This window comes from Callorhinus ursinus, unplaced genomic scaffold (assembly GCF_003265705.2).
Source record: "Callorhinus ursinus isolate GAN/ISIS: 27379988/994484 unplaced genomic scaffold, GSC_fseal_2.0 scaffold17, whole genome shotgun sequence".
NCBI lineage: Eukaryota > Metazoa > Chordata > Mammalia > Carnivora > Otariidae > Callorhinus > Callorhinus ursinus.
The window spans coordinates 10205918-10278006 of NW_027397079.1; the positions used below are offsets into that span (position 1 = coordinate 10205918).

General features: G+C 35.2%; 2 pseudogenes; both read right to left on the bottom strand.

The window, feature by feature from the left end:
• Positions 1–21979: 21979 nt before the first annotated feature.
• On the bottom strand, positions 21980–27722 carry LOC141374340 (large ribosomal subunit protein eL32-like; annotated as a pseudogene).
• Positions 27723–37144: 9422 nt separating this feature from the next.
• On the bottom strand, positions 37145–37617 carry LOC112834830 (large ribosomal subunit protein eL32-like; annotated as a pseudogene).
• Between the last annotated feature and the right edge of the window lie 34472 nt (positions 37618–72089).

Consider the following 72089-nt stretch of genomic DNA (forward strand, 5'->3'; position numbering starts at 1 on the left):
CTAAAGCTCTTTGATAATAAAATGTAATCGATATAACTTTTACATATCTTCATACATATCTTACTGTCATGAATTCCAGTAGAGATCTGTGAAGAACAGCTTGAGAGTGGGTATAAACTCCACTGTCTGGCTGCCAAGGATTCTGAACTGCCCTCCAGTCCACATTCAGCTTTTGGCAATATGTAAAAAGATTCAGTCAATTCTTTTTAGCAACTGATATTTTCGACATATTCTCAGCATCCCTTGTCTATGTTCCCCCAACCACCCACAACAGGTATGCCAATGCTCTCATCCCATCATTTATTTTTTGTAGTATATAAGAAGCCTTTTTAAAATTATTTTTATACATTTTTTAATTTAAAGCCTCTTGTGTCTTCATGTGAAATTCATTTTTAAAAAGTATAAGGTCCACATGATTTTAATACAAACATTTCTGTCGACTATAGACAAGTGCATAAATCAAACTAGATTATTTCCCTTGATATTTCATCACTTTGCAAAAATTCATACATTTAGTGATGCATTGATTAAAAATTGCTACAGCAGGGCACCTAGGTGGCTCAATTGGTTAAGTGTCTGCCTTTGGCTCAGGTCATGATCCCAGGGTCCTGGGATTGAGTTCCACATTGGGCTCCCTGCTCAGTAGGGAGTCTGCTTCTCCCTCTGCCCCTCCCATTACTCATGCTCTCTCTCTCTCTCTCACAAAAATAAATAAATAAAATCTTTAAAAAAATTGCTACAGTAAAAGCTATAGCTAAACCAAACTTGTTAATATATTTTATATTTTTTGTTTTTGATTTTTTTAAATTTAAATTCAATTAATTAACATATAGTGTATTATTAGTTTCAGAGGTAGAATTCAGTGATTCATCAGTCTTATATAATACCCAGTGTCCATTACATCATGTGCCCTCATTAATGTCCATTACCCAGTTATCCCATCCCTCCACCATACTCGACTTGCCCTATCTACTTTATGCTATTTGGTTGTCCTGTAACTTCAACTTTCTGATGGATTTTTTTTAAGTTGTTTTTGTTTTATTTTGTTTTGTTTCCCCAGCTTTTTCTTATTCTTAGGTTGGAGTGGTTTTCTCTACGGTTTCTACATCTTGGGTATGAACAGAACATGCAACACTCTTAAGCTGGCCTTTTTGCTAGTCAACTTTGTATATAATCACTTGAGATTTAATTTAAGATGGGGTTATGACTAAACTAGAGGAGAAACCAACATCTTCCAGGGAAGGAGAGAATGACTATTGGCCATCAAATATTTCCTTTTGAGAAGGAGTGAAATTTTGTTGTTAAGGTGAATTTTTCATTAATTTGTTATAGCATGTTACTTTTGCCTTTTCTTAGTAGAAGGATGTCTTTAGATACTGAGTAACCAAAGGGTGGTGTGTGTTATCTGTGGTGAGATGGCATTCAGTCTTTATTTTCACTTGATTTGGTACCCATTTGTGAATGGTGGTGGTGGAAATATAGAAACGAAAATTTCAAGAGTCTATTATAGCTAAGATTCTGTGAGTGAATCATTTCAATTGGAAATATTTAATAACACTTAAAATATTTAATAACACAATTGGAAGTACAAGAGAGTGGAAATACTTTCCTAATTTTGAAGGCAGGGGAGACAATACTTGCCCAGTTTCTGTATTGCATGGCTGAGTTACCTGCTTTTTAAATTTATAGAAGCAGTTGTAGTGATAGTGAAGGTGGAAAATATTTGTTATCTCTGCTGCAAAGATGTCTTTTAGATCTCAAAAACTGAACTGTGGGCACCTGACTCCAGATCATTCAGAAAGGTGATTAAAAAAATCCAATAATTTGTAATCACTTATTTCCTGGATTAAATTCTCTTCTGCTGGAATATGCAGAATGAGTTCTGACTTTTTTATAGCATACTAACTGACAAAGGCTCAGCATATTTTATGGAAAAGAATATAATAAAACAGTACATTGTAGGAATAAAAACATCATTTTAAAAACATATTTGAGTGTTGTCAGCAAAATGGCAGAAAAGGAAGCTCTGGGCCCTCATTCCTCCATGGAAACATCAATTTAACAACAATATACAGACAACATTGCCTTTGTGAGAATTCCTGAAACCAGTTAAGATTATCAAGAGATTTCTCAGTAGAAATCTTGTAGGCCAGAGGGAGTGAGATAATATATTCAAAGTACCAAACCGAAAACAGCCAACCAATAATACTATATCTGGCAAAACAATCTCTCAAAATTGAAGGAAAAATTAAGACTTTCCCAGAAAATGAAAGCTGAGGTAGTTTATAACAAAACCTGCCCTACAACAAATGCTAAAGGGATTCCTTCATCTGAAATGAAAGGATGGTAGACAATAACAGGAAACCAAATGAAAATATAAAACTCTCTGGCATAGGTAAATATATAGACAAACATAGAATTTTGTGGTATTGTAATGTTACACTTCTATAATTATAATAATAAAGAAAACACTATTAATTCTGGTATAGACTTAAAAGGAAAAAGCATAAAAATAACTATAAATGTATGTTAATGGAATACAGGGTAAAAAGATGTAATATATGACATCAATAACATAAAGTTGGGGAGTAGAGATATAAAACGGTACTTTTTGTATGAAATTTAAGTTAAATAATTTTCAATTTGCAATTGTTATAGCTTCATATAATCCCTATGGCAAGCACAAAGAAAATACCTGTTGAAAATATACAAAAGGAAATAAGAAATCAAAGCAAGTCAATACACACACACACACACACACACACACACACACACACACATAAGGAAGGTTGTAAAAGAGGAAAAGATCAAATATCTACAATATATGCAGAAAAGAATCAACAAAAATGGCAATACGGTAAGTCTTTCCTACCACTACTTTATTTTTTTAAAGATTTTATTTATTTGAGAGGGACAGAGTGCATGAGCAGGAAGGAGGGATGGAGGGTGAGGGACAAGCAGACTCCCCACTGAGCAGGGAGCCCAACAAGGTGCTCACAAGACCTGGAGATCATGACATGAGCCAAAGTCAGATGCTTAACTAACTGAACCACCCAGGTGGCCCCTACCACAACTTTGAATGTAAATGGAATAACTACCCCAATTTAAAGTCAAATATTGACTGAATGGTTAAAAAGGAAAAAAGACCCAACTATATGTGCAACAGGAAACTCATTTTCAATGTAAGAACATGTATGGGTTGAAAGCAAAAGGATGGAGGCAGGAATTACATGCAAATAATAACCAAAAGAGAACAGAGGTAGCCATGCTTGGATTAAATAGACTTTAAGTCAAAAACTGTCATATGAGGCAATGAAAGACATGCACGATAAAAGGGTCTGTTTGCCAAGGATATGTAACAACTGTAAATATAAATCCACCTGACATCGGAGCTCCCAAATATATGAAGCAAAGGTTGACAGGGCTGAAGATAGTAGTAGTAATAGACAGCAACACAATAATAGTACAAAATTTCAATACCACAATTTCAATAATGGTAAAACAACAAGAGAGAAGAGGAATAGGAAACTGAAGACTTGAACAACACTGTAGACCAGTTGGCCTAATAGACATACACAGAATACTCCACCCAAAAACAATGGAATGCACGGTTTTCTGAAGTGCAGATGGAACATTCTCCAGGATAGACCATGTGATAGTCTGTAAAAATATTCTTAACAAATCTGAGAAGACTGAAATCTTACAGAATACCTTTTTCAGCCCCAATGAAAGAAACTAGCAATGTATAGCAGAATTAAAAACTGGAAAATCCACAAATATGTTGAAATGAAACACCATATGCTTAAACAACCCATGGTCAAAGAAGAAATTACAAGATTAGAAAACATATGAAAATGAATAAAAATGAAGACATAATACCAAACTCAGGAGATTCAGCCAAGGAAGTACTAAGATGGAAGTGTATAGCAGTAAACACAATAAAAAAGTAGAAAGATCTCAAATAAATAACCTAACTTTGCACCTTAAGAAATTATAGAAAGAACAAGTTAAACCCAAAATAAACAACAAGAAGGAGATAATAAAAACTGGAGAAGAGATAAACAAAATAGAGAATAGAAAAACAATAAAAGCAATGAAACTAGGAATTATTTTTTGAATGGATCAAGAAAATTGACAAACCCTTACATAAACTATGAGAAAAAGAGAGAAAACTCAAATAACTAAAATCAGAAATGAAAGATAGGATATTTCTACTGACGCCACAGAGATAAAAAGGATTATAAGAGAATACTATACATTTTTATATACAAAAAAATAGACAAGCTAGAAGAAATGGATAAATTTTGAAAACCACATAACTTACCAAGGCTAAATTATGAAGAAAAAAAAAAAAAAACCTGAACAGACCTGTAACTAGGATGGAGATTAAACCTGTAATTGATCTCCCAATAAAGAAAATCCTAGGACCAGATGATTTCACTGAAGAATTCTACCAAAAATTTAAAGAAGAATTAACACCAATCCTCTTCAAATTTCCAAAAATATTGAAGTGGAGGAAGTAAATCCAAATGTATTCTATGAACCCAACATCACCCTGATAGCAAAGACAGAAAAAGATCCTACAAGAAAACTACAAACAAATATCCCTGATGAATATTGGTGAAAAAAATCCTCAGCAAAATATTAACAAACCATATTCAACAGTGTATTAAAAAGATTATACACCATGACTATGTAGGATTTATTCCTTTAATACAAGTGTGTTTCAACACACAAAAATCAATCAACATAATATGCCACATTAACAGCGTGAAGAACCTAACCACATGATCACCCCAATTGATGTAAAAGCATTTAACAACTCCAATACCCTTTTATGATTAAAAAAAGAAAACCTCAACAAACTAGAAATAGAAGGAAACTACCTCCACATAATAAAAATCATATATGAAAAAACCTACAGCAAACATCACACTTAACTGTGAAAATTTGAAATCTTTTCTTCTGAAATCAAGAGCATGATAAGGATGTCTACTTTCACCATTTCTATTCAGCATAGTACTAGAACTCCTAGCCAGAGCAATTAAGCCTGGGAAAGAAATACAAGGTAACCAAATTGGAAAGGAAGAGGTAAACTCAGCTCTGCATATGGTATAACCTTATATGTAAAAAACAATAAGGATCACACACACACACACACAAAAAAAAAAAAACCCTTATTAGAACTAATAAACAAATTAAGCAAACTTACAAAATCAACACTCAAAAATCAGTTGTCTTAATCACTAACAACGAACAATCCAAACATGAGATTAATAAAACAATACCACTTGCAATACCATCAAAAAGAATACAATACTCTATAATAAACATAATCAAGAAGGTAAAAGACTTGTACATTGAAAACTATAAAACACTCCTGGGAGAAATTAAAGACACAAATAAGCGGAAAAACATTCCATGTTAATGGATTGAAAGACTTAGCACTCTTAAAACGTCCATTCTACCTGAAGCAATCTACAGATTCAGTGCAATCCTATTAAAAGCTTGGGGGCATTTTTTACAGAAATAGGAAAAAAAAATCCTAAAATTTTTATAGAATCTCAAAGGACCCTGAATACCCAAAATAATCTTTAAAGGGAAGAACAAAGTTGAAGATTTCACACTTCTGGATTTCAATACAAACCTATAGTAATTAAAACAGTGTGATAGTGGCATAAAGACAGACACATAGAACAGTGGAAAATAACAGATAATTCAGGAATAAACCCTCACAGACTTGGTCAAGTGATCTTTTATATGGGTGTCAAAACCATACAATGGGAAAAAGGACATTCTCTTTAATAAGTGATGTTAGAAAAACTATGTATCCACATTGAAAAGAACAAGTTGGATCCTTACCTTACAACATATAAAAAATTAACTCAAATGAATTAAAGACCTAAACGTTAAGACCTAAATCTATAAAACTCCTAGAAAAAAAAGCATAGGGATAAATCTTCATGACATTCAAGTTGATAATTATTTCTTAGATCTGATACCAAAAGCTCAGGCAATAAAAGCAAAAATATACAAATAGGACTACAAATAAAACATCAAAAACTTTTGTGTATCAAAAGAAACAATCAACAGAATGTAAAGGTATTCTACGTAATGGGAGAAGACATTTGTAAATCATATATTTGATAGGGAATTAATATCAAAAATATACAAGGTACTCATACAATTCAACAAGAAAATAAATAACCAAATTAAAAATGGGCAAAGAACTCAAATAAACATTTCCCCCAAAAGATATACAAATGGTTTACAAGCATTTTAAATGAAACTCAGCATCACTAATCATTAGAAAAAATACAAATCAAAACACAAATATTACCTCATACTCATTAGAATGATCACTATTAAAAACCAAAACAAAATAAAACAAAAAGAAAATCACAAGTGTTGGCAAAGCTGTAGAGAAATTGGAACCCTTGTACACTGTTGGTCAAAATGTCAAATGGTGCAGCTGCTGTGGGAAAAGAGTATGGTGGCTCCCCCCAAAATTAAAAATAGAATTATTCTATTTTTACCTCATTTTTGGATCTCTATCCAAAAGGATTTAAAGCAGGATCTTGAAGAGATACTGTAAACTCATGTTCGTTGAAGCATTATTCACAATAGCCAGGAGGAATACAAATGTCTATAGACAGATGAGTGGATACAAGAAAATGTGGTACATATGTACAATGAAAATTTGTTCAGCTTTAGAAAAGATGGAAATCCTGTCATTTGCTACATCATGGATGAACCTTATGGACATTACGTTAAATGAAATATGCTAGTCACAAGACATCAATATATATGAATGACTCATTCAAGATACCTAAAACTCAGAGAAATTGAATGCAGAATTGTGGTTGCCAGGAGCTGGGGGAAGAGGGAAATAGGAAGTTGTTGTTTAATGGATATCGTTTCAATTCTGCAAGAAAAAAAAGGTTTCAGAGATCTCTTGTGCAACAATGCAAATATATGTAACACTACTAAACTGTACAACTAGAAATGGTTAAGATGGTAAATTTTATATTTTTTACTACAATTAAATAGCAATACACTTGCATGGAGGGATTGTATTTGTATGAATTTATATTTAATGCATTCGATATCACACTTACAGGGAGTAGAAACCAGATGTAAGAAAAGCTGATTTATCAGTGAAAAGTTTCAGGTAAGAATAGGACAGTACTTGCATGTGAAACCTGAACGGCAGAGTAAGACTCTAAGATGTCATCTGATTGGCATAGACGTCTTAGTGTCTGAAGGGAGTATACTGGGTAAAAATCTGCAGAAAGAGCAATACTTTTGTGAATGTTGCTTTATTATGGAGGATAGAATTGGTGCTCTTTGTAGTAAGAACTGGAGGAATCTTTTTACTACACCTACTAATTTTCAGTTGTGTCTTCATCACTGCTATAAATTTTATTTCAAGTCTTTAACCAATGCCTTGTCTCATCCCTAAAGAGTATGCTTTTACTTTTAGGTGTTATGCTTCAGATGGCTTATAATTTTTTTAATTTCATTTCATAGCGAGTAAACAATTGATATTTTTAAGCCTGATGGAAGAAAAGATAAACCAACATATATCTCTGTTTTTAAAATAAATGGATAATGGTAGGAATCTATACTCAAGATTAAATGCCTTGCTTATAGTCTCTTAACTAGTAAGCCACAGGGCTGCGATTTATATGCCATTACTGCCCATGGTTTTCCCATTTATATGCCCAAGACAACCACCTTAGCTGTTAAGAAGCAAAGCCGAATTATCCTGGAACTAAACACATTTTGATTGTGTTGTCACTATTTCTTTTTCTAAATAAAAGACAATTAAATATTGTTTTCATTGCCATACATTCTGGCCTTCACTTACTGATTTCTTTCTCTATATTCTTTCTTTCTTTAAATAGACTGTCCAAACACTATGACCAGTAGTTATTCCAAGGCTAGTCTTGTGGAAGATAAACAATCTGCATTCTAGCTGGAATGTAAGCTGCAGAAACAGAATGTAACAGTAATTTAGGGTAATAATAAGTCACCTGGGGAAAATTAGGGGTTTCAGTAATAGAATATTGCAACTGTGATCATTACCAGCAGGTCTGTCTCTGTAGTTAAAAAGGAGGGGAAAAAAAAAAAAAAAAAAAAAAAAAGCTGGACTTGTCCATATCCCCGGAAACTCCCAACTGACATATCTATATGTCTCATTACCCTTTGAATCCTTCTATGATAATCACTGAGTGCTAGATTTTGCCTAATTTAAGAATTAGGAGTTCACAAAACCATTCAAGCCACAATGATAACAATAAAAATAAATCATGCTTTATTTTATTTAATTTGTACTCCTAGCAGATGAATATATATTTTGCCATGTCATGTATAATTACCAGCTTCAAGGAGTTATAATTGACAAAAAATACACTACACATATTTAAACGTACAATTTGGTAAGTTTTGTCATACATATAGACAAATAGTCATGACCACAGTCAAGACAGTGATCATATTCATTGCTCTCAAAGTCTCCTTGTATTCCTTTTATAATTCTATCCCCAGGGGCGCCTGGGTGGCTCAGTTGGTTAAGCGACTGCCTTCGGCTCAGGTCATGATCCTGGAGTCCCAGGATCGAGTCCCACATCGGGTTCCCTGCTCAGCAGGGAGTCTGCTTCTCCCTCTGACCCTCTTCCCTCTCGTGCTGTCTATCTCTCATTCTCTCTCTCACAAATAAATAAATAAATAAAATCTTAAAAAAAAAAATAATAATTCTATCCCCAGGCCAACACTCACCCAATTCCCATCACTATAGGCAAGCTGTACTATTCTAGAGTTATATATATGGAGTTGTATAGCATATATATGGAGTTACATAGCATATATTATTTTTTGTTTGACTTTTCTCAATGAGCATAATTTTTTGATAGATGTCACCAAAGTGCAATCCATCGAAGAACAAGTTGATAAATTGGATTTCATCAGAGTTAAAAATTTCTGCTCTCCAAAAGACATCATTAAGATAAAGAAAAGACAAGTCACAGGCTGGCAGAAAGCATTGATAAATCATATGCCTTATGCAAAAACTTGGATCCAGAATATAAAAAGGACTCCCCAGATTCAATAGTAACAATTAACCCAATTTAAAAATGGGCAAAATGTTTAAACAGAAACTTCAAAAAGAAAAATAACATAGCAGCAAAGGGACGGACGTTCAACATCATGAATCACTAGGGGAACACAAATTAACAGCCCAACCATAGATCATTGCACATTTATTAGACTGGCTAAGATTCAAAATGCTGAATATACCACATGTTGGCAAAGATGTGGAAAAGCTAAAACTATATTCTCCTAATGAGAGTACAAAATGGTATCACCATTTTGAAAAATAATTTTGCAGTTTATTTTAAAAAGCTAAACATATATCTTCCATAGAATCTGGCTATTTCACTCCATTGGCATTTACTCAGGAGAAAAGAGAGCATGTATGCACACAAAAACTTATATGAAATTGTATATATAAGTTTAATTTATAGCAGTTGAAAACTGGAAATAACTCAAAGTTCCCTCAACAGGTGAATGGGTAAACAAAACAACAACAACAACAAAACAATTGTTCATTTCATTATTCTCCAGTAGGAGATGTAGTGGGTAGGCAGTGTCATTTAGGTCATTTTTTGAAATTTCCAAAAATATCCATTTAAAAATCTCCACTTCATACTGAAGACAGCACATCAAAAAGCACATAAGCAATTAGGGTCATTTAAACCTAATAGGCGATGAAATTACATAAATTTATAGTGATATTTGGGCATGTGAATTTTTTTCTTTCTCATTTTTATTTTTTTAATTTATTTTATTTTATTTTATTATAATGTTCAGTTAGCCAACATATAGTACATCATTAGTTTTTTTTTAAGATTTTATTTATTTATTCATGAAAGACAGAGAGAGAGAGAGAGAGAGAGAGAGGCAGAGGGAGAAGCAGGCTCCCAAGGAGCAGGGAGCCTGATGCGGGACTCGATCCCAGGGCCCTGGGATCATGACCTGAGCCGAAGGCAGACGCATAACCATCTGAGCCACCCAGGCACCCATTTCATTAGTTTTTGATGTAGAGTTCAACAATTCATTAGTTGTGTATAACACCCAGTGCTCTTCATAACACGTGCCCTCCTTAATACCCATGTGAACTGTATTGATATTTAGTTGCTGATGGTAAAGATGGTGTCAAGTGAACATTCAACTCAGCTGACTTAAATGGAAAAGAGAATATATCAGAATACATAATAGAAACCCGTATGTAGAGCTGACTTAAGACATGACCAGATTCAAGTGTTGAAGAAATAACTCTCTTTTATGCTTTCTCTCTATTTCAGACTTTCCACAGTCAATGGCAAAGAGGATTGCCAGCAACTCTATTAACTTTACAAGCATAATGGGGAAAGAAAATTCTTTGCCAGTAGAGCCAAGAGATGTATATTGGCTCTGATTGGCCTGACTTGAGCCCCACCCCTTAATTAATCATCTTGGTCAGAATGACGTAGTATATCATCAAACCGATCTCTTCAAAAGACATCATCTAAACGGTCATCTTTCAGATTAGCCATACTTTAAATTTGTAATTATATGTCTTCCTAATTCCAGAAGATTTAAATGATTGTTCTCTCAAGTTTAGAATTTTTTTAAGATTTTATTTATTTGTTTGTTTGTTTATTTATTAGAGAGATAGAGAGACAGAGAGAAAGCATGGGGAGGGGCAGAGGGAGAGGAGAGAGAATCTCAAGCAGACTCCACGCTGAGCACAGAGCCCAATGTGGGCTTAGACCTTGACCTGAGCAGAAATCAAGAGTCAGACACTCAACTGACAGCCACCCAGGTGCCCCTGTCTTTTTATAAAGTTACCCATTTTCTAGTTGTTCAGTTTCATGAAACTCTTGTAGCAGAGCAATAGTAACAACATAGGTAGAAGCATGAGGCTCTTGCCAAGGAATATGTGCAAATTACTCAGCTACAATGACTACCTTCATCAGGGCTTGGGAAGAGAAGCAGAGACCAAAAAGATGGGCTTTGTACTCTGGAAAAATTTCCTTTGTGAATACTATATCACTCACAATCATGCTTGCCGCAATGTCAATTCTTTCTAATGTAGATCTGCACATAGCAAGACTGTGGGTCAGTTATTTCTTTTTTGTAAACATTGAGTTTCCTGAATGAGTTGTATTCATTCACTTAATTATTCTCAACATGGTAGTGACTATTTTCGTATAGTTTCCTGTAAGAGAGGTATTTTTAAGTTAAAAAAGTACATACACACAAACAGATTTCAAACCAAATTAAAATACACTAAAAAAGAGAAGCATACATACATGCTTTTAACTATTTCAATAACATAAATATAGGTATTTCATTTGAAGGCAAACATTAAAGTGCAGATTGGCAAATGGGTTATTACCATATTTTCACTAAAGCCTAAGAATGTGTCACATAAGAAATTGACATAGTTGCTTAAAATTATTCTAAACAGCCCATATCAAATATTTTAGACATTACTGAAAACTAGTTGTCACTGGAAATACAAGAGCCCTGTTCATAGATTCTTTGTTGCCTTACTGTCTGAATATGTGACTCTCCACATTGACACCAAATTGCTGTCCTGTCAACATGTAAAAGGATGGATCATTTTATCTCCTGAGTGATGAAGTTTCAAATCCACAAAAGCACAGGCCCTCAGTCCTTTGAGGTGATTATGATGCCTCAAACCTGACAGCTTGCCCTGACAGCTTTCACTTATTCCTGGAATCAAATTGTTCCCGCGTCTATCAGAGGAAGGCAGGTGTGGAACAACTAGAGGAAGAAGAAGGTAAATAGAAAAGAGATGATCTTCAGGTTCCCAGTAATTATGAAAAGTTGTTTCCAAGGAGAAGTGTAGATCCTGATTTTGCCTCTCCTCGTGATGTACGCAGATGAGACACAAAGAAGCCATATGGGTCCAAGTTTTGCCAGGAAAAAGAGTATCAGGATAAACAGATGGCCGCACCATTGCCATATGGCTACTGAGGAATGGGCCCATGCGGTGGCCCTTTGCCATAAGATAAAGCTGGAAATATTTTCATGCTATTTTAAACAGCACAAAGAACGAATACATGGTTTGTTGACGGGAAAAATCATTAGAAAAACATGACAGGAATATTCTTTTATATGCATTAGTTCTTTCACTAATAAAACAAATTAAAAAAGGATCCAATTTATGAGATTTCCTGTGTTTGAGATGCAAAATTATATGGATATTACTCCAGATTTTTTTAAGCTTCAAACCAAAAATCTCATCCGTTGAGGTTAGTCAGAATATTTTCAGAGGCTTACAACTGTGGCTTAGATATAGTATTGCCATTGTTTTTAAATAATAAATAATAAGTCAAAAACCGCTGTGGACATTACCAATTCTCATGTTACTCTGAGGTAAAATAACAATTATTTTTTTTAATTTTAAACATTTTTCCAGTTTTATTGAGATATGATTGACATAAATATTGTATTAGTTTCAGGTGCACGACTATTTGATATGCATATATTTTATGAAATGATCACCACAATAATTTTAGTTAACACAGATCACCTCACATAATAAATTTTTTTCTTGTAAAAAATGACTTTTTAAAGTAAAGAGATTAAACAGAATGGTAAGCCACATACAGGCCATGACAACTTCCAGAAGTCAGCTAATCCCTTCAAGTTTCAGTTTCCTTCCCTGGAAAACGTTTATATGTGATGTTTTGAGAAAAAGCATGCAAAGCAGAATAGAGGGTAATTTGGAGGTTATACAGAACTCTATTCAAATTCACCTCCCCCCATGACTAGCTTTGCTATTTTTTCTTGAAAAAATAAAGCAGCCAAAGCTTGAAACTCAGTTCTGCTATCTGGAAAAAGAGGCTACCACTCTTTTTCCCCATGAACCATGGGGCTGTGGTACCAAGTAAATGAGAATTCCAGATGGCTACGGAAACGGGCGAGGGGTCTGCAGACAGCCGTTTCCTCTCAGACCCATGGATTAGGAATTACTGCAGAGAAGGGAGTAGGCCAACTACCCAAAGCTGAAGACACTTATTCTGTCCCAAGATATTTTGCCAGATTCTGGGGAGAGAGTCCTTCTCAATGACTTCCCCTGGCATAGAGATGTATCCCCAGCGACACGGTTTCTCTGGAACCACTTATTTCGGGTGGGCTGAAAGCTTACCAGTTCTGGCTTCCCTGGAGAATTCTGTGTAGCCCAACTTCTGTGAGAGCCTCACGAGTCCTGACATCCATTTTAAAATAAGCAGCTCATATCCCATTTGCCCCAGAGTGTGAGGCATGACCAAATATAACACAAGCATTCATGGCACCGGGTTGTTCTCATACAGCCTTGGGTGGGCTTGAGCAGAGGATTCGCCTACTAACCGGCTCTGGTCCCAGGTGATTTCTCTAATCTAATCTAATTATGATACTGTTATTTTTTATTCTTCTCTCTTTTCCCTTTTAATGATTCTGAAACTTAACTAAACACTTTTCTTTGTGTATCTGATACTATTCAACAATTGGATTACTGTAGTCTTCATAATATATTCTGTCCCCATGTGTTTCTCATTTACTCCTTCAATCAGCCCTTTGAGGGTGGCGGTGTTATCCCCTCTCCCACTAAACACATAAACCCAGACCTGTGATATACAGACAAAACATGTTTAAGTATTTATAAGATATGATCAACGGCAAATAATCAGCAAGGAAGGAGACCAGAAGAAATAACAAGCCACTAACGAGAATGTGCATGTCTTTTCCAAATACTGCTAAAGGCCAATGCTAGCTTGCCTACCTTTATAGATACTGCATGAAGTCAGCAGGTAAAGGAATATTTTCCACATTTTTCTTCCCAGTTTTCTTCAAAGGTTACAGGTACACAGTTACACAAACCGCATTGAGGTGCAACTCCTTCCCTAATACTGTTTCCTTGTACCTGGAATACAGACAGGAAATTTCATCTAGTAAGCACTGCGTGTGGACATAAACAAACTCCCAAGACAGGAGATAGCGAAGAATGCCTGGGAAGGTGAGAAGTTACTCCTCTCAGAAAAAATGAACAAACAAATGAATAACTGACATGAAGCTTGGAAACAATTATCCAATCAACTTTTTTTTTTTTTTTAAACTGGTACCTATAATGTTTAAGAAACTAAGATACTGAAGAGTACGCGGAGTATATTATGCTCTCTCAGATCTCAAGAATAAAGTTTTTTGGTTGTTTTGTTTTGTTACAGGAATAAAGTTTTAAAAAGGAAGCAGTAGTGATCTGTTGTCCTAGGTTAAAAACCAATAGCGCTTTGCTGAGTTTGAAAGCCCCCCAAGTGGGAATCCAAAGACAGACCTGGTCAGTCACACCCCAGCTAGATGATCTGCAAGCCAACTCTCAGGCTTTTACTTGTTAGTAAAAATAGGACAAATAGCCATGTCTTTCCTGTGACACAGATTTTTTTAGGTGCATATCAAAATATATACATATCTTATAAGAAAACATTTTGAAAATGTTAATGTATTTTATTTAGATGTATAGAGTGTGTTTAGCCACCTCCTTGGTGGATTCCTAGGCAATGTGAGAAACTGAGAGCGGTTAATCAGGGTTATCATTATCAAAGCAGGAAAAACAGAAAGTCTTCTTTTGGATCTAAAAAGCAGTTATAGAAAAGTTGCCCTCGGATAATACATTGATGTAAGCAGCTTGGAGGAGAGGTTAGCCTAAGTAAGACCCCCAGGTCAGACTGGCAGGAAAGACGGTGATATTTTGTACTTTGAGAAATGTATATGCATTTTAAAAGTATAGAGAGGGCTGAAATACATGAAGTGAAATATTTGGAAGGCTATTAAATGATATTTGGGAGAGTATATATATATTTATTGAGTTGTTCTATCAAACCTATACATGAAATTTGGGTTTTAATTGAAGTTTACTCTGCTAGTTAAAATAAAATGTCAGTTGCTGTAATAGATAAATGCCCAAATCTCAGGGAATTAACATAATACAATACAAATCTCCTTCTTGCTCAAAGTCTAATCTAGTGTGTGTTGGAGAGGCTGTTGGGAGACGCGCAGGAGGCAATTTCTTTTCCCACGCCCTGTCAGAAACCAAACTGACAGGCAGCAGCTTTTGTCACACAGCTTCCCAGGTGACTGGGTGTTAAGCCAGTCACCTGACCAGCAATAAATGGATAGATGACGGCATGACAATTTTATATTATTTTATTTTATTCTGTTTTATTTTATTATTTCATTTCATGTCTTTTTTTGTGTACGTGTGGGAGAAGGCGTTTTAACGAAGAGTGGAATATAGCATCTACTCATATCCATTGGCCAGAATGTCGTCATAAGGAGCTATGGAAAAGACAATAAAAAATAAGATGTGATGGTGTGTCCAAAACGTAAGGACATGTACACATCCAGCCATTCTCTGTCACAGCCCGCCCTTCTGTTCACCAAGCAGCGGTTTACCTGTTTAGCCCCGACACAGGTGGCCTCGCCGGCTCTCCAAGGGATATAGCCCCAAATCTCATTCTGCCACCATAGGCTCAAATCTACATGTTGTTTTTGGAGCTATGGGAGACCTCTAAATTAAAAAGACGATTTATCTGAAACCTTCCCTGAGAAACAAATATATAATGGAAAATATACAACAACAAAAATGCAAGCTCTAATTCACACAAGAGACAGATGGGAGAAACACGACCATCAGTGCAGATAGGAAATTTTGGGGAGCAGGAGCAGGTCAAGTGATAGGCAGCTCTCAAACCCCCACTCGGGGTAGAGACGGTGCCTTGACTAGACCTCAAAGCTGCTATCTGGGAGGAGCTCCTTTGAACATAGATCCCCCTGTTGTGGCTCTGAAAGCTGGAAGGATTTTATTTATGCATCAGTAGAAAGGTGAGTGTTGAGGAGGATGCTTTCCTAGGAGGCTATGACTTTTACAGCCAACCTCCTATTGGTAAAATTTTAAGACCAGATTAGTATGATTGTCAAAGATTCTCTTTTTTAGTTTGGAATTGCAGTTTCTTTGACAATAAAATTCCCTTAAAAGTGAAATATTCTTTTAATATATTTGTATTCAGTCAGTTCCAGATGCCTTCTATAGTTTTCAACTTTTCACACTTCTTCCTCGTCTCCATGGTATTCTTGCTCAGTTTAATAGAGGTGACCTTGAAGTTGATGACCTTAGTCTTATCTTATTTTCAAAACTAAGTCAAAAGGGTTTTGATGTTCAAAATATTTTAAAAATTTATTCTTATCGTTTGGGGTCTAGAAGCTAATCTGCTGTGGCCTCAAATATCTGCACTTTCTCCATTTCCTCTCATTTCTACTTGCAAATAAGGCAATTATAATTTGAGGCCATTTTATTCTTCTAATGCCTTGCTAAATGCAGCTAATAGCCACCAGCATGCATTACTAACGTCGGTTTTCCAATCTCTCCTGCTAGAGCTAGAGGTTCAGGAGACAGATAGTCTGCCTTATGACTTATCATAGGTGACATTTTGGACATTTGTTTCTTCACTGCATTATAGAGATATCCCTCTTTCCAATTTCTTTTGTCAATATCCTTGTAGCTCATTGCCTGACCAACAATGAGACATATTTGAGGAAGTTCAATTCAGGATCCCACTTCTGATAATGACTCTTGTATTAATTAAATTAACACTAGCTGCTGTAACAAGAAAACGTTATCTCTCGACCAGGTAAAATTTGATGGGAGTGGAAAGGGAACCAGCTCCACACATTCTAGAAGAGGCTGTTATATTTAAAAGATTGTACAAAATTAAAGTTACTTGGGGATTTGTGATTCAGTTAACAGATGAATAAAGAGAAAGAGACGAGAGGACCACATAGGAAATACTTAGTTGATCATGACTAGAGGTATTATACATGACTCATATAACTCAGATTAAAATAAATCACATGGACTCACTTAGCAATTTTAGCCAGGCTATATAGTCTAGGATTATGTTCAGCAGAAAGGAAATAAAAAGGATTTTCTGAATGACTATCCAGTCTATGTCAGTAACTGAGGTATTACTTTATTAACAAATTCTATTAACTTTAGTATACACCCATTTGATCATTTAACAATGGTTAAATGTTAACTTGGGCAATGATTTCTATGCAATTTGACTATTTGAATTTGCAAACTGAAGAATATCTGTTATAAGATAAAATTATAAAAATACTATTTGATATTACGAATCAGGGAAACTTTTTATTTGTTGATAGGATGGTGGGGATAGAAGGTATAGAGTATATTTAGGCTGAATCTTGAATGAGACTTGAAAGGAACTGAGTGACATAAAGAAAATTGTTTCAGGCAAAGGGAATATAATATGCAAGTATATACATATTTATTTATATACGAACACCCACATAATGTAAATAAGTATATATCTTTATACGTACAAATGTAAATGTATTTATGTGACTGCTTTATTTATTTATTTACTTACTTACTCTCTTACTTACTTACTTACTTATTCTGTCTCTACCGAGATGCCCCACTCAGGAAAAGTGGTCTGGGGTAAAATTTGTGTTATGCCATAAAACAAGGACCTACCAGGCTTATAAAATCCTAGGGTGTACATGAGGGATATATATTGGCCTCTGAAGGTCCTCAATTCTGTAGAAGATTCTGTGAAGTTTCAAGACTGCTCCAGAGACTTATGTTCTTCCTGTCATTTATAAGTAAATTCTCTCTACATAGAATAATTAGGCAATTTCTGTTGACTTAAGTTTCTTCTATTACTACTAATAACAAGTATTCCATAATTTTCAACAAATGCAAATTTTAGGTGACAGAGAAAGAATAAGTTTGAAAAATATTTACCCACAATTTAAAAGAACCTTTGTTCAGCGATCTTATGATGTACTCCTTAAACTATTCATGCGCTTTGCCATGTAGCTCATCATTTTGTGAAAGCATCAAGTAGAATGTGAAACTTAGAAATTTTGGTGACAGAGATATTGCTTAGAACTTCAAATATATACTCTAATGTCTGCTATCAAAATGAAATCAAAACACAAACATCACTTATTTATTTCATAGCAAATATAGTAAAGTTAGTGGATTGTTATCTTTCTAAATAAACCTGTTTTAATAGGAAGACTAGAAAGTCATATAACACTAAAGATAATGTGAGGTGTCAATGCTTTCTTTTGTCTACAGAATCTTTACCTTAACAAATCTTGCTTCTTTTATTATTTTTTCTTTCAGTATCAAAGATATTTGATGTGATACAAAGATGTGATATTTAGCCCTTAACTGATTTTAAGAAATGAGATTACACCATTTTCTGTTTTTGATTCCAGAAACAAAATTAGAACAGCACTAGAAGGTGACATACTGAAACATTTATATGGGCTTCTGTTCCACCCTTTCATGCAGAAATCATCTCTCCCTTCCCATCCTGTCTGTTATAATCCCTCCAAACAGTTTCATTTGTGGTTTGAGTTCTTGTTCATTATTTGGGGGATTTTACTTACTCCCAGCTCTAGCTCTTAAACTCATATACAGAACCCTATGTATATGAGGAAAAAACACAGGAACCTCTGGTTAAGAAAAAGCCTTAGTGATGAAAAAGTAGCCATTTACAATACAAAAAATATTCATCTGTCACATATGCACTAAAATAATTGGTCATAGGAAAGTTGAAAATGTACATTGTAAAGAATCTCCATAGCCTCTTTTCTATTGGTTTAACTTCAGGTAAATCTCCCTTACAATGTAAAGTACGTTCAAATTATGTTTTAGCAATTTTACATATTCTGGATCAAATGAATTTCCTTAGATTTCCCCAAGCTAGAAACCACTTGTCTCTAAAAATTGACTCCCCCGCCCCCGCCCCCGGAAAGGCAGGAAAGATAAAGAGACATTCTAATCTCAACCCATATATCTGGACATGAATTTAAAGAATATCAGTAACAGCCTATCTCAAAACACTGAGTATTTCCATTTTTATTAGATGTTAAAATAACATTATAGCTGTGTTAAAAATATTATAGCTATGTTAAAAATAAAATCCTATTAGTGATAGATCCTGAAATATTTAGTGATTAATATGATGCACGGGATTAGCTTCAAAATAATCACTGAGGTGTGAGAAATTGAATGGGGACATGGATGAGACAGGGTTGGACATTTCTTTTTTTTTTTTTTTAAGACTTATTTATTTATTTTAGAGAGAGAGAGTGAGTGAGAGAGAGAGAGAGCACATGAGTCAGGGGAGGGGCAGAGGGAGAGAATTTTCAAGCAGACTCCCCGCCTAGTGTGGAGCCCAACTTGGGGCTTTATCCCACTATGAGATAATGACCTGAGCCGAAGCTAAGAGTCAGATGCTTAACTCACTGTTGGGTTGGCCATTTCTTATTCATTGTTAAAGTTTGTTGATGTGGCTCATAAGAGCATGGGAGTTCATTATGCTATTCTTTCAATTTTGGCATATTAGTTTTAATATGTATAAAATAAAAAAATAAAGGAAGATTCACTCAGAGTCCAGATGTAGAATTATCTAAACATTCTAAAAATGATATTTTCTCCTACTCTCCTGGATGCCACCATATGACAGATGAAGTAGCAGTCAGTTCATCAAGCCATCTATGTCACTGTCATGGCAAACTGGGTGTTTCCTTGATGGTTAATCATAGTAACAAGAGTACCAATGAAAGTTGAATCAAGAAACAATGTGGTCTTACTTCTGATTAAACAACTTGAGTCTTCAGGAATATCAAAGCCTAAAACAACCTTACTTACACTATTCACTTACATTTTATTGATACCTGACCACAATGCCAACTGAGTGGAGTCAGAAAGCATTCCCACACAGCAGAACCCAATAACCCATCACTTCTTCGTTTGTCTTACTTGTGTCACTCATGGCCCAAAGCCCTTATTCCATATAGCTGTTCTCAAATTGTGGACTGGCAGCAGTAGTAACATCTGCAAATTTGTTAGAAGTACAAATTCTCAGGCCCTACCTCAGACCAGCTGAATGACAAACTTTTGGGGGTAAGGCCCAGTATATTCAATTTCTCTTGCTGTGTAACAAATAACCAACAACGGGGGCTACTGGCTGGCTCAGTCGATTAAGCGGCTGCCTTTGGCTCAGGTCATGATTGTGGGGTCGTGGGATCGAGTCCTGCAATGGGCTCCCTGCTCAGCGGGTAGCCTGCTTCTCCCTTTCCCTCTGCTACTCCCCCCTGATTTTGTGCATGCTCTCTCTCTCTCTCTCTCTGCCAAATGTCAAATGAATAAATAAAATATAAAAACCAAAAACAAACAAAAACTCACTAAAAATGTAGCAATTTAGAACAATACCATTTATTCACTCACAGATCAGCAGGTCACAATTCATCAGGCTGGCTTTTCTGCCCATGATATCAAAGCTGAAATCAAGGTGTTGGCTGAGCAGAGTTTTTGTCTAGAAGTTCTAGCAAAGAATCGACTTCCAAGCTCATTCTGGTTTTTGGATGAATTTAGTTCCTTGTAGATATAGGAATGCAGTCCCATGTCATTTCAGGTTGTCAGCCAAGGCCTGCTCTCAGCTCCAACATAATGCCCTGTCTGTGGTCCTTTTCACCTTTAAGCCTGAGTGGTACACCATAACCTTATAGTGCTTCTGATTTCTCACTTGCTATGTCTCTGACCTCTAGATCCAGATTTAACATTAGGTCAAGCACACATAGATGATCACTCTCTCATAAGGTCAACTGACTTGGGACCTCATTTTCCTCTGCAATAATCCCTTCACAGCACCAACTAAATTAGCGCTTGAGTTGAATAAGTTCAAAAATGCATATATGGACCTGGAACCGGGAATCTTGGGAACTATCTTAGAATTCTGTCTTCTACACCCACCAATCTGTGTTTTAACAAGCTCTCTTGATTCTGAAGCATGTTAAATGTTGAGAACCAAAGCTCTAGCTCTTAGTTTTCTCTCTGTCTCTCTTCCCTCTCTCTCACTCTTTATTTATATTAGTCTTTTTTTTTCTTACACAATGGTGAAGGACTTAATCTCTGTGGCTCACAGGTGTATCCACATGTACTCTCTATCCTGGAGATATTTCATCTAGTTGGCCATGGAATGCTCTTAAGTTAGCAGCTCATGCAGATAATATGAGATAGGGCTAACTACTAAAGCTAGTATTACTCTTGAAAAGCAAATTTCATTTCTAAACCTCTTAATTTTAGAAACTTACACAAAATGTAACTAATATTGTTTCTAAAATAAATGAATAAGTTAACAAATGAAGCATGCATATAACCATAATGCTCAATTGCTAAAAAAAAAATTGCAATCCATTAACCCTCAATTATAGTTCCTTTGTCTGAGACTCAAACTGATAAAAGTTGTACTATCTGGAACTTTAGGTGAAAGGGAAATTTGTTATATGAAATATCAGTAATTAAATGATTTTACTTAGACATGACCACATCAATTTTGCTTACTTTTCATTGACCAAAGAAAGTTTCATAGCCATACCTAATTTCAAATGGCAAGGAAGATGTCTTCCATGTGTCCAGAAGGTTCACTGCGGTAGTATGTGTGTGTGTGTGTGTGTATGTATAGGGGAGATAGAAGTGAGTGTATGTATGTCTATGAGAAAATAAATATCTTTTAATTATGTCAGAAAACCTAAATTTCTCTTGACACTCCCATTATATTCTAGAATGTCAGGACAAAAATAAGGGAAAGAAAGTTTGTGATTCTAGAAAGTAAGAGGGGAATAGATTTCAACTTCCCCATGACACATAATCAGTCCTAAACTCTGAAGTTTGGACAGTTCGGGTATGGCTAAAAAATACTGTAGGAACAAACCTAGAAAATGTTATTTCATATTTGTTAAATATTACCTAATTATAGCTACTCTTAAAATTAGTATATGTCCATTAGTTATTTTTTGTCATTTTTTTTTAGTTTTATGGTTTTATTAACACAAATATGACATGCACAACAAGTTGTCTATTCATTTTCTTCACTGCACAGCCTGGTCTTGGCATTGGTGACTCTGATTGCCAGGTGGGCTGCTCTTTCCACAACAGCTTTGCGGTTCTTGGAAGAGACATTGTGAGCAATCTCTGTACAGTAAGATTTGTTGCACATCAGCAGCACGTCAAGCTCCTTGACATTGTGCACTAGGAACTTCTGACAGCCACTGGGCAACATGTGCTTTGTTTTCTTGTTGCTCTTGTAACCAATGTTAGGCATCAAGATCTGGCCCTTGAATCTTCTGCGTGCCCTATTGTCAATACCTCTGGGTTTCTGCCAGTTGTGCTTAATTTTGACATATTTGACTGGTGCTGGATGAATTTCTTGGTCCTCTTTTTAATGATCTTGGGCTTCACCAGATGTGAGTGCAGCCATGATGCCCACTAACAGAGGGCTGCCACCTCCACAGGCAGCGCCAAGGAAGAGAGCCATTAGTTATTTTTTAATCAAAACACATACATTTTTTGATGTAGATGAGATGTGGAAGTCTGTTTATGTTTACTACTTGGACAAATTAATGTACACATATAGAATCTGTTAAAAGTATTCTCCCTTCCTTGAACCAAGGCATGATTACAATGGTTGAGGCATCAAAAACTGATTCTCAGATGGTTTTGTCAAAACAGCTTAAGCAATTTTTCATTTTTCTCAACTCTAGTTCACAGTCTATTACAAGACTGAAAATGGAGACACTAAAAGAAGAATAGGAGTTCAAGATCAACAGCAATGCCAGGGTATATGGGAGCTGCCATAATTCTATAATCTTTTCATTAACGAAACTGAGAATCTTGCTTGGAGCCTACTGAAAGTAAAGATTTTAGTGGTAAAAGTGAGAGATGGAGTCTGGATACTTCTACTGAATAGGCATGAAGCCTGGAAAATCAGTTCAATTTGACTGCAAATATAGAAGTGGTATTTGGTTTGATTTAGAAAAGAGCTTAATGCCCAAGTCATCATTTAGTGAGAAAAAAAATTCTCCATCTCTATTGAATTCCAGGAAGTTCTTGGAGTTTCTCACTGTTATATTGATATTTATACTCCCAGTAGATATTACACCATGTTATTTCTTTCATTTTTTTAATTTAAACTCAATTAATTAACATATAATATATTATTGGTTTCTGAGGTAAAGAGTGATTCATGAGTCTTGTTTAATGCCCAGTGCTCATTATGTCACGTACCTTCCTTAATGTCTATCACCTAGTTACTCCAACCCCCCACTTCCCTCCCTTCCAGCAACACTCAGTTGGTTTCCTATGATTAATAGTTTCTTATGGTTTGTCTGCCTCTCTGATTTCATCTTATTTTATTTTTTCCTTTCTTTCCCTATGATCCTCTGTTTTGTTTCTTAAATTCCACATATAAGTGAGATCATATAATAATGGTCTTTCTTTGATTGACTTATTTCACTTAGCATAAAACCCTCTAGTGCCATCCACATCATAGCAAATGGCAAGCTTTCCTTTTTGATGGCTGTGTGTGTGTGTGTGTGTGTGTGTGTGTGTGTGTGTGTGTACCACATCTTCTTTATCCATTCATCTGTTGATGGACATCTTGGTTCTTTTCATAGTTTGGCTATTGTGGACATTGCTGCTATAGAGATTGCACGTGCCCATTCAGAACACTACATTTGTATCTTTGGGGTAAATACCCATTACTGCAATTGCTGGGTCATAAGGTAGCTCTATTTTCAACTTTTGGAGGAACCTCCATACTGTTTTCCAGAGTATCTTCACCAGCTTGCATTCCCACCAACAGTGTAAGAGAGTTCCCCTTTCTCCACATCCTTGCCAACATCTGTCATTTCTTGTCTTGTTAATTTTAGCCATTCTGACCAGTTTGAGGTGATAGCTCATTGTGTTTTTGATCGTATTTCCCTAATGCCGAGTGATGTTGAGCATTTTTTCATGTGTCTGTGTGCCATTTGGATGTCTTCATTGCAGAAATGTCTGTTCATGTCTTCTGCCCATTTCTCGATTGGATTATTCATTTTTGGGGTGCTGAGTTTGATAAGTTCTTTATAGATTTTGGATACTAGCCCTTTATCTGATATGTCATTTGCAAATATCTTCTCCCATTCTGTCGGTTGTCTTTTGGTTTGGTTGACTCTTTCCTTTGCTGTGCAAAAGCTTTTTATCTTGATGAAGTCCCAATAGTTCACTTTTGCCTTTGTTTCCCTTGCCTTTGGAAATGTGTCTAGCAAGAAATTGCTGCAGCCGAAATCCCAGAGGTTGCTTCCTATATTCTCCCCTAGGATTTCAACGGATTCCTGTCTCACATTTAGGTCTTTCACCCATTTTGAGTCTATTTTTGTGAATGGTGTAAAAATCTGGTCCAGCTTCATTCTTCTACATGTGGCTGTCCAATTTTCCCAACACCATTTGTTGAAGAGACAGTCTTTTTTCCATTGGATATTCTTCCCTGCTTTGTTGAAGATTATTGACCATGTTATTTTTAATATGGCCATGGAAGCTGAAGCACTATGTAGAATGGCAAATACATTGACCTTGCTATCATTATAGATGATGGTGATTTTCTTCATAATATTGACTCTAAAACTGATATGGAAAGAAAAAATGAATCACTAAGTTTCTTATATTGTGTGGGGGAGCATTTGACATCATAAACAGGGTTAGGAAAGCGTTTATATGCATACATTTTTGTATCTTCATCTTGATCTATCTATCTATCTATCTATCTATCTATCTATCTATGCAAATTTCCCCTAGTGTCCTGTTGTTGTTGTTGTTCTTTGGTTGTTAATGCATTGGTTGGTTTCCTCAGGGGCAAGTCTTGGGCTGACGTGCATTTCAAAATTTTTGGTGTGTTGACTGAACTGCACATTTAACCCTAAGCTTACAAGAAAACTTGGACTATTTCTTGTCTGCTAGATAAATGTCACAAAGGATCATATGAATTCTAGTTCACCTTTGGGAAAAAAAAAAGCATAGTTAATTTGGGGATTATGAACATTATGGCATCAAGAGAGATCTCGCTAATTCTGAGCCAGCTTCCACAATGTGGAACTATTGTTGGGACTCACTACTCTTTGATAGGATTTATGGAACAAAAAGAGGGGAAGTTCAAAACGACCTAGCTGGAAGAAGAAAGGAGTTTGAAAAAAATTTCTGTGAAGGAAGTAAAGACAATAAATTACACCTTTCCAAGAACAGCCTCTACAGAGAGAGGATATACGTAAATGGCTGCCAGCAGCCTTCCCCAGGGCCTCTGGGGAATATACCAAGTGCAAAATAAAAAACAAAAAACAAAACAGAGAAGGAAATTGGAAATAAGTTTAGCATATTATCCACTCCTTATTCCAAAGTAAATAAAAGGGAGGCCAGGTCAGATGTGGAATTCATGCAGGATTTTAAAGATTTGAAAACTGTAAGTGGACTGGGATTTATTAAAGCCACTTTACCTTGACCAGATTTAGGATTTTGTCTGAAGTTTTCAGGCTGCAACATTTTCTTTCCCAATCTGTAATAATAGAAGAATTATATCAGCCCTGGGTGACTCATTAAAAGGAATTTAATGTGAGTGATAAAAAGGTTCAGGCTATTTTATTCCTGAAGTCATTAAGTTTCTTTTCTCTGCCCCTACAAAAAAACAACAGAAATTCACCACTGGTTCAAAATTGCTGGAATTAGGTTCTACATACTAAAACATTCCCAAAATTTTCTCAGTAGGTTTCCGAGCTTTCATAATTCTTTTAAAAGGAATGAATGGATCTCCAAAATAATGACCAATCTTGTTTCATGTTCTTAGGGAGTTATCTCTTAAAACATGATTTTCAAATGTTTTAAAGGTGACCATGTATGGTTTATTAAACCGTGTCTCTCTGCCTACAAACTCTCTTGACTATATTTAATTAACGTTATGGTAAATTTAATTCTTCTGGTTATTAACAAAGCATTTTTAACCAGAAGATGCTGAGGGTAAAGTTTCTTTAAAATTAGAGTATTCTATAAATTAATATTTAAAAATACCATATTTTATCATATTATTAGAATATTAATATAACACATTTGTATTATTTTGTGCTTCAAATGGCTTTTTCCTCATCACCCTTTGACAGAGGATGTCTTCCTCCTCTATTGGATAGATCTGTAGCATTTTAGAGATATAACTTATTTAACCTTGAATGTGAAAATATACTTGTGAGAAGGACTAATAATCACACCAATAAATTATTGGTTTTCCATTTTAGGTTACCTTGTTTTAATGTTGATGTTTCTTTTAGCTGAGGTGCATCAAATTTCTTTAATGTTTTTGATACGGGTAATATATAAATCACATACCTTTAATGAGATGAATTATAGATATAAAGTATCTTATGATCCTTTGAATCTATTATCGTCCTTAAGCTACATAATCACCAACAACCAGTCAGAGGAAAGAATACAAAGGCACAAAACAAACATCTTATATTTCATCCATTTCCCCTTCCTAACAGATGAAAATTACTTGCTTTGAACTATTGACCTTAAGTTTCCTCTAATAATCTTGGAACACAGGATGTCTGTAGAAGGTGGGGAGGTGAACAGTGAGGTGGAGAGAAAAATAACATGACATGCTCAGGCAATTTATTTGCTCAGAATAGGGGCAGAAAACCAAGTAAGATGATTATGTATTGCTTTGATTTATTTCACTAAATGGCTATCACTAGCCACTGCGGTCATGGCATGATTATTATTGAAATCTATGAAAACAGAAGTTCTAAGGATAATGGAAATGCCTGTTCACATTTTATTCTAATAAGGATTATCTCAATATAAATGGCAACAGCTGGTGTGTCTAGTTTCTTCTCATTATCCTTACTCTTTCTTTTATTTTCAGCATTTTTTGTTGTTGTTGTTGTTGTTGTTAAAAAAATACTCCCCTCCTTTAGTTATTACCACAGATAGGATGGTTAATCATTGGGGTTGTTTATATACACACCTCTAAAAAATCAGAACTTATGTACTGTTTTGTTGCAATTCTATACTCTTGTATACAGCTCAGTATTGGTTCCATGATACCTCTTATTTATATTTTCAATTACTTAGCCAATGCTTAATGGTTTTCTGACATTTTCTCTAGAAATAAGTTCAGGAAATACAAGAAGAATAGAAGAACAAGTTCTTTGGAGACAAAGACTCTATTCTGATACTGTAAGTGTAAGTAATAAAATATTATGAAATGAAATCCCTGAATTTTAGGGATTATCTAAGACAAAAGAATTTTGAATGAGGAACTACATCAGAAAACGTCCATTTCACTTTCTGGTGAGAATGACCAAGTAGGTTATGGTGCAGCTAGATATGAGAGGTGGCCCCTGATAATCTCTTTCCTTATGATTCCTATGAGAATATTCTTGAGTGCCTGAAAAAGAAGTGTAACGTTTAACTGTTGAATTTAGAAGCTAGTAATAATTGAAATCTGTTTCATCATCCCATGATTCAAGGAGTTCCACATCAGAGAAATATATCATGATGTTATGTACCTCAGAGTACATAAAATATGTAGCCAAATACACCAGAGAAATCAGAGTTTGCTCCCAGCAAATTAGGATGAATCATAGGTATGACCACTATGAGACATCTTCTTTCCAAAGTGATGAGAAAATCAGGGGCTGATTCCAGCCCAGAACCATCTTATTCAGAAATATGATGGATCTCTGGTCTATCTAATGCTTACTACTGGCATATTTCGAATTCTATAAGTCGATTCTTATGGAGGCTACCTTGGTAGGTCCATGATTCTCTCCAGGATGATGAGAATAGCTGAGAATACCTAAAATGAAGCTTCTGAACTAGACTATAATTAAATTATATATCTTTTTTTTCTTTTTCTTTTGTTTAAAGTAATCTCTATGCCCAATGTGGGGCTTGAACTCCAACCCCGAGATCAAGAGTCTCATGCTCCACCAACAGCCAGCTAGGTCCCCCAATTTATGTATCTTAAGAGGACTATTCAATTGACAGCCCCTACATGTCTAGATTAAATTCTGTGCAATGAGGCAGGTTCAAAGTAAAAATCAAAGTCAGTTTTAGAAATACAGTTTTAAGATTACATATCTGAATTTGGGTGACTTAAGAAAATTTGGAATATTATAGCCATAACACCACAAATAATATCCCAGTCAAGTTGATTTAATGGAGTACATTTTTATTGTTTGCTTTTGTTTGGCAAGAAAGAAATTAGCAGATGCCACATCATTTGGGAACAGGAAATTAAGTACAGACATATCACATTGGGACTTACTCCTGAAAGGTAAGAACCAAGTCTGTGTTATCTCCATCAGAGCTATAGAGATTCTCATGACAGCAACTGCTTAAGTGTTTGATTCATGCTTAAGTGTTTGATTCATTTCCTCTCTTAACAGATTAGTGCTATCTGATCTCAGCTCCAGTTAGTCATGGGTCATTATGGCTTCTCCAAAAGGCACCCTTACTTCTGGCCTTAAAAAAAAAAAAAAAAAAAGAACAATCACATATACTATTTGGCTTCTCATATGTAACTGACCACATAATACTATTTGGCTTCTCATACGTAACTGACAAAATCTGTTAACATGCTCGTTCCAAATACCTTGCCCCAACTTGTGTCATTTGTCCACCATGGTCCCATCAATTGTGACCAGGTGAATTGATCTATTAGGCACTAATATGGTCCCCATGCCCATCTTTTCTGAGGAGTGGTGAATAAGTGTAGATGATCTTGGAAGACATCACAGGCCAGTGGTGAGTACTCTCTCCAGATAAAATGCTTGAAAATACTCATTTTCTTCTTCAAAAACCCATATAAACAATTTGCAATAGTTCTCAAAATCCATTCAACACCTATATTCATGATACATTGATAAATTTTTGGAATTGACTGCCTTCATGTTAAATTTGTCTTTTTTTTAAACAAACAGAAATCACCTGCTTAACTTTCATAGACAAAGCTCATGATTAATAAATGCACCAAATTAATTTTCACAAAATTTTAAATCTTAGTCATTGGTTTCCAGAGTTTAAGGATGAGTCTTTTCCCTAATTTATTAAAAATCATCCACAAATCTTTACTTCCATATATACTGGAAGGTTTTCATTCAGTAATTGTAATACCAGAATTTGGAAATTGGTATTCCTATCACTTGGGAACAGTGTTGAACCTTAAATCACATTCTTTCTTCAGGTGACATCTTATAACATTGAATGATGGCATAATTTTCCCATCAGGGTTTCTTTAGTCTTAGGGCTCTGACTTGTTCCTCTTGGTTTAAATGACACAATTATAGCAAGGACAAATTTAGTGTTTTGCTCTTTTGGTAACTTGTTTTCTAAATAAGAACATCTGTTTTACAGTCCCTTCCTGTTTATAGGGTAAGCTATTGTAGTTAAATTTCAAAATGTCAAACTCAATCAAAAATACTGATCTGTTTCAGTGTGCAAGTGAAACAGCTAATGTGTATAAGGAGTCAATATAACCTAGTGGCAAGAGTACTCTTCTGGGAATAGGAAGAACTGTTTTCTATTCCCAGCTCTCTCATGAATTATTGGTCTTGTCTATAAAAGGATAAAAAGGTATCCCAAGGACAAACAGGCTAATGCACACAGGGAAGAACCTGGTATGGGAACGGGAGAATCTGATTGCCCTGACAAAGCATTTATGTGGTGCTTGATTCAGGTCATACCTGGCTATATACCTGTGAACATGGCTAGATTTCCTACTATGTCTTTGCGTGTTCATGACACATGTGATATTAGCAAAAACATAAACAGATTCAGTAAAATAAAGCAGATTCTAAAACAACAACATACCTTTGAGGAGGCAATATTTCAGTAGATTGTCACGAGCAGGTACAGGGTCAGCTTGAGGGTGCGTGAGTCCTGATGGGCTAAGAAATGTTTAGGGGGCATACAAAATGCAAGGGCATATTGAAAAAAGACACCAAAAGTTTCCTCTGAGGTTGTAAAATGCCTCTTCAGATTTTCAACAATAAGAATTTAAAACTCTAAGAGACTATGCACTTCCCCCTTTATATTTGTTCATGATGCTCACAAAACTCCTTTAAGAGTTTTCATAGGGCAATTGAATCATCTGTTTTAGCTACTTGATAGCAGGATTCTAGATGACCGGAAGTGCGCATTGGCCCAGTCTGAGCAAATTGTACCACCAGCTGCGTAATCAGAGCCGCAATGCATGTGCAGCAAGAAGCGTGTGTGAGCCTTGTTTGACTAACAGCTGTGAACTGTCAGTGTGTATACATTTTGAGTGAAATTTGAGTTAAATGATTATTTAGAAGTATGACTAAAACCTCTTTATTTCTAAGGTTTTAAATAGGAGAGATTTTGGGTGGCAAAGTAAAACACAAACAGAAGTAAAAACAAACCAAAAACAATATGTAAACAAAACCCAGAAATGATGGAAATCTTTCCTCATGCAAATTTGGAAAATGGAAAAGGAACAAATAATATTTTCCTGTCCCTTCGTTTTAACTCATTACTAGTTGCTATTGAGTATAATCAAGAGATTCCAAGTTGGCATTAATGTTTATATACAGGACATTAAACCCAATTCCAGGAAGAATGTTTGATGGAGTCAGGAATTCTTACCTCTGGTCCAGTCTCAACTCAGTCAAAAACCTCAAACTTTGCAGTTAGGACTCATCCTTTTCCTTTGATATTCTCCTCCATTAACCTTCTTAGCAGATGGTCCCAGCTAGTTCTTCACAGAAAATGACCTTCAACTCTTTGTGATGACAGCCTCTTCCCATTTCTTCCCCCTTTATAAGGAAAGTATCTTAGATTGACTGAAGTTAGTGCTTTTTTGGTTTATTAGGTATGAGGTAAGGTTTTCCATTATTTAGTATGATGAGAAATTTCTGAGTCTTAGGTATTAAGAAAGATTGGTTTACTTTGAAGAGCAAGTATAGGATAAGGGAGGAATTGCTAGTTGAAGTAAAGACCCTTGTGCTTACAGATTATTGCAGTTAGATGCACCTAGACACAGGGATACAGAGTTAGTAATTTTTAGGGAGTTGAGGAAGGGAAATGGGAGAAGAAAAGATTTATTCAAATCCCGTTTTTCAAAATTTTAAATGGAAAAAGAAAAAAAAAGCTGTTTAATTATGACAGAAAATCTCCTGCAGTAGAGAAAGGAAACATGATTCTGGGTCTGTTATAAATCTGTGTCCTGTTGTTTGGAGAAGTGATAGTAATGAGCAAGATGAAGCGTGGCAGAGGCCAAGTCCCTGTGAGGGGGAGGAGTGCACCTCTGCCTCTTATTGCTGCATTTTGAGGTGACATTTTAGGCTCACCCTGATTGCCCGCCCTGCAACCCCATTAGAACCCCCACTCTCAGTTTCCTCCCTTCCTCCCACTGGAAACCATGATCCCCCATATACCCAAAATAAAACAGAAGAGAACTCATGCCACAGATCTCCTTCATATTCAGGAAATAATAAGCTATAATAATAGGCCAAGATGCAGAAGACACAAAACCGAGCTTCATAAAGTTTGCAAATTCTGGTGTGCAAAATGGATGGAGGTTCCCAGGCTTGCTGCTGTCACCAGGAGGCAGGTAGGGGCCTTGAGCTTCAGTATTCAAGGTGGAGCAGTGCTTCTCAAATATTAATGAGCATACAGACTCCCTGGAGTTCTTGATAAAATGTAGATTAGGACTCAGTAAATCTGGGTGGAGCCTGATATTCTTGCATTTCTACAAACCCAGGTAATGCTGCTACTACTGAAGAGGCTAGGAGAAAATATTTCCATATTAATTCGTGGGGAATTTGGAGGGGTACCCTGGTTATACACAATAAAATTACTCTTCATTATATGATTTTAAAACCACAGTGATAGGTTTCTTGTACTGTAAATCCAAATCTTTAAAGAGTTAAGAAGATCTTACACAGTAAAGCAGAACCACAACAAACCCTCTGCATGAGAGGGTCTACTGATTTCAGCCCTGTGAAACTCAATTTCCCACTTTTTCATGAAAATACTTTTTATACCCCATTTCCTGTTACAAAATAAAATTCATAGAAATATAATGTACATATACACCATAGTTTAAAATATCACTATCATCACAATTATAATACATAAAATAAATTTATTATAAAAATGATGAGAATTTTGAAATGTAAATTTGTAGGTACAACTAGCTATTACACCTAAGGAAAAGGTCAAATGCATCATGTATATGAAGAATTACTATTTTTGTGGCAGGTACCATCCAGACTAATACAGTATGTTTTATTAGAAACATAGGCAGAAGCATTGCTGTTGGTGGTGATGTAATTTTTCCAAAATGATACAATCTTTGGTAAAGTCTGAATAAAGTACAATTTTGCTTCCATATCAGATATTTGCATTCCTGAAAAATTCCAAGTATATAAGAACCGTGCCCCAAATGGTCTGCATTTACATACAAAACAGAAGTAGTTTCTTAGCTCAAAAATTTATAAATAGGTTTCCACGTATGTTAATGACCCCTAGGACTCGTGACTCAAAACATAGTCTGAGAATCAGAAACATAGGTCTCACCTGAGAACTGAACAGAACTTGCAATTTAATAAGATCTTCAGGTAATGTATAAACATGGTAATGTTTGAAAAACACTGCCTTGAGATATTTAGGACATTCATGAGTTCTGCTGAACAGAAGATAATTCTTTGTTATAATGGACATGGCATTGCAGGAAATCTGGTCCCCCTGGTTGTTCACTAAAGGCCAGTTACACCCACCTCCTCCTCCTGAAAACCAAAAACACCCTCAAGGGTATTGTACTTCTTGTTTGTGAATCATATTAAGCTTGTAAGTAGAGGGAATTCTCACAGTCCTAACTTCTGTTAATGAAGTACTCAAGTCTTTCTTTTACTTTTTATTTGATTAATTAATTAATTAATTAATTTATGTATTTATTGTGTGTGGGCTGCTATCATGCATCTCTTAATACCATTGGCGGCAGAGTGTTGGTTAGGAGACATAAATATGATGAAACTCAAATCTCAAAGGCATTTGGAAGAGCGAAAATAAATTATTGACATAAATAAATTATAAAAATTAGCTAGAAAGATCTAAAAATACAACTCAAAGAGTATATGCAATGATTATACTTCTCACTGTACTCATTCAGGTAATGAAGAGAGGATTATGATGTGGAGAACAAAGGCAGAAGGGAATGTAGATAAAATTCAATTTCCTTATAACCTGCAGCTCATTGATAAGTACTTGAGGCCCACGCGTAGAAGCTGCCTCCAGCAACTCCCAACTGTCTTAATGTTAATGCCTGGCTAGAGGAACAAAACAACCTTAGCTTGACAATAGCTAGGCCCCCAGAAACCTGTAAGTCTTCTTTAACATACAAAAATCCTTTTGGAAACTTCCTTTGTCTTTACCCACCCTCTCCACCACCACCCCAACTTGAAAGTATGTAATCAATCACTCCTCACAACCCCAGTGCAGCTCTGCCCATGGGTGAGAGTCCCTGTGCTTAAATAAAACCACCTTTTTGGCACTTAAAATGTCCCAAGAATTATTTGTTGACTGCTCTCAGACCCCACATCAAATCACATCAATTACATGATGTTGGAATTGTTATAAATTACTAATTAAATTATCCAATAGCTTATTTTACTAATCCAATACATTAGAGATCAGTGACACTGCTATTTAATTGTTGAAATACCATTCAACAATTCTAGAACCAGACAGGAATTGAAAATGAGAGCTTATGTGCCAGATTTAAGGAGAAATGCACCATTTTTTCATGTCAGTGTAGAAACTTGAAATTCCAGATTAAGAAAGCAGCGTTCCTCAGCTCCTTTAAATTTTCCATACTTCAGTGTGGCCCCAGGGATCCCAGATAATTTAAAGTTTTAATGAAAGCCACAAGTTTAGATGTTTATTTAAAATTTTCTGATATATTAATAGCTCATTCATTTTTTAAAAATCTAAATGAGATAATTCTTTAGCCAAACAAAACAAACAGGATGATTCTGAAATGTTTTTCTTTAGTACTTTACTCTGGGTCATTACAGATTGGAGAATTTGGTTAACTTAATATGCCATTTTCTATATATTTAACTTAAAGAAATTCATGATGAAAAGAACTGTATGAATTTGATAGATCCATGTCTCTGCTATTAAGAACACATACATATTTTAATAATGACATTAATAGTATGCTTACACTACTAAGAAATGCATTATTATATAATTCTATTTTTGGCAACCATATAATTCCAATATTGTTTCTAAATAAATTATGCTCTCATATTCAGCAAAACATTAATCATAGGTGCTGAGAAATCCACTCCCTCACAATTTCAGCATTTTGAGTAGGAGAAAAAAGTTCATAGAAACTTTACAAGTCTTCTCTGTTGGCCTTTATGAAAATCAGGTAAAAATTGCATATTTGTTTTATTTCTCCATTATGTGAGGATGACTAAAAGTAAATTAACAACTTGACATATTCAGTATTTCAGAAGTAAAATAATACTTTTGAGTGGTTCCAGAAGAAAATTGGATTCCAATGAGAAGGTCAATATGACTTCACTGAAGACATATAATCAAGTGCACTGAGAAGATATGCTCTCATCTGTTCTCCCCAAAACTTTGTCTCTCACAGGGTTCCACTGTGTAGAAGCTTCACGTGCTATGTACTGCCCTTAAGATCCTTAACCAGAATGACAATATTTTCCAAATCTCAAAATTCTAAGAACTTGAAAACTTTCCTGGTCTATTATATTTACTCAATAAACAATCCTTTAACAAGTAAGTATTTTATTTCTTTGTTTTTTTTTCTAAAATGTGTTATAGTCAAATAATCCGCAAGCTAGCCCATTATATATTTTTAATTTTTTATTTAAATTCAATTTAGTTAACATATACTATATTATTAGTTTCAGAGATAGAATTTAGTGAGTCATCAGTTGCATATAACACCCAGTGCTCATTACATCAAGTGCCCTCCTTAATGCCCATCACCCAATTACCCCATCCCACAACCTAACCCATTATATGTTTTTAATTCACTCTTAGATCCTTAAGATATTTTGCAACACATTGTTTTCTTAAAATGAAGAATTTAGAGAAAGGCAAGATTTATTTTATTTGCTAAATTAATCTGAAACATAGATAATATAATCTTTTAATAAAAATTAATCTTTCAATGAAAATAATAATACATTGCAAGTAAATTTTAATAGAGTGCCTAATTCTTATGATTATGACTGTGAATCAAATTATTTCCAAATGGAGATTGAGCAAAACAGAAATATTTGAAAAAATGAATAACATATAAAATGGTTTCGTTTAAAGATTTTTTTTCTTTTAGGAAGAAATAGAGAGAGCAGGAGTGGGTGGGCAGAAGTAAAGGGAGAATCTTAAGCTGACTCTGCCCTGAGCATGGAATCCAATGCGGGGCTCGATTTCACAGCCCCAAAATCACAACCCAGCCAAAACCAAGAGTCTATGCTTAACCAACTGCACCACCCAGGCACCCTAACATACAAAATGTTTTTGATATTCTTTTTATTAAAGTACCCATTGCTACTCATTTTTATAAAGAAGCATAAGTGTTAGGAAACTGTAAATACATCTGTATTAAAAAATATGAACAAAACTGATACATTTATAAACATTTAAATTGTATTACTGGTTAATACAAAACTTTTGCTTGTTAATGCTAGAAAGTAGACAAGAATAGACTAAGAATAGACTCAGAAACTAAGTGTGGGAATTTCCTTCACTGTGCCTATTTTCCAGAAAGAAGCAAAAATCCCTATCACATATTATTTTGGAGAAGCAGTGCTCTGGAGGAGCTGAAATCATTAGAGTACAGACTTGTTTATCTTTTTATGTCTAAAAACTAATTTGGGGTCTCACACATAAGAAGTATTCCTTGGATGTTTGTTGAATGGATGAATGAATGAGTGAATGAACAAATGAATGAGTGAATGAACAAATGAATGAGTGAATAAGAAACCCATATTGTCTGCTTGGGTGTCCAATGCACATAAAAATTCTGACATTATTTAGTCTATAATAACTGATATGCATTACATATCATTGATTGAAACAACAGTTTCACTGAGTTTCTCATAATTTCAATTCAAAATAAAATTTAGATTGTATTGTGGTTAACCCAAAACCTTTTTGTTTGCTATGCTAGAAAGCAGGCAAGAATAGTCCATGTTTAGAAACCTCATGTTTTAGAAGTGTAAGAAAATAAAATTCAATAGTTAAGCTAAAAACAATAACATGATTGCTATTTAGCAAATCTATGATGAACTGTGGAAAACTGAAATTTATAAATTGAAAAAAAAACAGCCAGAGGAGGGGCCATCTGGGTGGTTCAGTTGGTTAAATGTCTGAATTCCCTTTGGTTCATGATCCAGGATCCTGGGATTGAGCCCTGGATCGAGATCCCTGCTCAGTTTGGATTCTGCTTCTCTCCCTCTCCCTCTGTGTGTGCTCTCTCTCTAGCTCTCACTTTCTCTCAAGTAAATAAATAAAACCTTAAAACAAAAACAAAAACAAAAACAAAAAAACAGCCAGAGGAGAACTGTAGTATAACTCTTAATGAAAAATCTCAATATTTTACAAATACTCTTTGGAGCAATTAAAAATGAAGTAGTCCTGATAAGGAAAATCTGTGTCCTAAGATGGCCAACGGAGCCAGCAAGAGTCCCCATCCTTGCCCCGGGGCTCTTCCCGGTTCTTCTCCCTGCCCCGCTTCGCACATGCTCAAAAGTGCCACGTATGCGGAAGTAGAAGTGTGTAAATTGCCCCCTTTGTTTGTGCTGGGGCTCAGACCTTTGGAGACCACTCTCCTCTGAGCCCACTGGCATTAAATAAACCTCCTATCCTCCAAGATCTCCAGGTGTGCTTGGTTCTTCAGTCAGGCGATCCAGTCCAGGTTCTGTAACAGTCCTATTGTTTTTACCTCTGAATTCCATGTGGGAAAGGGACAGCACATGGGGTTTTACCCATCATCAACTTGTAGGATCTCTGAACTGTTAGGAGTCTGAGAGATAAAATATTCCAAGACCTTCATTAAATTAGTGAGGAAACTGAGGCAACTTGTGCAAGATCAAATGGAATTTTTTTGGTAGTTTTATGGTTTTATTAACACAACTATGACATGCACAACAAGCTGTCTACTCATTTTCTTCACTGCGCAGCCTGGCCTTGGGATTGGTGACTCTGATTGCCAGCTGGGCTGCTCTTTCCACAATAGCTTTGCAGTTCTTAGAGGAGACCTTGTGAGCAATCTCTGCACCGTAAGATTTGTTGCACATCAGGCACTTCAAGCTCCTTGACGTTGTGGACTAGGAACTTCCAGAAGCCACTGGGCAACATGTGCTTTGTTTTCTTGTTGCTCCTGTAACCAATGTTGGACATCAAGTTCTGGCCCTTGAATCTTCTGTGCACCCTATTGTCAATGCCTCTGGGTTTCCGCCAGTTGCGCTTAATTTTGACATAGTGGTCTGACTGGTGCCAGAGGAACTTCTTGGTCCTCTTTTTAATGATCTTGGGCTTCACCAGAGGTCTGAGGGCAGCCATGATGCCCACTAACAGATGGTTGCCATCTCCACAGGCAGCGCCGAGGAAGAGAGTCGAATGGAAATTTTTAAGCAGATCCAGTACTAGAAACTAGGTTTCCTTACTTCCAGTTAAGTGTTATTTCCACAGTGTTTTTTTGTTTTGCAGTTATACACATGCATCAAGGTCAAACAGCTAATAAATTCCTTTAATCTTTTTGCCTAGAAAACTTCTTGCTTTTTCATTATTCAAGGTAGAAACAAATGTACAGTTTTTAAGTATTTATTCCTGCCATCTGAGTATTTGGATAAGGTTAAAGTCTTCAATTCTAAAAACAAAAATATCCTCCTGTCATTCTGAGGCACTGTGAAGGGAGATGTGGTTGCTGAGCTGCCTGCATCATGAGGAGCTGGTTATATTCAGATTGAGATTCACACTCAAACATACTCGAATAAAATAAGTTTTGTAGATCTTTTTCCTGTCTCACCTTCTAGGAATATGACTTTTCTTGTGTGTAAAAGACTTTAGAATCACTTCAAAATGAGAATTATCAAAAGGAATTTAGTATTAAGTGGTAACTCTGACTGTATCTATCTTTAGGGTAAAAGAGAACATTATATCAATTTTTTCATGAAATCTATGCATGAAAGTATTTCATGACAAATACATCATATTTAAGAAAGAAAAGATCCAATTGGAAGTGACAATTGTCCAATATACAGAGAGAGAAAATGTATCCTGATAAAGATAAGGCATAGGCTATAGAGAAAATATTCTACCCACTGGAACTGAGCAGGGCATACTCCAAAGTTAAACCAGAACAACTTACAGTGGTATGGATATTAGATGCATATATGTTTCAAAGAATTAAGACACAGTTACATATATTTTCTTTTTTTTTTATAATTAGAGAGGAATAAACTTTATGTAGCCCCTTTCTATGTGATGAATGATAGTCTTGGTCTCTCCATAGGAGTAATTCTTATGATCTGTAAGCTTGTTGTATAGCATCAAAACTGGAATACATCAAAGATACACTAGTCGACTCCTTGCAAGAGCATTTCTAGATTTTATCTCATGTTCACATTGCGGTGGTCAATGGAGCAATTTAAGAGTTTGCATCTAGTCATCAGTGCCAGCAACACTCAGAGTAGGCAGTGATATCTACATTCAGAAACCCCTTTACAGAACCCACACTCAGGACATATTTAAGATCATTCAGTCAGTCCATTTTGGGAGCAAGTAACTGATCTTAACTAGTAAAGGTCAGACATATCACTTACAATATTTTCTTTTATGGAAATAGCTAAATCATGGAAATTTACTAAAACTAAAACTCAAACAGGTCCTAAAGAACACCACAGATGAGTCCTTTTTAATGTTTCAGCCAGAATAAATGCATAACTCCAGTAATAAATCAAATCCACTGTAAAAACAAATTGCAAATTTGCAAATGCTTTTTCTGTGTGTGTAAGTTGTGGCACATGTGTGTATCTGTGTGTGTGTTGAAGGTTGGCTGATTGGGATAAAAAGAATATTTTTACACAAAAAGCATTTTTTAATTGATGAATGTATTTCTGATCCTTAAATGCCTAGAGCATTTAAGAAGGCTAATAGGATGCACTTAGCATTTCCTAGTGTCTTTCATTTTTTTCTTTTCATTCCATTTTCTCATAGCAAGATGAAGATGTTCTTTTTTCTTCTTTCGTACTCTAACTTTAAACTTCGGTTTAGCAGACGGTAACTCTGAAAACTAAACATCTTATGTTTAAAATGTCCCATGGTGACTCTTTTTCAATAGTTGCTATTTCAGATACTTTGGACCCACAGCATTTATATCAAGAAGAACCTTTTCAGGGCGCCTGGGTGGCTCAGATGGTTAAGCATCTGCCTTCAGCTCAGATCATGATCCCAGGGTCCTGGGATCGAGCCCCACAACAGGCTCCCTACTCCGCGTGGAGTCTGCTTCTCCCCTTCCCTCTGCCTACTGCTTCCCCTGCTTATACACTCTCTCTCTCTGTCAAAAATAAATAAAATCTTAAAAAAAAAAAAGAACAACAACAACCTTTTCTTTCTGGTCAGTTTCACTCATATTGCAAAATAAGTATTAATTAGAAAAGATAAACTTTTGAATGTGATCAACAGATCTAGGGCCATTTAGGAAGTGACTATGGACCACAGAGAGTCAGTTAACTGCTATCTGGATATTTTGTATAATGTCCATGGCCACATTTTAATGTCTTCTGTTATCCTTGGCCTTTTTATCAAGTCTACTCCTAAATCCGAGGCTATATAGTTCAAGGGCCTCTTTGTCACCTGAAAGCCTAGGGAAAATGGAGGTAATACTCTTTTTGTGAGGTTATACAAATTATAGTGTTCTTGATCTTCTAAGAGTCAATGTCTCCTCCCAGCATAAGGCTGAAAATTTAAAAGCTACAGAGTTAGGACAAGGCTAGGTCAAGTTCCTTCTAGACTGTGTTGGCACTGTTTTTTCTTATATGTGAATTGCAATATTTTTTCCTTAGTAATTTTATTGTTTTGTAGGGTTGCCATAACAAAGTACCACAAACTGGGTGACTAACCAGAAATTTGTTCTCTCACAGTTATGGAAGCTAGAATTCTGCAATCAATAGGTATGCAGGGCCATTTTCCTTCTGAAGGCTCTACAGAAGAATCCTTTCTTGTTTCTTCAAGGTTCTGGTGATTGCTGGCAATCCTTGGTGTTCCTTAGTCCCATCTCTGCCTCCATTGTCACATGATCTTCTACTTGGTGTGTATCCATGTGTCTTCACACCATCTTCCTTCTGTGCCTGTCACTGTGTCCAAATTTCCCTCTTCTTAAAAAGGTCACTAGTATTGGATTATGGTTCACACTAATCTAGTATGCCCTCATCTTTTTTTTTTTTAAGATTTTATTTATTTATTTGAGAGAGAGAGAACACAAGCACAGGGAGCAGCAGAGGCCAAGGGAGAGCAGGGAGCCTGATGCAGAACTTGATCCCAGGACCCTGAGATCATGACCTGAGCCAAAGGCAGACACTTTACCAACTGAGCCACCCAGGGTTCCCTGGTATGCCCTCATCTTAATGTGATTACATCCACAAAGATCCTGTTTCCAAATAAGGTCACATTAAAAATATATATTTATTTATTTATTTGAGAGAGAGGTTGGGGAGGGGCAGAGGAAGATGGAGAGAGAATCTCAACCAGACTCTGCACTGAGCAAGGAGCCTGACACAGGGCTCAATCACAGGACCCTGAGATCACGACCTGAGCCAAAACCAAGTGTTGGATGCTTAACAAACTGGGCCACCCAGGCACCCCCAAATAAGGTCGCATTTTTACATTTCAGGCACACATGACCTTGGAAGGACATGATTTGTTATGGAATAAAAATTTGGTCCCCTGAAATTCATATTTTGAAGCTATAATCCCCAATGTGATGGTATTAGGAGGGGAGGACTATGGAAGATAATTAGGTTTAGAGAAAGTTATGAAGTTGGAGCAGATTAGTGTTTTATAAGAAGAGGAAGAAAGACCAGAGCTGCCTCACTTCCCTGTCTCAGCATGTATGCACACACAAAAAAGAAAACATAAAGAAAAAACAAACCAACCAACATGTAAGGACATAACAAGACAGTGGCCATCTACAAGCTAGAAATAGGGTTCTCAACAGACAATGAATCTGCTGGGACCTTGCTCTTAGACTTCCCAGCTTCTAGAACTGTGAGAAATAAGGATCTGTTGTTTAGACCATGTAGTCTACGGTGCTTTGTTATAGCAGCCCAACATGACTATAACAGCATTCAACTCATTACAGTAATGGACTTGTCATACTCAACTAAATGAAATTCACCTTCGAATGTAATGTTTCAATATTGTCATGGTTATAGACTTAAAATATGGTGTGATTGTTCAAACATATATTGAAGTTAAAATTAATAAAGTTTGACCCAGGACCACTTACTGATGCTGAGTTTGATTCGTGATAACAGCTCCACTTTGAAATTCAAATATGAAATATATCATCTTTACACTTCTTGAAGATTCATTAGATAGGTCCAATTTCCTATTTTCAAACTTCCAAGGTACTTTTTCTCAAAGAGAAACTTTGCAGGTCTTTGAATTCTGATGATTGTTTCCACATGGTTAAGTATCCTGAGGGCTTTATTCTCTCAATCCTTGAAACTGGATCATATCATAATAAAGGGGACAACCCAAAAAGAAGATGTAAGAGTTATAAATATTTATGTACCCAATTTGGGAGTTCCCAAATATATTAAAAAAATAATGACAAAATAAAGGAATTCATTGATAATAATGCAATAATAGTAGGGGAATTTAACAACCCACTTACATCAATGGACAGATCATCTAAACAGAAACTCAATAAGGAAACAATGGCTTTGAACGACACAGTGAACCAGATGGACTTAACAGATATATTTAGAACATTTCATCCTAAAACAGCAGAATACACATTCTTTTCAAATGCACATTGGACATTCTCCAGAAGAGATTATATACTAGGTCACAAATCAGGCCTCAAAAAAATATAAACAGATTGAAATCATACCATGCATATTTTCTGACCACAGTGCTAAGAAACTTTAAGTCAACCACAAGACAAAATTTGGAAAGACCAAAAGTACTGGAGGTTAAACAACATGCTACTAAACAATGAATGAGTCAACCAGGAAATCAAAGAAGAAATTAAAAAAAAAAACATGGTAACAAATGAAAATGAAAACACAGTAGTCCAAAACTTTTGGGATGCAGTAAAAGCAGTTATAAGAGGCAAGTATATAGCCATACAGGCCTATCTTAGAAACAAGAAAAATCTCAAATAAACAACCTAATCTTACACCTAAAGGAGCTAGAAAAAGAAAAGCAAAGCCTAAACCCAGCCAAAGGAAGGAAATAATAAAGATTGGAGCAGAAATAAATTATAGAGAAACTAAAAAAAACAAAACAAAACAATAGAACAGATCAATGACACCAGGAGATGGGTCTTTGAAAAAATTAAAAAAATTTATATACTCCTAGTTAGACTTGTCAAAAAGAGAAAGAACCCATATAAATAAAATCACAAATGAGAGAGGAGAAATCACAACCAAAACCACAAAAATACAAACAATTATAAGAGAATATTATGAAAAACTATATGTCAACAAATTAGACAATCTAGAAGAAATGGATAAATTTCTAGAAAGATAAACAACCAAAACTGAAACAGGAAGAAATAGAAAACTTTAACAGAATGATAACTAGCAAAGCCATTGAATCAGGAATCAAAAAACTCCCAACAAACAGAAATCCAGCACCAGATGGCTTCACAGGTGAATTCTACCAAATGTTTAAAGAAAAGTTAATACCTATTCCTCTTAAATTATTCCAAAAAATAAAAAGGAAGGAAAACTTCCAAATTCACTCTGTGAGGCCAGAGTTACCCTGATACCAAAACCAGATAAAGACTCCACTAAAAAAGAGAGACTCATTCATCAAGATCAAGTGGGATCTATTCCTGGGCTGCAAGGATGGTTCAATACTTGCATATCAATCAACATGATATTGGCCACATTAACAAAAGAAGGGATAAGAACCATGCGATCATTTAAATAGTTGCAGAAAAAGCATTTGTGAAAGTACAGCATCCATTGTTGATATAAACTCTCAACAAAATAGGGTTAGAGGGAACATAACTCAACATCATAAAGGCCATATGTGAAAAACCCACAGATAATATCATCCTCAGTGGGGAAAAACTGATAGCTTTTCCCCTAAGGTCAGGAACAAGACAGGGCTGTCCACCCCTACCACTGTTATTGAACACAGTACTGGAAATTCAAGCCACAATAATCAGACAACAAAAAGAAATAAAAGATATCCAAATTGTCAAGGAAGAAGTAAAACTTTCAGTATTGGCATATGACATAATACTCTCTCTCTATATATAACCCAAAAGACTCCACCATATAATAGCTAGAACTGATACATGAATTCAGTAAAGTCACAGGATACAAAATCAACATACAGAAATCCATTGTATTTCTATACACCAAAAATGAAGCAGCAGAAAAAGAAATTGAAGAATCAAACCCATGTGCAATTATAGCAAAACCCATAAGATACCTAGGAATAAACCTAACCACAGAGGTGAAAGACCTGTACTCTGAAAACTATAAAACACTGATGAAAGAAATCGAAGAGGACACAAAAAAATGGAAAGTATTCCATGCTCATGAATCAGAAGGACAAATACTGTTAAAATGTCTATGCTACCAAAAGCAATCTACACATTTAATGCATTCCCTATCAAAATACCAACAGCATTTTTCACAGAGCTAGAACAAACAATCCTAAAATTTGTATGGAACTACAAAAGACCCCAAAAAGCTAAAACAATCTTGAAAAAGAAAAGCCAAGATGGAGGCATCACAGTTCTGGACTTTAAGTTATATTACAATGCTGTAGTGATCAAAACAGTATGGTACTGGCACAAAAATAGACACAGATCAATAGAACAGAAAAGAAAACTCAGAAATGAATCCACAACTCTATGGTCAACTAATCTTTGACAAAGCGGAAAAGAATATCTAATGGAAGAAAGACAGTCTCTTCAACAAATGGTGTTGGGAAAACTGGACAGCTACATGCAAAAGAAAGAAATGACCACTTTCTTACACCATACAGAATAATAAATTTAAAATGGATTAAAGACCTAAATGTGAGACAGGAACCCATTAAAATCCTAGAGGAGAATACAGGTAGTTGTTTGATGTCAGCCATAGCAACTTCTTTCTAGATATGTCTCTGAGATGAGGGAAACAAAGCAAAAGTAAACTGTTGGAATGTCATCAAAATAAAAAGTTTCTACGCAGCAAAGGAAATGATTAACAAAACTAAAAGGCAACCTATGGAATGGAAGAAGACATTTGCAAATTATCCAAAATATATAAAGAACTTATATAACTCAACACACCAAAAAATGAATACTCCAAGTAAAAAATGGGCAGAGGACATGCATAGACATTTTTTCCAAAGAAGACATCCAAATGGCCAACAGACACAAGAAAGGATGCTCAACATTATTCATCATCAGGGAAATGCAAATCAAAACTACAATTAGATATCACCTCACATCTGCCACAATGGCTAAAATCAACAACACAAGAAACAACAGGTGTTGGTGAGGATGTTGGGAAAGGGGAACTATCTTGATCTGTCAATGGAATGCAAACTGCTGCAGCCACTCTGGAAAACAGTATGGAGTTTCCTCAAAAAGTTAAAAATAGAGTTACCCTATGATCCAGCAATTGAGCTACTTGGTATTTACCCAAAGATTACAAAAATACCAATTCAGAGGGATATATGCACCCTGATGTTTATAGCAACATTATCTACAATAGCGAAGATATGGAAGGAGCCCAAGTGTCCATCAATTGATGATGGATAAAGAAGATGTGGTATATAAAAATAATGGAATATTATTCAGCCATAAAAAAGAATGAAATCTTGCCATTTGCAATGATGTGGATAGAACTAGAGAGTGTTATGCTAAGTGAAATAAGTCAGTCAGAGAAAAACAAACACCATATGATTTTACTTATATGTGGAACTTAAGAACAAAACAAACGAGCAAAGGGAAAAAAGAGAGAGGCAAACCAAGAAACAGAGTATTAACTCTAGAGAACAAACTGATGGTCACTGGAGCAGAGGTGGGTGGGGTATGGGTTATGTATGTGATGGGGATTAAGGAGGGCACTTGCCATGAGCACCAGGTGTTGTATGGAAGTGTTGAATCACTATATTGTACACCTGAAACTAATATTACACTGCACATTAACTACCTGAAATTTAAATAAAAACAACGAAAAATAAACCCTGGATCATCTGACTACAGTCATCCCCATGAATTTTATGGAGTCAAACAATGAGAAGTACAAACACTCTTAACAACCAGAGAAGTTTGAGCAATGATACAATTTACTACATCTAAAGCATACCATTTTGATAGAAATGTGAACAAGTATTGGCCAAGCAAAACTTATAATTATCTTAGCACAAAAACACAAAAACAGACTTTTTCTTTCAAAGACAGATTTTTGAGTTTTCTCAGGAAGAAACTTTCCTGTATCTTAGATTGATATAAATCAGAGCACTTGGTGTAAATTAGTTGTCATTCCTAATAAAATGCTTAAGAATATTTTTTCTCTCTGTGTAGCTACTTTGACAATTCCTCGATCTCTCTCTGGATGCTTCCCACCACTAGCTAAAGATCGGTTCATCTTTATTCCAAGTGTTCCCACTCTAAATAAATCTAGTACAGACCACTAATAGTTACAGACCTCCGCTCCCTAAAATTTACTCTCTTTCCAAATGAGCAGTTTTTTTCTTTTGGTATTTCTGAGGTTCTTGAGTTTCCCACAACCTGATGATCTTTTTTATAAATTCCTTTGAGAGCCCAATTTGTTTGTTTTATATTAACTCACAAATTGAAGACTGTAGAACCTCTTCCAGTTTCATCAATTTTTCTGAGATCTCCGCTGAGAATTTCGTGCAGCGTGAGATCCTCTCATTTTGAAGAGTACTTGCAGAGGATCCTGGGGCCTCTGAACTTTCTGAATTTTACAACTCCCTCTTCTCTTTGCTCCATTCCCTGCACACCTGCTCACACCTGCGGGTCCTTTCTTCTACCTCACTTCAGTGTGGTTTTGACCCTCCTCATCCCCATCCTATTCAGAGCTTTGTGCACATTCCTTGTCACCTAGTCTTTGAATGATGTTGTCTCTGGGAGCTTATGTTTTGGTATCTTAGATTTTCTTTTCTTTTTTTTTTTTTTAGGAGATGTGAGAAGTGTCAAAAACTATGCTACTATCTTGATATTCTTCTGCCACAATTTGTGACCAAAATATTTATGTCGCACTTTGTGTGCATCTTGTAACTTGTGTATTTGCATATTTGCTGTAGTGGATTATATATTTTATTTTCCAATTAAAATGGTGCAATAAAAGCATGGTAATAATTTTAGAGTATTTTAAATTTTATTAAGTGAAAGCAGTCCTGGTTAATTTAAAAGTTAAGACAAAAGATGCCTTTTCCATTTCACTTATATGACATATTTTTCATGAACTATGTCAGTCCAAATATACCTACATGCTAAGGTTGTTTCCATCTAATGCTATAGTAGCAGGCATATTTATTCAAACTAATCAAACATCTGGGCAGGCCACTGTAATAAATCAGTAGACTATCTGGGCCCTTCTGAGAACTCACAGTAGCACTATAATAAATAAAATGCATTTCCCTTTCCTTTCTCTGTCATTTACATGTGTATGCAGACTATCAAAGGCATTTGTAAAAATTGCTGATGCTAATGATTTACAAATGGACCATGACTGTAAGTGGGAAGGTGTGGTAGTTCCATCCATTATGTTTTCACTGTTTATGTGGGAGTAATCTGGCCAGGAAATCAACTGGACCTTACATTCATTCTGACAGAAGAAACTCATCACAAGGCAATACATTCTTTAAATATCATTCCCAGTAGAGTTCAATTCTAATGATAAAAATGAAACAATAAAAATTACTGATTACAAAATACAGATAGTGTAAATACAAATAATTTTATCTAAGTACATGCTAATAGAATAGATAGAAAGGATCAATTTGTATTTAATATCTTGGTTAATTTCTTAAATGAGCAGATTTGGTATAAGTTATCAGAGATGGTAGACATATTTATGGTGTAGATACCGATTTCATTTAAGCCAAATGACAGACATAATGCACTGAGGATATTTTAAATCTCAACAACTATTATGATAGCAAATACCATATTTCTATAAAACTTGTTCTACTATACCTTCCGTTGTTATATTTTCTTAACTTGCTACTTGGGAAAATGTTTAACATACATTTATTTGTAAATATTATCCACATTGTCCAATTCGATTAAATACTACTTATTTTATACAAATTATGATGAGAGACAATGCTGCATAACTGCCTACTGGAAGACCCAGAAAAATAAATCACAGGAAAACATATGACTCCTTTGGTCAGACATAGAAATGTAGCCAACACATGGCTTTATGAATTCAGAGAAATAAAAACCCAATTTGTAGGAAAAGAAATGGCACACGACCTTCTTGAGCATTGTCAGAGGCTCATAAATATGCACGGAATCAATACAGAAGTATAGTAATGGTATCCTATTAAAAAAAAAAAAAACTCTAAATTTTTCTTACTGTCTGTATGTAGGTAGTTCACCATCTGTAAAATGTCTTGAAAGGAACATGAATATGGAATATGTTCAAGATGCTAGTGTGCCCTATTTACAAAACAAATTGGCAGATTGCATTTGGCTTGTTCTGGGAAACCAAAATAAATATGTTCCTTTAAAATTTCATTTATTCTATGGTAATGAACTAAGAACAGTATGAAAAACATAAAAAATGAAGTTAAACACAAATATCAAATCTGGAGACTTACATGGTGAGTTTTTAAAGTGAATTTAATTGCATGTTTTATAAATATTTTTTTCTTCAGAGTTATATGTCACTCTTGAAAAAAATTCAAATTAAAAGGAGTTGTTCTGTATATATATTATCCAGAAAATGCTATTAATGCCAGAAATGTTTGTATGTTTTTTTTCTTTCAAGATTTACATGTTTTTACCAGCATAATTGGACCAGAAAATTAAATGCTTGGAAGCCAACAAGGGTTTGAATAAATTGTGTAAACAGTGACTGTTTTATTAAAAATGTAGACCTCAAAAAAAAATCAATTAAATTTCTGTTGTGTTTGTCATCTCTACTTCATTTTGCTATGCACTCAATCATTTTTACTTTTAATGATTTATTAATGTCTATACTTTAATATGTAATTCATCTAGAAATTACATTTATATCTGGTATGAAATTTAAATCAACATTTTTACCTTCTGAATAGCTTGCCAGTTGTACCAAGTGCTATTTATGAAATAGAGTATTCCTCTTAATCATTGAAAACTCAAATGCATCAACTAATAAATTTATGTATTAACTTATTTTCTGATTTCTAATTCAGTTCTAATTATTATTATAATACATAGATTTATATGTATATATGCATGTACTGCATGGGTATATTTATATGTACATTTATACGTATGAATTTTATACATGATGGATGCATTTATACTTATGTAATTCATACATACATATATAAAAATATATTCTCTTTGTACATAAAGTCAAACATATAAAGTTGGATTCAGAAACTCTGCTCTAAACTGTGGAGTGTTCAGGGAAGGGTAATGTATTCAGAGTCCTACAACCTATTTGGCACATGGTTAAATGATAACTTCTAGCTATTATTATTTGAAAATATTGTGTAAATAGAATTTGAGGCTCCTGAAGGCAGTTAGGCATTGGATACACAGAGCAAGACACCATCTATGAGGAACTTCTGGACATTTGGGACTTGATGGTATTTTCTACAGCTTTATTAAGGTATAACTGATGTAGAATAAATTGGAATATCTAAAATATGCAATTTGAAAATATTGAAAAAATGATAAATATATATGGATGATACTAACACCACATTTAGATAATGACCATATCTATCACTAAAAGTGTTCCTAAAGTCATTCTGTTATCCTTCTTTCTCCCACTCTCAAGACACCATTCACCTGCTTTCTGTCATTGTTGATTAGTTTCCTACAACTGTATGGGAATGGGATCATACAGTATGTTTGTAATACTGGTTTTTGGTCTCACTTCTTTTCTTCAGTATAATCATTCTGAGATTCATCTAGGCTGTTGGGTACATAAATAATTAATTCATTTTTAATGCTAACCAGCATTGCATTTTATGGATCTACCACAAATTCTTTATCTGTTCACCCAATGGAGAAACCTGTTTTCTTTCCAGTCTTTGACCTTTATAACATTGTGAACATTGTGAACATTGATTCATGTATAAGTCTTGTTGTAAACATATATTTTCATTTCTCTTGTTTCCTTCTTATCTCAGGGATCACTGTCATGCCCTGTAAAATGCCTAAAAAGGCCATTGTTTCATATATTTTGTGGTTTTTTAAGTGTTTCAGGCAGAATGGCAAATTCAATTTTAGTTACGCTATCTTGGCGGAAGTGGGTCTTTATCCCCCATTATTGTGACGACAGATTTTCCATCAACTATCAGTTATGTTTTTTCTTCCTGCAACAGGTTTAGCTCCATGAAGTTAGCAATTCTTTTCTACTCTCTTTAACTATCATTACAGCTTCACATAAAATGTTCTTATCCTTTAATTGAAATTCCATAAATATTTGTTAAATTGATAAATAGAGTAACAGAAACTCAGATAACAGGCTAAAAACATATGGAAATTTTTTCTTAACCCTGATTCATGAACGAAAAATGATTTGTAGATCCAACAATGCTATTCAAGACCCTGACTTATATCATTCTATTTCATTACCTTTGATATATTGAATTTTTATATTGGGCTTATCACTATGAACAGAATTGCAAGAAATGCCTGTAGTTCTATATTTCAGCTGCTCACTTGGCCTCACCTAACAGCAAAATGAAGTGGGCAGAAGACAGAAATAAGGGAGAGCTTAATTATCGGACATTCCTTTTAATCTATTTTTTTTTTGTCCATTTTAAATTGTTTCTTAGGTAAGAATTTTACAAATATTACTTGTGGGCATGTCTTTAATTAGACAGGATATGTCTTGTTAAAATCTTCAGTGTTACTTCTCCTTATATCTCATTGGGCAGATACTGTTCACATGACCACCCCAAAAGTGTGGTAGCTACAGAATTCCCCACTTTTTAAATCTGGAGAGTGGAAGTTAATTAATGAAGAGATTTGGGATAATTGTTGTGTAGTCATCTATCAGTGTCTGCCACAGTGTGTTTATCTTTATCTTTATATTGTTTTTGTAATTGTCTTGGCAATTCTTATCCATTTATTTTTACATAAACTTCAAAAATTAGTTAATTCAAAAAAAATGACTTTTTTTTTGAGAAAGAGAGAATGTACATGAGTAGGGAGGAGGGGCAGAGGGAGATGGAGAGAGAGACAATCTTTAAGCAGACTCCCTGCTGAACACATAACCCCACAAAGGATTAATATCAGGACCCTGAGGTCATGACCTGAGCTGAAATCAAGAGTCAGATGCTTAACTGACTGAGCCACCCAGATGTCCCCCAAAATTGACATTTTTAATGTAACTTCAAGTTTGTGTATATATATATATTTTTTTATATACAATTGCATGCACTTTCTCATTTGTTCAAACCTTGTCCCATGCCTTTCATTAAGATTGTATTTTGCTTTCAAATTTTAATTACTATTTATTCTTTGGAATAGAGCACTGATTTATTTTTAGCTTATGCAAAAATATTTTATCATTATATATTGATTCAAATTAATTTATTATAGACTTGGGTTTTATTTTGGAATGTGATCAAATAATCAGTAAAACAAAAATTGGCTATGAGTTTTTAAATAATTTTATTATCTATTTCATTTCCCAAAACCTCAAAGAAATGAATAATAATAGTAGGAAATAATCAAAGCTTGATATAACAGATAAAATGAGTGTTCACCATTTAAAACTCAGTTTCATCTTATTTTTTAAAATAGATTTATCATAGTTAAGTACTTAAGAACCCACTGAGCTACCCTCACTACTGATTTATTGATCCATTCTATTTGAATTCCTCTGCCCCTTATAGCATTGTATAGATTTTTTATATACCCATGTGAACTAAGTATTAGAGGTGTGTCATGTGTCAGATACTATTTTAGATTTTTGGATTAATTCTTCAACATCAGTAAATCAGCCCATCCTGCCCCTCAATCATAAGCCTTTCCAAACACACCAATAAAAGTTAATACATCTTTCATTTGAAATACTAATTATTTATTGTTTGTACTACTGATATGATTACTTTTGTGCATTCCATAATGCTTTCTCAGTGTTTCTTACATGATTGGCCTCTCACCATTACTTACACGGAAAATCTAAAGGGAGGGTGCCTGGGTGGCTCAGTTGGTTAAGTGTCTTTTGATTTTGGCTCAAGTCAAGATCTCAGGGACATGAGATCAAACCCCTTGAGGAGCTATGCACTCATTGGGGAGTCTGCTTGAAGATTCTCTCTCTCTCCCTCTCCCTCTGCCCCTCCCCACCCCTGCTCACACTCTCTCTCCTTATCTCTCAAGAAAAAAAAAGAAAAGAAAAAGAAAAAGAAAATCTAAAGGGAGGTATTAATATAAAAAACTATAAGGGATTCTTCCTTAATTGTCTTTTTATTTTTCAATTTTTGACACAATGTACAAAGAGGGTCTTCATAAATGTCATTTTGGGGTGCCTGGGTGGCTCAGTCACCTCAGTTGAACCTCTAATTCTTCATTTGGCTAAGGTAATGATCTCAGGGTCCCCCTCTGGTCCTCCCCCCACTTGTGCTCTCTTTCTCAAATAAATGAATAAAATTTTTAAAAATAAGTAAATAAGTAAATAAATAAATGTCATTTTCTCCAAGTACTTACCAGATGCAGAAAGGACTCCCTTAGGAATTATCTAGACAGATGTAGAATTAACCTGTGCTACAAACTTTGAGTAAATTATAAAAATTACATGGTATAGCAGTGTAGTAAAATAGAAAATATAAAGATTTTTTCTTTTTTTTTCTGGTGAACACACACAATTCAATTCAACAAATATCTGAAAGAAGAAAAAAGGATTTGTAATATAACAGATGGAGGATCAGGTACAGGATAGTACAGAAACATGGTTAAACCCACTATCAAGTGAGGTAAGCAAAGCTGTTTTTTTCAGAGAACATAATATCTGAATATGTTTTGAGGATGACAACTGTACTAGACAAAGGGTAATAGTCCTATGGCCAAAGGTAAAAAGATATAAACAAATGATGCCACTATATACATATGTCTTCTGATTCTTAATTCCTTATTATAGCATAAAGGGTCATTTATTATATTTCCTATGCTTATCTTTGTAGAAGTTTTTATTACCTGCAAATACATTATAGAGGTGTTAAGAAACAGGACATTGATGGAAGAGAATTACACTAGAGAAGGAGCCAATGACTGGTTTATGAAGGCTCTTACATACCTTGCTAAATGTTTAAGATAATAATCACAGTAAAATAGATACAGGGATATGGGCAGGGCTGGCTAGTTTTGAAAGATAACATTGACAGTAATGTCAAGAATTTGGAGATTGTGTAAAAGGAAAAAGGGGAGTTTATTGTCAGAAATGATGAGGCTTGAATCAAGGTTCTTATACCAATAGTGTCATTGGGAATAGGAGAGGAGGACAGGTTTGCAATGTATTTTATAAGTAAAACAAAATATTTAGTGACTTCTTAGATGCAATGGTGAATTTTAGTTTAATTCCTTAGAAATAAGACACTGAAGAAAATGCACAGGTAAGAGTATTGGGGTGGGTGTGGGGGGACCGCCATTCTGGGGAAAGGGAATAAGGACAGTAGGAGAGAAAGGGGGAAAAGAAGAACCCCGACAATGATGTCTCATTGAGCTAGCCTTCCCTGTGGGCAACTAGTTGCTTGTTGCCTTGGGACCATCAAAGAAGCAACATACAACTACATCATAAAATTGTCCTTTGTAGAGAACGGAGAAAGAGGCAATTATTTATTTATTAGGTCACATTCTCCATTGATCAGTGTTTACCCCATGCAAAGTTAACTCACCTCCATCTCTGGGTTGTACATGAATAGGCACAGAGTAGGTGTCTAGAACTTTTCACATCAATGGTGATGGCTTGGGGTATGATTCAAGATGTGTTGCAACATAGAAACTGTCTAAAGTTGGCTGAAATAAGAGGCAGGTGACAGAGACCAAGAGGGTCTGGAAAGGTACACAGAAGGTGTCTAATCTAGTAAAGAAGAAAAAACCATTCAGAATAAATATGGGATGAGAAAGCCTCAAAAAGTAGTAAGTTAACATGATGTACTGATATATTTAAAATGTTTATTGTTGTTATATGCCTACAAATTGGTGTTTAGAAAAATTAGGTAGTTTGGATCAGAAGTGATATTTCTATCATTCTGGCAGCTGAGTTGTAGATGAGAGGCAAGCAATGTAAGATACTTTTCTACTTTGCAAAGTTGGTGAGCTCTTTTTCTTTCCCTAAAGTTAGTTATTTAGGCTTCCAAACAGCCTTTCTAAGAAAAAGAAAAAAAAAGTCTTTCAAAGCATAAAATGTGTCCAGGGAGACCTGTTTTCAGACACTATTTGGGATTCTTTTTACCAAAGAAAGTAATCTTCACAGCAGAACTCCAAGCTTAAAAGTTATTTTGCTTTTAGATTTATCTCTGAATGTTGCTTGCTAAAAGAAACTTTTACAAAACAAGAATAAAGCTTTTAAACTTCACACATAGCCACAGGGATACCTTCCTCATGCATAGCCATGGGGATACCCAGGGCTTTAATGCTAAGAAAAAAAGGCAACAAATCCCTCTACCCATCCTACCATCTGGAGGACATTTACTAGACTCTTCACACACACACACACACACACACACACACACACACACACACAAACACACACACACACACCCCTGAATAATAGCCCATGAGCAACCCTGAGTGAGTAATAACTTAGAGATAAGTTTTTTCTTGCTTGAAAGTGTGATTCGAATGATTGTTATGATATATTCCAGAAAACTTTGGAATTTGTCTCATAGTTCTCAAATTTTAGGTATTTATTCACTAAACCAATGTACTCTTCAAATAAAGAATTACAGAAAATTGAAGTTTATTGGAAGTTTCAGGGTCATTCCTTAGTTGTATAGGTAGGTTATTCAAAACCCATAACCCTCAAGCAGTTACTAATGAAAGTCACTTATGTATTTATCTAGCTATAAATTAAAATTAAAGTATTTATAAGCTACTTTGTGTATTCACATCCAGGGATATAGATGAGTAAAAATATTTTGTGCAGATTAAACTACTTATCTTTTTTTATAATTTTTTATTGTTATGTTAATCACCATACATTACATCATTAGTGTTTGATGTAGTGTTCCATGATTCATTGTTTGTGTATAACACCCAGTGCTCCATGCAGAACGTGCCCTCTTTAATACCCATCACCAGGCTAACCCATCCCCCCAACCCCTCCCCTCTAGAACCCTCAGTTTGTTTTTCAGAGTCCATCATCTCTAATGGTTCGTCTTCCCCTCCAACTTACTCCCCTTCATTCTTCCCCGCCTGCTATCTTCTTTTTTTTTTTCTTAACATATATTGCATTATTTTAAACCGCTTATCTTGACAAGAGAAAAGATGGATCATTTGAGGAACTTAAATTCAAGTAGCAAGCATTGCAGTTTGAGAGAATATGGAAAAGTAACTGAAAAAATAAGCAGGATACATATTATGAGGTATCTTTAAGTCATATGACAGTGACTTAACTGTCTCCTAAGGTCATGGAAGCCACTGAAAAGTGTTAATCATAAGAACCAATCTGATTGCTTGTAAGCAAGCATGGGGAAACCAATCAGACATCAATATACATTGAAATAGGGTTGTGACAGGAGGCTCACTGAACAAACTTGAAGAAGGAGTGAGATATAAAGACCATATAGAAAGCCCTTTCAAAAAAAATATGTGAAAGGGACTGCAGAAATAAAAGGCTATCAGAGATAGAAGATGAAAGTATTCAAAATCCCATCCTTCTCACCTTAACTTGTGCAATTGATTTAAAAAATTAATTTACTACCCTCATCACTCTTATATTAAACTCAGCTGCAATAGCCCATAGAGATCACATGCCATGGTCTGTCAGATCCTGAGGATAATTGCCAATCACTGGGGCGCACTATTTTGTTAAAAACATAACTAGGTGTAGTACAATTCTATTCTGGCACTGACCACCTACAGTTACTGCAGACCCCACAGTAAAAGGGCACAGTCTCCAATAAGAACACCCTTACTTCAGACCCCAGCTGTACAGTGGGAGTACCCAAGCCACCTGCATTTCTGACCAACTGGCTATAAATTTGGGATTCCTATGACCTTTTTAGTTTCAAAAATTCAATAGAATGGCTCATACAATAACAGTTTTATTATAAAGAAACAATATAGGAAAAAAAACTGATACATCAACTATTGGCATAAATATAGGACTTTTTGGAATTTCAACTACTGATAGGACTATACAGTGAAACTACTACTTTAGAAAACAGTATGATGTTTGCACAAGGTTTAAGATTTATATCTCCTCAGACTCAACATTTCCACTTCGGGCGCGCCTGGGTGACTCAGTCAGTTAAGCGTCTGCCTTTGGCTCAGGTCATGATCCCAGGGTCCTGGGATTGAGCCCCATGTAGGGCTCCCTGCTCACAGTGTGGAATCTGCTTCTCCCTCTCCCTCTACCCCTCCCCCATGCTCGTGCTCACTCACTCTCTCTAATAAATAAAGTCTTGAAATAAACATAAAAAAAACCATTTCCACTTCTAGTACTACATTTTGGAATAGTGTCCAATTACAAGCATCAGAATAGATATAAAGGAAGGTCTCACCTTTGTTCCTTTTTTTAAATTTTATTTTATTATGTTAATCACCATACATTACATCATTAGTTTTTGATGTAGTGTTCCATGATTCATTGTTTGCGTATAACACCCAGTGCTCCATGCAGTACGTGCCCTCTTTAATACCCATCACCAGGCTAACCCATCCCCCCAGCCCCCTCCTCTCTAGAACCCTCAGTTTGTTTCTCAGAGTCCATAGTCTCTCATGGTTCTTCTCCCACTCCGATTTCCCCCACTTTATTTTCCCCTTCCTATCTTTTTTTTTTTTTTTCACATATAATGTATTATTTGTTTCAGAGGTACAGGTCTGTGATTCATCAGTCTTACACAATTCACAGCGCTCACCATAGCACATACCCTCCCCAGTGTCTATCACCCAGCCACCCCCTTCCCACCCCCCGCCACTCTAGCAACCTTCAGTTTGTTTCCTGAGATTATGAATTCTCCATATCAGTGAGATCATGTGATACATGTTTTTCTCTGATTGACTTATTTCGCTTAGCATAATACCCTTTAGTTCCATCCACATCATTGCAAATGGCAAGATTTTGTGGGGGTTTTTGATGGCTGCATAATATTCCATTGCATATATACACCACATCTTCTTTATCCATTCATCTGTCGATGGACATCTTGCTCTTTACACCACACACAAAAATAGACTCAAAATGGTTGAAAGACCTAAACGTGAGACAGGAATCCATCAAATTCCTAGAGGAGAACACAGGCAGCAACCCCTTCGACCTTAGCCGCAGCAACTTCTTCCTAGAAATACCACCAAAGGCAAGGGAAGCAAGGGCAAAAATGAACTATTGGGACTTCATCAAGATAAAAAGCTTTGGCACAGCAAAAGAAACAGTCCACAAAACCAAAAGACAACTGACAGAATGGGAAAAGATATTTGCAAATGACATATCAGATAAAGGGCTAGTATCCAAAATCTATAAAGAACTTATCAAACTCAACACCCAAAGAACAAATAATCCAATCAAGAAATGGACAGAAGACATGAACAGACATTTATCCAAAGAAGACATCCAAATGGCCAACAGACACATGAAAAAGTGCTCAACATTGCTCGGCATCAGTGAAATCCAAATCAAAACCTCCATGAGATACCACCTCACACCAGTCAGAATGGCTAAAATTAACAAGTCAGGAAACGACAGATGTTGGCGGGGATGCGGAGAAAGGGGAACCCTCCTACACTGTTGGTGGGAATGCAAGCTGGTGCAACTCCTCTGGAAAACAGTATGGAGGTTCCTCAAACAGTTGAAAATAGAGCTACCATACGATCCAGCAATTGCACTACTGGGTATTTACCCCAAAGATACAAATGTAGGGATCCGAAGGGGTACGTGCCCCCCAATGTTTATAGCAGCAATGTCCATAATCACCTTTGTTCTTATTAACCAAAAACAAGGAATATCTCAGTTCCTCAGTGCTATTTCTTTTCTATTCTATTCTATTCATCTATTCCGTTCTATTCCATTTACATTCATATGCAAATGAATACTATATAGTAATGGGAAAAAATCTGTAGTTATGCACAAGAATGAATTGAAAAAATAATTTTTGGTAATAGCAACCAGGAAAAAAAAATCCCATTTGATGATTTCCTGTACATAAAGTAAAATAACAGCAAATCTATACTGTACTGCATAATGATATCCATATATTTAGGCAGTATCATGCTCAAAAAAATAGGATTTTATTACCCAAAACATCATGACTATGGTTATCTATGGGTTAAAGGAGAGTGAGTACTTGAGAATGGTTTCTGGGGTATTAGAAATGTATTATTTCTTGACTATGATGGTTTCAAGTCTATTCAATTTTTAATAATGTATTACACTGTTGATTAACAGTAAGTGGATGGCACCATACGTATTATATTTCACAATTAAAATTTAAAAGACAAATCACCATATCCATACTTTGAAACACAGTTTTAAATAACATATTATCTATTTTTAGATAGTGAGTTGAACAGATATTTTACCTAAGGATAATAATTGGGAATGTTTGTCAAAAGCCTGTGCTTTAGTAAAAGCACCATCTAATGTAATTAGCATTTAGTGTTCTTAAATATATTACAAACTCCAATAATGTGGAGAGAAATACAATTTTATTGGCAATTTTGTTTCATGGATATATATATTGCCATCAGCAGCACCATTTTCCAGGTATTGTTATGTTTAAAACTTTCAATCCCCTTTGTTTAAATGAAATAAACTGGCTTTTATGGAATTTGGAGTTTACCAAAGATCACTTATTCTAATCTTGTATCTTTCCATGAATTATTTGAAAAGCAAAATTATTTGATTAGAATACCCGTTTTTCATATCAGAGCAGATGTTATCATTTTCATCCTGGTACAATTTCCATTATTAACAGACTTTATTTGTGTGTTGTACTTCAATAAAACTACAACAATCACTACAGTAAAATGTCAGACATATTTGCTTGAATTTTTACCAGTTAAAAAAGACCAACTAGAATTAATTTAGATTCAAAGCAATTTGAAAGATGTTATTTTATTTTTCACTGAAGTGTTATTCCTAAAATAACTTTATACTAGAGGGGAAAATCACCTGTAACCCAGTTTCATGCTTCCCTGTGGAGGGGACCCCACTAGAGAAACATTCCTGACCCCATGACCCAATCGTTTCCCCATTTCTGCCCAGGACCAGGACATGCCAAAGTGCACAGCAGCAAATCCAAAGGGTCACCAAATGTCCAAATCTGATATAATTTGAGCACCCAAATCTGATATAACTTGAGCACCCAAAAATAATATTATATTATAATCAAAAGAATAAAATGAATGTCCACAACCCTATAATGATATAAATAAATAAATGAATTAATAAATATGAATTAAAAAATAGAAGTAATTTATGTAGATATTCCCCACCACAGCTCCTGACTGTCCCACAGCAGAAGGTGGAGCTCAGTGTCCCTTCTCCTTGAGTATAGGTTTCAGGATCATTTTGTATATTCCTTCCCCCATCCTTAGGACCAGCTGTTCTCTAAGGAGCCCTAGGGCCTTTGACTTTCACTAGGGTTTTTTACTGCTGCTGGAGCATCTTCTCAGCAAACAAAGCTAAATTTAGGTAAGTATCCTAATGCATATGTACACACATATCAAGACTTAGTTCTGGTAAATATGACTTCCTGTTGATATCTCTGGCTCTAATCCATTATTGCATGGTTCATTCTAGCTTCCTTTCTTGTTTATTTGTAACTCCATTCTGAGAAATCAGGATTCCATTATCTATAGTGTATTTAATACAAATCTATAATATATGTAACCCTGGGATATATAAACAGTAGCTTCAGAATTACTTATGTTCTGTGAGAAACACATTTACCAGAACCAGAACAGTATTTGGGCTCAGTTCCTTTGGTCTTTGGCTTTACAGTGTCCAGTCAAACCTGATTTTTGAAAGTTATTTGTCAGTTCCCATTTTCTCACTTTTTGCTTTGAAGTTGTATCATGCATTTGTAATACTATTATATTTGTTTGTCATTGTCTGCATTTCTTCCTGCAATTGCTCCCACTGCTGTTGATTGTTTTTTGTTAATTTTTAGATAGTGTTCTCTCTGTACAGACATTGGGTGTACAGACTCCATGCATATAATATATAATTTGAAAAATCAAAGGGGTAAAAAAGCAAAATACAAAATTAAATATTAAAAAGTACAGAATTAACCTAACTAGGTAGTGAATTACAATAAAGTTATACACACACCACATACAATTAATTTAAGTAACTTTTCGAGCACAGCATTCATATGTATACCCTTAGACAAGTAATCTGCCATGTAATCATAATTATTTTAGTAAGATTTTTTGGGGGGGTAGTATTATCAGTATAATGATTAGGAACATTTGGTGTACATTGTAAGATAGAACAAATTATTAGAGACATATCATCAGGAGTCAACATTTTCTCTGTGGCAGTAGGAGAGTAAACATTTGAATTGACAGAAGAGGAAGAATCCTGAGATGTTAAGTTGGAACCGGAGAAATCAGTATTAAGTCATGATCTTTTAAAGAATACCTTAATTTTGTCCAGTGAAAGAGCCTAGAAGAAAGAACACACCAGTAGCAGTAAGCATACATACTGCTCAGATCTTGGTATCTAAATACCATTCCCAGTAAAAGAAATCAGAGCTCTTTGAAGAAGCTATTGAATATAGATCTGGGGCTATAAAAACATTTTTTTTTAATAAGGCTGGAGCAACTTCTGGGCCCTAAAATTAAGAAGGTGCCAAAAGATAGATGTATCAAAAAAAAGACCAGCCAATGTGAAGGCTTCTACTGGCCAAATTTGAGGAAATTGTACCACCGAAAAGAATAAGGCTATTATGTTTTAATAACATTTGACTAGAGAAAGGATCCATCAGCACATCATCTTGGGGGAAAAAAACTATAAAGGGAGATAGAAGGAAGTTGAGAAAGCTTGCCTACATAGAAAAATGCCATGTAATAGAGAAGGGATGAGGAAAGAAAACTATCATCGTTTTGTAATCAACAGTGCATTAGTTGATTCAGACAACTGAGGCGGGAATGATGTTAAGCAATTAATAGTTTCAACTATTGCTGAATAAGATATTCAAAGAGCTTCACACAGTTTAAGTATAAATTCCAAAGGGAAATACAATATAGCGTGTATTTCCAGAAAAAGCTGGTAAATACCATCTTAACTAAGGTGAACACTCTCAGTTCAACCAGTAAGACAAACTGACAGATATCCTTATAATATGAGGCAATGGAGAGTATATAATATCACCCCTCTAGTCGTCTTGCCAAATATGTATTCTCTGAATCTGTTCACATGAAAATAATCAGACAAATTGAGATTTTGTGATTTTTTTAGACAAATGGTATAGATTCTTCAAAAATAAAAACATGTATTACAAAAGTAATAGATGTTTTAAGATTCTAACGTTATTATAATAAAGCCAACTCATCCTCGAATTGATACTAGATTTTAAAATGACATGATGGGTACATCTGGGAAAATGTGGACTCTATATGAGATGATATTATTTTAATGTTTAATTTCTTAGAAGGGAAAATGTTACTGTGGCTTTGTGAAAGAATGCTTTCATTCTTGGAGGCTACGAGATAATGTATTTGAGAATGAAATAACTATGGTTTCTGTAAGTTTCATGCTACTTACTTTCAAATTTTATAGCAAAATATATTAACAAGTGGTGAATGTACACAGAAGCTATACAAGTGCTTTTGTACTTTTTCTGTATGTTTGAACTTTTCTTTGTTTTTAGTGGGAAAATACTCTGTCTAAAATGAAAACCAAAAATTAAGGGGAAACAGATAAATCAAGACAAGAGAATGACAGGGGCGTCTGGGCGGCTCACTTGGTTAAGCGACAGCCTTCGGCTCAGGTCATGATCCTGGAGTCCTGGAATCGAGTCCCACATCCAGCTCCTTGCTCAGCCGGGTGTCTGCTTCTCCCTCTGCCCCTCCCCCCTCATACGTGTGCTCTCTCTCTCTCTCAAATAAATAAGTAAAATCTTAAAGAAGAAAAAGACAAGAGAATGACAGTAATTGTCAAAGCCGTCTGATGTGTAATTGGGGTTTATTACATTGTTCTCTTTGATTTTATGTATATTTGAAATTTTCTATAATTAAAATTATGTTATACATAATAGCTCATATAATGTTGCTATAATATTAAAAACACATATATAAAGTTATAAAATAAACTATTGTGACTGCATGTACAGATTGAAGGAATAAGGTATAAATGTGAGAAATTAAAATCTGTGTCCTAGAGAACACTTTAATAACAAACCAGAAGGTAAAGGGAAAACTAAAATGAACAATTTACTGCAAGGCCTAAACCAAACTATTCCCAGATATGGTAAAGAATTAAATGTTAATAATATTATCAGAAAACAACCAGAATAACAACATGGGCCAATAATGAATTTTTCTCAAATTGGGGGAAATGTTCCAAGTGGAGGACCCAGAAATTAAGGAAAGGGAGATAAAGTAAAGGAAATGGATACAACTTCTGTCTCGCGGAAGTAGGTCCATACATCAGAAAGATGGGGTGATGGCTGACTTGCACAGATGGTTAGCTAAAGTTTAATCATGTAAGTCAAAATAGCCCCTATGAATAAATCATATAATAAGTAGTGCCCTCAATAGAATGAGCAAAAGGCAGTTACAGATTGTTCACCAAATAAGCAAAGAACTGCTTAACAGATAAACTGAGAAAAAAAAATTAACCTCATCAGAAATGAGATAATCAAATTAGAGAAATACAGGGGTATTCCATATGCTCTTACCAAATTAGAAAACCATTTTTTTAAAAGATGTTACTTATTTAATTTAGAGAGAGAGAGAGCATGTGCGAGTGAGCAGGGAGAAGGGCAGAGAGAGAGGGAGGGAGAGAATCTCAAGCAGACACACCACTGAGCAGGAAGCCAGCGCAGGGCTTGATCCCAGAACCCCAAGATCATGACCTGAACTGAAATCAAGAGTTGGATGCTCAACTGAGAGAGCCACCAGGTGTCCCTGGAAACAACTTATTAATAGCTTACCAAATATTGTTCAGGAGGAGGTGAGATGATGACTCTAAAAAACTGAATATGAAAATTCAGCATCCTTTTCTGATGGCAATTTAGATGCAACTAACAAGGTATTTTATGATGTTCTTATATGTACACTCTAGAAGTATATGTTAAGGAAATAATCAGGTATGAAGTTAAAAAGAATATTCAAATATTTACTTATAACTAAAAACACAGAGCATGTTTATGTCCAAAAATATGGAAACGGTTATATACATTTTGATATATATATTAAGTATAGTAACATGGAGGTCTAAAGTCATATACTGGAAGTGTTTCATAAAATGCAAAATGCATGATGGAAGAAGAAATGAGAAAGGAACATTTCTTCGTATTTAATTATAATTTTGTAAAGAAGTATAAAGAACAAAAATTAGATAAAACATGTCTTAAGAATATCTGTTACTGCTGTTGTATGATTTTCATTGTTAATGTGCTTTCTTTTTCAATGAAAAAAAAAAGTTATTCAAAGAATACCATTCTAACACAACTCAAACAGAAACCAGAGTGTATTCCGTGTATTACCTCAATGAAATTAATGTGTCAGCATCAAGTCAGTAAACAGGATAATATAGTGTACCATAATGCTAAAATAATGTTAAAGTATGAAATGTTGGTATTCTGAAACAGAAATTATCCTTATGCAAGCACCATTCAATGAGGATTCTGTGGATATTAAGATTTCAAGGTTGCTGTCAATTAAGATCATGAAGTTCAGTAAATATTCTTTCACAACAACAAAAGCAATAGTGACAATTATATTAGGGTTGGGAGAGGATTGGACTCACCTTGTAGAATCAGGTATATACAGATAAAAATGATTTAACTTGTAGTGAAACCAAATCAAAGTAAGAGCAACATATATTTTGTGTTAATTATCAAATTTTCTTTCCCAAGAAAGTATTAAAGCTTTAACTAAATGTGACCATGAAAATTCTTTCATTCTGGCCTTTTTTGGATCCTCTTTTTATGCAACATTTTTCGGTAAGAGTTCTTGTTTCTTTTCTGTGTCCCACCTCAGTAAAAGACCCTGCTGATCGATCCAAACCACTTCTATGTTGGATGGGTCACTTTCTGTGTCAGGACTGATTGATAATAATTGCAGAGAAGCATCTGTCTTAGTCTGCTCTTTTTGAAGTTAAAACTTGAAAGAATAGAGTATCATTGAATTGCTTCAGTTTGAGTCATTTCAGTTTCTGTGCGATGGTGCCTGGATCCCCGTGTATGCAGGAACAGGAGGCTAGGAAGTTGTTCTCTAATAAGCAAAACAATTGCTTTCAAAGTCCCTTCTCTTCCTCTGAATTGCTGCACTGGGAAAAGTTTTATCAATTTTTCTGACATTTGAAGGAAAATAAAAACTCCTGATCAGAGTTCTACAGACAATGTCTCTTCAAATCTTGCAATGCCCTTTATGCTACAATTACTTCCTTTGTGATTCTTTCAAATGTCTCCTAATAGCAGCAGGCCTGCTTGAAACTGTCTGCTTTTGGCCCACTAGGTTTTTACTTTTTAACTGCAAAAGTGCTATAAAAGACAAAGACAAGAGAATGTGCATTGACTGCAGTTATCTAAAAATGTTTATTTAGGCCTCTCGTGGCATCTGGCTGACAGTGTTTGATATACCTTCCTCCAGTTTCCAACTATAATAATTATAAAATGAAAATAACAAAAATGTAGCAAATCCTTGAAAAACTAAACTCTAGGACTTTGGACAAACAAATTATTGGACCTCATTAAAATCCCTGCTAACTTCCAGTCAAATAAAGTTAGATTAAAAATAACCTATTTGGGCTTTCCAATATGTGATTCTCAGGTCCCTCTTATGAAAGAGAGGGGAAGTAGAAAATCAAAACAGGTAGAATATTAATTATATTTCTTAGAATATGTCTACTGACTCCAAACAGTTGCACACTTGTTGGAAAAGGCTGCCGTTCACTTCTATATCAAAGGGTTTCCTTCCTTTCTCTAGATAGATAGGTATGAAATTTATTTTCTAGAATTGGGGATAAGGAAGTTTTATATTTACAGAATGTTTTAAAATGGCATAGTTGTAATGAAGTTCTTGTGAACATCATTGTGGTTTTTTGTGAATTGGAGTCTTCTGTTGTCCTTTGTTCCTGAGTGTGTACAATGTATTTTGTACAGTTTATTATTCTTATAGGCTTTGCATGAATTCTGCTATAACTACTATGATTTACTTATTGCTTATTTTTAAAAATATTTGTGAAAGTTTTAGTCTTTTGTTATGTAGTCTTGTTTCTTCACAACTGTTACATCTTTCCACATGAATAAAGCCTACTAATAGCAAATGCCTACATGTCTACATATCTATACAATTGTATCTCTCTGTCAAAGTGTTTCCTTCCTTTCTCTAGATAAAAAAAGATTAGATACATAGATATTTCCATCTTTCTCTGCCTCTCTGTCTCTCTCTTACCTTGTTTCATAATTAAAAAGTTAGAGTGATATGTGGGATCAAATTCCAGAAACATATCCACCCTTCAATTTTGCTATTTTTCTTTATCCAAACAGAGGCGAACACTCCCAGGAAAGAGTTGGTCTAAAGCTCACAGTAATAGTGGATAGTTGTATTTAAAAAACAAAGACCCCATAAAATGGTGATGTATATAGAAATAGAAACAGAGACAAGAGATAGTACCAGATCATTGAGTTCATTTACAAAGGCCTATTGAACATTTGCTATGTGCAGGCAGTGTGCTAGGCACTGGGATACATCAATTAAAAATAAAGATCGCTACCTCCTTGGGGCTCACATTCAAGTTTCAAGAGTCAGGCAATAAAAAACTTACCTTTAAAGTAAATTACATGGTCTATCAGAAAAAGTATAACTAAAAACCATTAAGTAAAGCAGTAAAGACAATCAGTTGTACTAATGTAATGGAAGGAGCAGTAGGAGTAAGCCACATTGTGAAAATGAGCTGTGTAGGAGCTGAAGACATAGCCATATGGATTAATGGGAGAAGAATATTCCAGGGAGGAGGGACAACTAGAGCAGAGACGTGATGCCACAAGTGTGCCTCCTGTGTATGGATAACAGAGTCAACAGAAAAAAAAAAGTGTTAGGAAAGAATATCAGAAATGTAAATGATACCAAGACAAGTATAGCTTATAGACTATTTTAAGGACATTGACTTTTACTTTGGATTAAATGTTAAGGCATTAAAAGATTTGGAATGGAAGATTGGCAATATCTGATTTACATTTACCATGATCTCTCTGGATGCTTTTTTGAGAATATTGTGTCAAGACTACAGAGGGTCATGGTAGAGGTGGTCAGAGATGGTAGATTCCAATAATAATTAGCTGGAGTGGCTACACAAATATCAGACAGAATAGACCTTAAAACAAAAATGCATGTTTCTAAAGGAAAAAAGAAAAGAATCCATCGGTTAACAAAAGTGTCAATAGTCACAGAAGATATAATATTTTATGCATATATGTACCAAATAACAACGTCAAAATACATAGGACAAAAAATGACAGAAATAAAGGGAGAAAGAGACAATTCAACAATAGTAATTAGACACTCAGTATTAGTTTCCTAGGGTTACCATAACAAATTACCACAAACTCGGGTGGCTTAAAACAAAAGACATTTATGCTCACACATTTCTGCAGGCTAGCCTTCTGAAATCAAGGTGTTGGCAGGGCCATGCTCCCTGTGAAGGCACTAAGGAAGAATCCTTCCTTGCCTTTACTTCTGTTGGTTGCGGATTGTCCATGATGTTCCTTGCTTGTAGTCACTTAAATCCAGTCTCTTTTTCTGTCTGTCCATGGTCTTCTTCCCTTTGTGTCTGTCTGTGTGTCTTCACATGACCTTCTTGGGGGTACCAGTCATTGATGTCCATTTGATATTTCAAGTATGATCCAATCTTATCCAAGTACATCTGCAAAGACCTTATTTCTAAGTAAGGTCACATTGTGAGGTTTTGAGTGGACATGAATTTTGGTGGGGATGCTAGTCAACCCAGTAGAGTTCATTCTCTACCCACACAAATTCATGTCTTTCCCATTTGAAAAATGCATTCACACCAACTTAACATCTCCAAAAGTCTTAACCCATTCCAGCATCAACTCTACAACTCAAATCCCATCTAAGCATAAACTCAAAAAGTTCCAACTTTCATCATCTAAATCAGGTATGGATGAGACTTTTGAATATGATCCATCCTGGACAAAATTGCTCTCCATCTGTGGGTGTGTAAAACTAGAAAGCAGGTTATCTGATTCCAAAATATAATGGCATAGAATAGACATTCCCATTACAAAATGCAGATATTAGAAGGAAAAGAGTAGTTATAGGTAATGAGCAAGTCCACAACTCAGCAGAGAAAATCCCATTAGGTTTTAAGCCCTGAGAATAATCTTCTGCATTGTAAAGCTCCCAAATCTGTTCCCATAGAGAGACCTTGGGGCCCTAGTCTTTGAGCCTGTGGAAGTAACTTTATCTCGGCCTGTGGCAGTGGTGCTCTGCCTTCTGGGCAGCTCATTTCCTACATATGGGATCCCAGAAGTCTTATAGCCTTCCTTAAATATTTTTCCCCTGTCTTTGTCTTCTTCAGTATAAGATGACAGTATTTCTACTTACATAACATTCTCAAAAACCTTGTTGGTCTTCTGTTGGTGTCAAGAGGACTCATCCATATCAAAAGAGGGTGCTTCGTAGATTCTTTCTGGAAGAGTCCATCTCTGTTCTTAGCTTAAGGAGAGATTGTCATTTTGATCCATGAATTGCATACTTAATGTCCTCAGGGAAAGTTTTTCCAGCTGCACCTTTGATTCTGATTCCAGGGCAACCTATCTGGATTAGCCAAGAATTTTCCAAAGCATAAAGGGCTAGCTCCTCTTTCTTAAAAGTTCTTTCATCAATTTAATCTCTTTTCTTTCACATTTGACTGTAAGCACTAAGAAGAAATCAGTTCACATCTTCTACATTTTGCTTGTAAATCTCTTCAGCTAAATATTGTCATCAGTCCAACTTCATTACTTCCAAGTTTTACTTTTCACCCAACAGGAGAATAAAATTCTGCCAAGTTTTTGCCACTTTATAACCAGGATTGCTTTTCCTTCAGTGTCCAACACATACTCTTTATTTCCATCTGAGCCTTCCTCAGAAATACCTTAAATATTCATATTTCCAGCAACCTTCAGTTTGGGATACCACATGTGTCCTTTAAGATGACAGGAACCTTCTCTATGGCTCTCCTCACTCCCTTCTGAGCTCTCAGCAGTGTCACCCTTGACATTTATATTTCTATCAAAATCCTCAAGGCAATCTAGATATTTTTCTATCATGCACTTCAAAATTCTTTCAACCTCTAGTCATTACCCAATCCCAAACCCTGTTTCAATTTTTAGGCATTTGCTACAGCAGCACCTCACTTACCAGCACCAAAATCACTATATTAGTAACTAAGTCGGCTGTAACAAATTACCACAAACATGGATGGCTTAAATAAGACATTTATTTTCTTATAGTTCCAGAGACCAGAAGTCAGGAATCAAGGTGTCAGCAGAGCCACAGTCCCTCTGAGGACACTGGGGAAGAATCCATCCTTGCCTCCCCTACCTTGGGTGGTTGTTGGCTATCATTAACATCCTTTGGCTCATAGCAGCATAATTCCAATCTCCTCCACTGTGTTCACATGGCTTCTTTCTTTTGTGTCTGCCTTAGAAGTACTATATTTCCAAATTACGCCAGATTCTGAGGTTCTGGTTAGACAAGAGTTTTGCAGAAACACTATTCAACCTAGTGCATCCCTCCTTCAATAATGAATAGAAAAACTAGGCAGGACAAGAAGGGTAGAAGACTTGAACCGTTATATAAGCAAACTAGACTTAATAGACATCTATAGAACACTCTACCAAACAAAAGCATAATATACATTCTTCTCAGGTGCCCATGTTTAAGAACATTCTCCAGGATGAGCCATAGACTGGGCCATAGATCAAACGTCATTAAATTTAAAAGGACAGAAATAATAGAAAGTGTTTTCTCTGACCACATTTGACTGAATTAGGAAACAACAGAAAGAAACTTGGGATGATCACAGACAAGTGGAAATTACACAAAACACCACTAAATAACTAATGTGTCAAAGAAGAAATTAAAAAAAAAGAAGTTAGGACATATTTTGAGAGGAACAAAAATGAAGATATAACATGCCAAGAGATTTGAGATTCACCTGTACTTCAGGGAATCTTATAGATGTAAATGCCTATATTAAAAATGAAAAAAAAATGATGTTAGATTAATAAGTTTCCTAAACTTCTACCATAATGCTTTGGACAAAGAACAAATTAAACCAAAAGGAAGCAGAAGGAAGGAAGTAATAAGGATTAGACCAGAAATTTATACAATAGACAACAGAAGAACAGTAAAGAAAATCAATAAAACTAAAAGGTGGTTTTTGAAAAGATCAACAAAATTGGCAAAACATTATAGCTGGACTGACCATTATTCCCCCAGTTAATCCACAGATTCAACACAATTGCTTTCAGATTCTAGCTGATTTCTTTGTAAAAATTGACAAGCTGATTCTAAATTTCATATGGAATTGCAAGAGACCCCTACTACCCAAAATGATCTTGAAAAAGAACAAGATTGTAGAACTCACACTTTTAACTTTCAAAACTTACTACAAAGCAACAATAACCAAGGCAACGTCTGGTATGTCTATCCTGGTATAAGGATAGACAGACAGATCTCACCTTACATCATATATAAAGACAACCTGCACATGCACACGTGCACACACGCACACACACACACTAAAGTAGTTCCTCCATTAACATAAGCCTCACAGTTGCTTAACCAGCAAGATGTAGGAGTCGTTATTTTTATGTCTTTCCATTTTCTCACCTTCATATCCACTCCGTAAACAAATCGTAATAGTTTCACTCCTTAGAACTGCCAAAAAAAAAGAACCGCCAATAGCCTCCCCTCCGGGTTTTACACCCTTCAGTCTTCTGTGCTCTACAATCCATTATTCAAAAAAGCCACAGATATCTTTTTTTTTTTTAAATGTAAATAAGTTGTTTTCTACCTTGCTTAATGTCCACTAGTGTTTTCTATCTTTGGGATATATTCCTGGAATGTATTCATGGCCTTCTTTCTGGACTTTAAGAATACTAAGTTATTTCTTATGTCAGTGCCTTTGAACTTGATTTTTTTGACTTCTTTTTCTATTCTTTGTTTCCCCCTTCCATTTAGATCTAAACTCATATGCTACTTCTTTGGACACTATTCACAATGTCCCCCATCCCCTATGATTAACTTGTCATTGAATACATAATTATCGAGGTCCTACTCTGTTCTAGGCACTGGTTTTAAAACCCTCTAGGTTCAGAATACTATAATTTTGATTTTATCACAATTTCTAATTATGGTTTTTATTTCTTGTCTTGCCTATTGACTGTCTCCTTGCCGAAATCTTTATATTTTGTTCCACGTAGTCTACTTGCACATAGTACAATGACCTTATACATAATAAATACTCAGTGAATGTTCTCTGAATAAATGTGCCAATGTTTTGAATGTAGCTTTTCTATCATACTAGACACAGTGTATAAAAGCCAATCTGGAACAACAGTCCAGCCAGGAGTATTAACTCGGAGTCCACTCCAACCTACAAGTTAGATTTACACTTCATGATTTTACCTCCTTGGCTTTAAATTTCCTTGAACAGTATGTCAGCCCTTAATATTTCTTAGAGGCTCTGTTCGTTTTTTTAAAGATGTATTTATTTATTTGAGAGGGAAAAAGAGAGAATGGGAGAGAGAGAGAGAAAATGCAAGAGGAGGGGCAGAGGGAGAGGAAGACAAGCAGACTCCCCACTGTGTGCAGAGCCTGATCCTGGGTTCCATCTCACGACCCTGAGATCATGACCCGAGCCAAAATCAAGAGTCTGATGCTTAATCAGTTGAGCCACCCAGGCACCCCAGAGGCCCTGTTCTTTATGCGTTTGTCTATTCATTTGCTCAACAGATATCCACTGAACTTTTTTGTCAGTCATTATATTAAGGATTAGATATATATACATAAGAGAGATAGGGCTTTTATTCCAATGGAGTTCATAATTTTTCACATAAGTAATTGCAATAAACTGTATAAAAGCCTGTTCTGAACAACGCAGTGCTCTATTGCAGCATACAAAAGAGAAACAAATCCTAATATGGGCATTCAGAATGGTTCTCTTTGTGGACAGATAAAACATTTAAGCTGTATCTTAATAAAAGTATCAACTTTCTCAAAGAGATGAGCAGCAGCAGGGAAAGACCAGGTTGGAGCTCATTCTCTAATTTACAGACTCAATCACCTTCCTGAACTCTTGGCCCTATGCATTACTTTGATTTCAGGGCCCCTTTCAGCTTTCTGTCTAAGAGATGCTCCCTCAACCACTCCTCCTAAACCCTGCAGCAATACCCGCAGCCACTCTCTTCTTCTGCAATCCTCAGCAACTGAAAGCAAATGCAAGAAAGGAGAAGCTTGAAAGATGGAAGGCAGAAAGTGAGGACTTTGGGGAGTGGAAGAGTCTGGGTTTAAGATGCAGCTGAGAAAGTTACAGATGATAAAATCTTTTGGCAAACTCACCACAGGACTCAGAAAAGGGCACGAGTGAGGAAGGGTGCCCGGAGCGTAATGCACGTATAAATATCTCCAAAGTTCATTTTACTATAATAACTAATAATGTGGCTGAATAGGAAGGAATAACCATGTAGAAAAGAAAATTGTTATGAGAACAATAAAAATTCTGATTTTGATTTTTAAAACATTGTACATTAAGAGAGACAGAAGTTCAAGTGCAATATTTTGTTTAACTTTTGGTAGAAAACCTGTAGTGTATGAATGTCAATTATACTATCACTCAATCTCTGGTGAAATCATCTGATACTCATCTCAGATTTTATGTATCTGAGGTACTGAAAATGAATTTTATAAGACATTGTCATTGATGATTGACAAATACATAAGCTAGTATGTCTTCAAATTGTATGAAGGAATTTAATAACACAAATAGTGGTGAATTTGTATATAAATAATTAGTGAATTTACTATACATAATAGGAATAAGTAAATTAATAGCAGTCATGTTAATTTATTTATACTGAATATCAAGCTCATATCTAATTTGGATCTATTTCTTAAATCTTTAGAGCATTCATTTAAAAGTATTCAAAAAACACATTAAGTTTTAGTTTACCTGTTTTAGCCAGGATAGAATATGTTCTAGGATAATATTATGCAATTAATCCAACAATTGTTATCTAGAGGAAGTTACTTAAAGTGGACATATTAATATTTTCATCAGCAGACATC